At 35.4% G+C, this 63901-nt stretch overlaps 3 protein-coding genes across 3 annotated transcripts; 1 reads left to right on the top strand and 2 right to left on the bottom strand.

The window, feature by feature from the left end:
• Window positions 1–12854: 12854 nt before the first annotated feature.
• Window positions 12855–15473, bottom strand: LOC123530878 (N,N'-diacetylchitobiase-like). Its single transcript, XM_045311655.2, has one exon. It carries the CDS (start codon window positions 15471–15473, stop codon window positions 12855–12857), a length of 2619 nt encoding a protein of 872 aa, XP_045167590.2.
• Window positions 15474–18471: 2998 nt separating this feature from the next.
• LOC128546740 (sperm protamine P1-like) lies at window positions 18472–18816 on the top strand. Its single transcript, XM_053518024.1, has one exon. The coding sequence runs from the start codon at window positions 18472–18474 to the stop codon at window positions 18814–18816; it is 345 nt and encodes a 114-aa protein (XP_053373999.1).
• Window positions 18817–37646: 18830 nt separating this feature from the next.
• Window positions 37647–40334, bottom strand: LOC123530877 (beta-hexosaminidase-like). The gene has a single exon (XM_053518023.1). The coding sequence runs from the start codon at window positions 40332–40334 to the stop codon at window positions 37647–37649; it is 2688 nt and encodes an 895-aa protein (XP_053373998.1).
• Window positions 40335–63901: the final 23567 nt, after the last annotated feature.

Here is a 63901-nt window from a genome sequence, read left to right as displayed (position 1 = left end):
TCATAAAATATGAACATGAAATTTTAATTCACGTGTATTGCGGTATTGGTATTTAATACTCTAGAGTAGTTTTTAGAAATGGTTTTCAAAGTACGTTTCATATATAACTTTTTCTCGGTGATATATGACATTTTTGTGTAGATTCGCCGTAAAAGTCAATTCACTTGCTCACTAATACTCCCTTATGAAGAAATTGCATAACTGATGTACATCTGTCACATAGCAAAAAGATTTTATCTGAAATGCTTTGCAAAAGAAATATGCCAAGGACATCTTGAATGTGAATGAATTTCGTCTTGACTCATTGTTATGTTTGCGAACGAACAGCTGGCTGCTGACATGCTTAAATAGTATAGAAAGAGAAGCATGTATTTCTATACATATACATGGCAACATTTGTAACAGGAAATCGATCATCACACGAGGTATTCCAAACAACACATAGATATGAAATATAGAACTGTTCTTGATTAGGCGACCTCTATGAAATTCGGGATATAACCGTCTTTGCCGGTCTTTGTTAATGTCAGTAAGTGTTCATCATTAGAGTATGCTGCACACCAAATATGTCTGCGGCACGAAAGGTTTTTGAATGAAAGCTGTTTTCAGCCACTAGCATGACCCATAAGGTACAATACCATTATGTGACAAATAAGTTATTCTTTATCATTTCTGAGCGAAACAGTTTGATTTTTGTAATAACCGAATGACTGACTCTCGTATAGATTGCATTGATTTCCACCAAAAATTTGAAATCTGTTCTCCAGTTTGTACTATGAAATAAATGATTCACCTGTGTGCCGCGCTAAAATTTGCATTTTATTTCCTTTTTGGTGCGTACATTTCGTGGTGCTTCCCTTTACAGGAAATGAAACTTGCTATGAATCGGCTTTTTATATTTATAATTTTACTCGAGTTGCCAGATTATGGAATTGAATTCCGAATGTGACCAAATGCCATTTTGAGAAACGTGAGTAAAATATTAATTTTCGATGTAAACAAGGAAAAACTTTAGGAAAACAATTTTAATAATTTATATTTGTAGCGTGAAAAACTTTAGGATACATCTTATAATAGTTAACTACATAGCTAGTAAGTTTCACTAATGTGAAAGCTTCTATTAGAGATTCCGTTCCTTCCAGACATGTGCATTGTAAATAAATCTGGACAAAATGCATTTTGCCAGTACTTAGGTACCTTCTGTTGAGACAGTTTGCCTGTTTCAGTTACCACAAATATATTTTATAACAATAAACAAATAAGCAGTAATCAAAAGAAAAATGTTGGCGGCAGCTATGACTGCTTCATTGCTGGCGGATATGGTGCATTTTAAGAAGTAGAAAAATGTATTAACCATCCACACACTGGCTGAATCGCAGGTATATTGATAGCCTTACAGTAGTAAAATGGCCCTGCCCCGCCGAACGTTACATGACGTTACTTTAATAACGTGTCTCGTAGCACAGAAGCAGTGTAGCCTACATCAATATATGATTAACAGATATGAAGAATTGTATTTAAATGTATTCATGATTATAGAACTGTACCAAGTCATTTCAAGCATAGATACGTCTGCGTTTGTTTTAATCGTGTTATTTCCAAATACCCTTACATGACAATAAAAATGTATGGTATTATTTATACAACGTTATTTAAGAGGGTCGATCTCTAAAGTGATATGCTGACAGATTAGCATTTTCATTTCTATCCTATGACGTACCTGAATTCAACAAGAAGAATTAATATTAAAGTGTACATTGCGATTGCTGGTATTAAAAATAATTGAGCGACGCACTCTTTATCTTTGGGTTTATTTCATCTGGCATATAGCGAGTAGTGTCATCATTGCTAAACAATGGGTGAATGTAGCTAACAATATAGAACAATGTAATAGCTCGATACTTTTCCCTGCCATACACAAATATGTGTGTAAACTTTAACAACTTTGTGGCAAAACATACACAAACGTATTGAGTTTGTTAAGTTTATGGGAATTTTCTGGTAAAACATTCTATGACCTAGCTTTTATACCTTTTTAATCAATCAATTTTACGAAATATTCTCTTTTTTAGATTATGAACATACAAAGTGGTGCTGCCAGTGAAATATAATTGACACTGAAACTTTTATATTTGCGATGTTAACAGTAGCTGAACAGTGAAGAACATGAGCATGTCTAAAGTCAGTTATCTCGTATTCAAGTCAATTGTTAGAGTATGAGTTGATTTAAAACATTCCATGGAAATTTGATAGAACTAATGAGAATGAGCAAAATGGTGATACAGTATGTGTATTAAGTTATAATGTAGTAGGTATTGTGATTTTATTTCAGCTGATTGTTGATGTTGTCTGTTGACAACAACCATAGTTACTGTAATTAAAAAGTAATTCAGGCAAACATTTACATGGTAGCTTGCTTGAGAGAGGCAGTGTCATGCAAAATATTACCACAGACATCTGGTATTACTCTCAGTCATAGTGCTGACTGAACAATAAATGGATTTTTCCTTTAAAAGAAATAGCATTGACTTCTAAAAAGTCATGTTTTTATACATGATAGTTTTCATTGTTTTTGGTTTATAGATTTTAACAATCTAGGTCAAAATCATGAAACATTTGCTAGCATTGATCCGAATTCAGATAATTGAAATGGAAACCTTTGTCATTTCCAGATGATTAAATGTACTACTTGATAATGAGTTTCTAAGCGGGACAAGATGCTCACTCATTTCCGTTTGTTAACGAATCTTTCAAAATACAATGACATAAGCTGCCTGCTATTTACGAACTCTTTCCCAGAAAAGGCGCGATGCAAAGTTCGTAAGGTTTATTTGTAAAAATATGCATTTTCAAATTATATGAAAACTCGTGAGAACTGGTAGGATGTGAAATGTAAAACTCTTTTATTATAAGGTTTTATTTTCGTGTTAAGCGGGAGTTGACCTATTGCTTTTAATGAGATATTTTAAGAAAAGTTACAATTAAGAACGAAAAGTACTGTAATATTTTGCTATTTATTTCAGATATCAGTACTGATATTAGTACTGAAAATATGCATTACACGAATTACATTTCCACCCTTTTAAATTTTGGAATGTATAGGATTCGAAAAAATGCTCAAGAATCTCGTACCTTTTTCATATTTAACAATTAGTTATGGCATACTGTCCATATTTTATGAAAAAATACTACACTAGCTATTAAATATTTTACCATCGACTTATGTCCTACTTTTCCTCTTACAAGTCTTCTGTGACAGACACTTGGGTCAAGAACACAACCTCTCATCCCGCCACAATCAGAGCTTAGGCGGGGATCATAAAACATTTTTGTCACAATATCAGTACAGTATATTTGTCAAATATGCTCATTTGTACTGAAAAGTATGGTAAAATACTATCCAATATAGTTATTCATGAATTGCATAAATGATGTAACAGTTTTGAAGTAGCACGCATAATAAAAGAATAAGATAATGTTGTTGATGAAATATTGTTTCCATGTAGACAGATTATTCAATTTAACTTCGCTGTATTCACAATTCCGTTATTGTTTCTTGATTTAACAATATTTTGAACCTGTTTCTAAAAACATTCTACCGTTAAAAATGGAACATAGGTTACGCTATTTGTTATAAATTTTGTAACTGTCAGAACATGAAATTAATCCATTTACTGTGTGGCTAGTTGCTTATGTGACAATAGAAGAATATGCTCGAAAATAATTTCCGCTTTAATGGCATGTCATTCCCAATCCAAAGGCAATATCACTACACGTCACGGCATTCATGCTGAAAGAGTTTGTTTGCTCATTCGACGTAAGGCATGAAAATGAGTGGAATTTTTTTTCAACAGCGGTCTGTAAAAACTAGAACTATCAAAACAACATGTTTAATTATACAGACATTTTCGTTTTCAGAAGAACAACAGACTAACAGACAAGAACAAAATAAAATGGTAATGTTTTTAATTGAAATGCATTCCCTGCTATTTACCTTTCCATATTAAGTATAACAAAAATGATTATTGTATTGTTTGTTCAATAGTTACATGTAGGTTGAAACTGTAAAATTGTTTTTTATTTGTGACGTATCTATAAATCTGATAAATTCTGATCTATATAAAATACTGACTTACTACTGGGATAGTTATAATGCTACGTTAATTTAATATAATACTTTCATAATATTTCGAATACATTCCACACATCGACTTTTTTCCTATAGTACTTTATGCCGAGAAATAAAAACATATGAATAATTATGTATACATAATTATGCGATACAAATGTATTTCCATATTTTCTAAGCCTGAATTTGCTATTTGAAAATGTCACTAAAAGTATGTTTTTATCACTATACACTTCTTGTAGATTTTACATCTTCTCCCTTCCTAGTATTTTACTCGTTGAATTTGTGTTCAGATGTATAAATTTATTGCTAAGCATGTTCTCCTTCGACACTGTTTCATACTTTGAGTAGTTGAAGCTTTTCAAACAGCTAAGTGATTGGAATAGGACCAATAAAAAAAAAAGATAGGTTAAAAAAGAAAATCTGAAAGATCGATTAATGTTTCAATAACAGCATAAAATGGAACAACTATTTTGCAGTCATACACATACGTAGCATTTTTTTTATTTTAAATTTCAAGTTTAATAATGTTTTCTTTTGTTACTTCCTATACTTTCAATGGCTTAATAAAGTTTGGCAATCACTGGGTCTTTTCAATATGAATGAGATTTTCAAACTCAAAAAAGGAAACATTTTTCTTACATTTCTGTGTTCAAGTTAATAAAATAAACACAGTTATTGTACTGAAACAATAACTATAATTTTATCTTCTTTTTGAAGAATTTTGACATGATATTACCGAAGAAGTTCCTTTTCTTCAAATAAAGGTGAAGAGTTACATGTAATATTCTTACAAATTTTACAAGTATATTTTATAAGTATTTTACTGTTGTTAAGACTAACAAGGAATAATTCATATAACTGCATCAGTCAATGGTTTTGGAATTTTGAGTATGTCTTACATAAAGTTCTAAGTTTAAATGTGATAAAATCTTAAGGATAAACCAAATATTTAAGTGTCTAGCATTACATTATAAAATCAGCTTTCTACTTGTTACTACATGCTAAGTTCTAGTTTGTTTTTGAAGGCTAATATAATTACAATAATGTTCAAACAGCTGTTTCCTTCAGGAGCTTTAGTAGGTACAAAATATAATAAGACATTTCCAAAGTTGTGTTCAATCTATTTCATAAAGTAATACCAGCCGATGAATTTTTACCCTTTATTTTCAACTTCAGTAGAAAGTGTTTTGTCGTGCATTGGCCCTACCAACCAGCTGTGAGAAAGCTTTAATACTTTATACACTATGTGATAACATCTCAACAGCTTGAAAAGTGGATTCTTGTTATTTGATTATTTATGACGCTTAAACATTTGTTCCCAATAGTCCATTTAATGCTAAAACAACCGACTTGTACACTATTGAATTATACATAAACCTGGTGCGAAAGAGTTGTTAGATCCATATTATCTTACGCCGTTGGTGGTTCCGTAGTTCAGGTATTGTTTAATAAAAACATCATGTTTATATGATATGTTAACATTTCGTCTCACGCCACCAATGGCTAAAAGTTAAATCTCTATTATTTAGGTATTGAAAAGCAAACATTTTATGATAGCTGCAATGTCATATTGAGAAGGGGAATAATTAAACATAGGCATAAACTATAACCAGCCTGCATCGAAGTGGATTTGCCCGTATTGTCCGGAGTTTCATGTTTTATTTCATTACTTTTTACCCTTTTCTGGACGACTCAATATTACATCATACTCTGCTTTACTTAACTCATCTTACAGCCTTCCCCACATTGAAATACACATTGGCACATATTGTCTGAAGTTTCATACTTATCTTTTAAAAGTACGCTTGTTTGAATTTCATATTCTTCATTTTCACGGGGTCATGTGCCATACAATGACGATGTCACTGTTGTATATAATATACGTAACATTCGTAGCAAATTTCAAAAAGCCTGGATAACGACAGTTTTATCATTTCCATTCATATGATGTCTCTACACAAAATCATAAGAAACATGCTTATATTGTTATGTGCCTGCTTAGTAATTAGTAACTATTTTAGTTTTTTGCCCCCCCCCCCCCCCCCCCCCCCCCCCACAAAAAAAAAGAATAAAATAAATTACATGACAAACAGCAATTTCTCATCATATAACCTCGATCTGAAAAGTTGTTTTCTTGAAATAATTACTTGTACACGAAACGCGTCATTCTCGCACCTTATTGGATTTGCTTAACTACCTTTCAGGCATCAAGTAAATAGAACTTGATCTTGTCATGTTCTTCAAAACACTCGGAGAAAATGTGGACAAGATGCGATATTTGTTATATTCCTAAAATTATAGTTTTGCTGTTATTGAAGTCGTAGAAATTCCACATTTTAAGAAAATTATCTGCTTATTTTCTCACAAATTCCGTCACGTTTTCATTGCATTTGTTCTTCACGTATGCTAATCAAACTATTCAATATCAGTGTCTTTCTTTCCTCTGTATTAGTATTCCTAGTTTGACAATAACTTTCAAGTAAAAGGAAAGCTAATATTTTTCACAAATATCGACGGTCAATGTCCGATTTTCTAGGTGTTAGAATTAATGTACTTTAAGAATAACGGTAGGAAGTTGGAGTTAACAGTTGCAGCAGTTGTAACAGTTAACTGCTGTAACTGCTAGCAGGTGTAGTAGTTAACTGGCCAGTAGTTATCATTGTTGTTAGAGGCTATCAAGCAAAACGGAGGAGGAAAGTCAGTATTCTTATCAAGGCGCCTGTGTGACAAAAATTGTTGGATGTATTACAACGATTTTTAATAATTTTAAAACCTGCGGAATTTCCTTATGTCACTTCATGTCATACATACTATTCAAATACGTATTAGAATACAAAGATTACACTGTCTGAATAATGAAAACCTATATTGATAAAACTATCCTATAATGGCAATATTAAAGGTAAAGATAACAGTATATTCTCACTGAGTAAGCAGGAAATCTGCAAATTCCCATCTCAATCATAATTAACTTCTCGTATCTCTCATACACAAACCAAGCCAATACGCAGAGAGTTACCCAATCTAAACCCCATCTAAAGAATGAATACGTTACAATTACTGTTCGAGACGTTACTAAACGAAATAATGCACAGGGCGGGTGGTTCTTCAAGAGAATCTCTCTTGTGTGTAAAATAATCAAACAATGAAGTACTCATCTTTGTCAATCCCTATGCTATCATAAGATAGTCTTAGAAAAGAAAAATACCGTTTAGGTTATTTAGTTTGTTCCACTTTAATTAGCCCATTTACGAACAACTGCTGCATTTAATTGCATTTATTATTGACCTAAACAAATTACTGTCGACTGTACTATCACTGATATCTAATAAGGACGTGCAACTATTTCAATGGATAGTTCGACCCTTTGATCTCAAGCTTTTGTGACTGGCGCAGTTGCTTATAATGATGGTACGCGCAAATCAAATGTGTAAGAAAATGAGATGCTGTTTAGCAAAATTTAGTTTTTTTATCTTTCGACTTCAACGTTTTCTGCCATTAGCATTATATAATATTGTGTTTATCGCTGCTTACGTATCGAAATAGGATATTTAGGGATTTATAAAGACATGTAAAATATACAATGTATATAGATGTATACAAAACTGGTCTAAATCGCCTGTCTTAGAGAAAGTAGCAAGTTCGTCCATATTAATATCACGAAAAGTATATTCTAGCGGACTTCGCCAGTTCTCTAGATTTCAAAAACTGTGTAAGGATTTTCATTGGTTTGAATAGAAATAGGCAGAAGTCATTCATTTGGCATATTGGCAAGAACTGTAAAGGTAACGCGTTATTGTAATTTTATCTACGTGACATCATACATATAAGTTAAACGAATAGTCAGGAGGGAAAACACTTGGACGTCACTGATTTCAATGAGATGATACCAGCATGACCCTTGTTAGACTGACTCCCGTTCAAATGTTTGTTCTTTCATATTACACATAAATAAGTTTTTTTCATCATTAGCTGTGGAAAACCCTTCCAGAAGGTTGTTTCTGTCCTGACATTTTCATTGCCCTTTACTCCCAAAATAAGGAATGTTTAAGACATCAGATGAAAATTTGCTTTTGTGGGATCTTAAAGGGAGTACTAAAGAGCTTTTAGCAGTACTTACTGAAAATAATTGGTTATCTAGGAAGCAAGGCACCACCCGTGCAAGTTGCGGCCGGGTTCAAATAAGCACTTTCCAAGTTGAATGATCGACATATTATCTGTTTCTCTAGTTTCAGAACAGAACTGAATGATTTCCTCCTCCATCTCAATGTGCGTATGTTTAGGGAATAAATAAGCCTAACACAAATTATAAAGAGAAGATTACATAGACGCAGTATCTGTTGCGAAACAGATAAGACACATTCAATTTAATCAGTGTGGTGTAGGCATAAGATAATACTCCAATGTCTGCTTGCCTGATGACAAAATAAGTAATTTGTCAAATTCCATCTAAAGCTGGGATTGCTTTCCGCGTTTATTTGCATAGGACCTCAAGCCAGTAAACGCCTTGTAGTTAGAAACCAATATACATTCTTGGCAAAATTATTCATAATTATAAAAGTATAAAACGAAGAGTATAACGCCAACGGCTAGTAAAAAATTTACGTAAAAGACGGAAGGCAATTTTACATGTTATATAGATATATTTGTAAGACATAACCATATAAGGGAAGAGAAGATGTCACATTTACTTAAATAATTTGTCTACCACAATTATCATACATTATCGGTTAAAATAGTTGCGCAAAAATTGCTTCATTAATGTGATACGCCACGCCTTAACCAATAGTTAAAAAGGCCGTATCCTTTCTTGAACAATTAAGTTATGCAGAAACCCAAATCCTCAAAATTTGTTTACTCTTAAAATGGCTGACCTTTACAAAATATGAAAGGAAAGCAAATATTATTATTGTAAGTCTATGGACTTCTGTCCGTGATTTTTAGTAAAATAATAGACATGATATAATTTATATAAAAACGTACGAACAGCAAAGACATTATTAGAGGGGACCAATTTAAGTGCAATACACAACTAAATAAAAGTATACATGAAATATTCTAAATTAAAAAGAACCAATCAGCTGGCGATATGGAGATGATTGTTGACTGTCTTATCTAAAGTCGCCAACGGTGGTAACCCATATGGGCGACAACTCCACAGGACTGTTAGTAGTGTTAATAGGCGGATAGTGGAAGACACAGAAGACGTTCAAATTCCAGAAGCTTCCCTGGTTCTTTAGCTTTGAGTTGTGTAATTATCTTTATATACAGAGAGGGTCCTATACTGCTATTTCGGACATGGAAACTAATGACCAAAATTCATTCTTAATAGCTTTTTGTTTTCATTTTACCTTTATAAATGCCGCTGAGTATGTTCAGTGTATTTATTGCAAAATAAGATATTCTAATGCTTGTTGTCAGCGACTAAATTGAGCAATGCGAAATATATAAAATTATATAGCTCAAAAGGTTACCTCTTCAAATAGGAGAGGAAGTTCACATCTATTTTTCGGTAAGATATTAATTCCGTCTGGCACAAACCGACCACATCAATCAAAGCACCGCTCCAGATTAACAAATAAAGTAGTGTTTTTCTTTACCGTGCCCTATATTGTATCAAAAATAATAGAGTAATATTTGACATATAAGTCCGAATCTTATATCATACAATGGAGAAAACGTATTATTCTTTGTCAAAGTTTGCTAGGATATATATCTTAATCTTGTTTTTCTAGAAAACATCGGATGTAACTGACGTATTATATGCTCTTATAAATGGAACTGAACTGCCTATAAACCCATATTCATAAAAATATGAGGGTATGAAATTTATTCTTGTATCTATTGTGATGATGGAGTACATTCAGTGTTTATGTGTGATAGATTTCCACGGAGCTAGGCTGCATTAGGGATGGTGCACATTTTATTACCCAACATCAACACAAACGGTCGAAATGAATTTGCTATCTATGTTTGGCTTGGTTGCATTTTATTCTACTAAGGGACCTTCGTATTGATTTCTAGACTTTGAAGATGAAGATATATTTACTGTTCAGGAATATGCGATGAAATTAAACCTGCAAACATCGTAACGTTACTTGGTAAAAACGTCAATGTCCCTCACAACGTTTCAACCAGTTTTACCTGTATTTACTACATTGTAGAATTATACTGCAAAATCATTAATATTCCTTTTATATTATTTTCAGTGATTTCATGCTTGCTGGCTTTAATCCACGAAAATAGATACCAAAGAACAAATAAAATTTTGAATCACTTTATCTTCAAAAGCTGAAATCTACGAATACTTATCCCCAGGAAATTAAGCCATTTTCACCCAAACGACGAAAGTTCATGTCTTAAAAGTAAAAAGATTAACTGTACACTATTTACTATATACTGCAAAATCATTATCATTCATTTGATCTTTTTTTGGTGATTTCATGCTTGCTTGCGTCAATCCACGAAAGGAACAAAATTAATAAAATTTTGAATCATTTTATATGCAAAAGCAGAAACCTACGAATACTTATCCCTACGAAATTAAGCCATTTTTACCTAAACGACGAAAGTTCATGCCTAAAAAAATGAAAATATTCACTGTAAAATGTTCCTTGCTCACTTGATGTTAATTGAACTTTTACTGATGGCAACGTGTACAGCGACACATGACACAATATTGTAAACTTTAAAAGTACCACATCAAACATGCGTGTAAGTATGATTTGAAATTACGACCTTGAAAATGAGAATCACTAAGTGCAAAGAGGAAATATGCAGTCCAGCAGTAAATGGGTCGAACTCTAAACATGCAGAGTGTCTCATGATAACTAGGTCATTAAATAAATAACGACCCCGATAATTTTACTAAGTTTGTAAATTAAATGTCCATCAATTCAAGTTGTCTTATACCTTGACGCACCTCGCGCCTAAGGTAATCCAGGTCTGGCAAATTCAGTTCGAGTCGAAACCGAAATCCGGATTAATGTACAGGTGTATTTACTTTATTGTATTGTGATCATATACATCTTATTAGGGTAAGTAATATAAACTAAAACATTATGCAGAGTAATATTTTATACATCAATAATAAACAATCAAACATCTTCCCCACAGTGAACCTTTGCTATAATGTAATCCATATTTTGTTCATTATCGACGTCTGGTCAATATTCTAGATGAGTTCTGATATGCACGTAGGTACCTGCAATTACCAATGAGCTGGTGCTATTTCATATATATACTTGATTTGCGGCAGTTTAAGCTGTTATCATAGCCCGGCCTTTTGCACATACAATATATTTAGAATAATCTTATTTATTTATTTTTCAACCAGTGCAATATTAAATGTGATGCATGTGTTTTTTAATTGTGGTTATGTTCTTCTTTTTATCTACTTTATTATTTTAGACACACATCATTTTTTTACAACTGGACACTTTACGCTAACGAAACAGGTGGTAGGCGTCATTATAGAACTGATATTACGTAATTAGCAGTAAGGCAGTAATGTGTAAAACGTGGTCATGTCCGGAAATGAATACAAAATGTTTGCATTTTCTTACGGGTAATTATCTATAGATAATATTGTATGTTCGTAGACAAGGACGAAACTCTCCAATTTGTTATGCAAGTGTAACGATGCAAAAAGTGTTCACACAGACAACATATGGGAAGATAGAACAGCTGTGTCATGTGTACTTTAGAAATCTCCTTGTTTACAGATTTTAGCGATACAATTTTTTTAATGATCTGCACTTTTCATAACAAAGAGTTTCGTTGATTTCTCTTGACCCATTCACATCAAACACCATTTAAAACAAACTCACCGAGTGGTGATAAAATACTTTTAAAATCTTTATCAGCTCTGAATTTATCATTAAGGTAGTGGACCCGTAATATTAATGTTTAAAAAAAATTATTAACTTGATACAGTCTTAAAGTTAACATAGTTTCGCACTGTGTTGAAATTTTTAAACAACTTTAACCATGTTCTTTTTTTTTAATTTTGTATAGTTTATGATATTTCCTCAAGCTCAAATAGAGACAAATTTCAAAGTGTTAAACACTACAAAACGTTCGCAGGGAATTCATTTAACCAATAATTTTGATAGAAAAAAACCTCAACGCACTTTTAAAAAATTATAAAACACAAAATAAAACTGTTGATAACACTTTTTCTAGGGGGCTTCAAGTAAAATGATTTAATCGGGCAGAAATTTAGATCCAACACTAAAAAAATTTGACCGAGTCCTGTGAGACTGTTTCAAATTTTGCTCTCTACATTCAAAATGTGTAAACTAAAGAGTAAATGCGAAATAAAGAACTTTTACCGCATATAACTCAGTATTTTCAAAGATGTCTAACCCTGCACCCTTCTGTATCAGAGGTAAGATTCTCTTCTTTATTTTGAACCCTCGCAACAACCTCCACCCTTGCAAACTATTAGAGTACTAACAGCGGCTACTTATACATCATGTTTTTTTCTCAAATATATATTTAGAAAGACATGTTTACACAACAACGTTAGAATATATTTCTTGAAAATATTGCATTTTAATATTACTCGGCTACAGACAAAAACTGTGCAGTGTAAACGCAGAGTGTACACTCTGTATTCTTATGTTCTGAAATGCCAAAAACGTCCAGTATGGTGGCCACTTGCTAATGAAAATGTCCTTGTTAACCTCTATAACAATTATATAATGTACTCGCCATTGTTTCATAGTATCAAATAGTGAATACATGTATTTACAAATAACTGAAGTGGCATTATCGCAACGATATACGTGTAACTCCAGTGCAAATTATTAGATTCAGCATCGTTTGTGATATGTAACGAAACTGTTCTACTTTTTCTGTTCAAAACTGGCGAGACAGCATATGCATGAATATCTGATACTCCCTTTGGTATCTGAGTTTCTGTGCCGACACTTCTCCATGATCTACTGTCATTCCCAAGCGATATCATGACTTCATGCCTAGGATAAAAGGTATTAATTTTAAGAATCCTCTTCTCCTCAGAAAAAGACAAACCTGGTGGTGGAATCCTATATGTGATCCCAGCATCTTCCAAACGACACAATTCCTTCATTCCTACAATATTTACAAATCTCTTAAAGTCCCTTATTTTCGCATATTTTCTTTCTATTGGTATCTTCAAGTTCTCCCACTCTGCCGCATGCCATGCCCTTTCAGCAAAAGCAAGAAGTCGTGGAAAAGTCATTTCATAAAGCTGGCTCTCATTTCGTATCGTTTCTGACCATATACAGGCCTCCATGCCAACAAAATTATTTAGAGTTTTAGTTTGTGGACATGGTCCTCCGCACAGGTCATTTAAGTCTATTTTCTGTCCCAATGAGTCAAACTCTGCATTAGCAAATATATCCATGGGCATGAATCCAAAAACTTTGTACGTGTCGATGTACCTGGTAGCCCAGTATAGACCTCTTTCTTCAGGATCCGGTTCATATGGATGGTCAAAATATAAATGGGTGGCCATCGAAAGTATTACTTTGTAGTCTGAATCTGCGAACTCAATCGCTCTTCCTCCAATCCGAGCCTCCCAAATGTTGTTCCAAGCATTCACAAGGACTTCTGTTTGTTTGAATTCTTTTGCGTCATAAGGACCTTGAGTCGCATTATAAATTCCGTCCTCCCACAACGAGATCTTTAAACCGTGCTTGTGCGCAATATCGGCTACTCTAACGATAAACATTTTTTTGATAGTACTGTGATCAAGACTAGAGTCATGTAACAAAGATTGACATATTGTGGAATTTTCCCACACGCCATCTGGCACCTCGTCACCGCCCAAATGAACACGCTCTAATTTTTGTATGCCTTTATATATTGACTGTAAGTCAGTTAGAATCGTTTCGACGAAACTGTAGGTCGCATTTAGACAAGGATTTATAGAACTTCCCAACCAACCTTGCACAGAATGGATACCGGACACATCATCTGAAAGAATATAAGACGGTCTAGTTCCATCGCTTTTAAATTGATGTAAATCTTGTTCTCTATACTGCATTGCTTTAATGGCGGAGAATGCATGGCCAGGAACATCTATTTCCGGTACTACTTCAACGTACCTTTCCTTTGCGTATCGTAATATATCCCTGAAGTCACCAACAGTATAGAAGCCAGAACCTTGTTTGTCCGAATATGGTCCAGATCCAAGACTTGGAATTAAACATCTATCATTTTCAAAATTGTAACATCGCCGTGAGCCATATTTGGTCAGTTCTGGAATCGATGGTATTTCAATTCTCCAACCGTCATCGTCCGTTAGGTGCATATGTAATTTATTCAGTTTATACAGTGACATTATGTAGATTAATTTCTTAATTGTTTCTTTATTGTGAAAGTTTCTACTTACATCTATCATTAATCCGCGATACGAGAACCGTGGATGGTCTTTAATCACCATATCCGGTAACGTGTGTGATGATTCCAACATACTAATAAGCGTTTGAGTACCGTAAAATGCCCCTTTACTACTGCTTGAAATTATAATGATTGATTTTGAATCTGGCTCTACTTTTATTTCATATTGTTCCTTGCTGAAGCTTTCATCCGTTTCATATTTGATGTATTTACCATTTTCAGCCTGTTCTGGTACTTCCTTCAGTCCAAGATGCATTGCTAGTATGTGTGAAACTTGCACATGCTCTAGATCTCTATCTATAGTCAATTGCTTCACAATGACCCAATCCTTATCGAAAACTATGTTCCTGCTGGGAAAAGTTTTCACAAAGAATGGTTTCGGTATAACTTGAATACCACTTTTTACCTTCTGAAATGCCTTATTCATCATATACCTGTCTCTTGGTGTGTACGGGTTATACGTATCACGCTCGTGCTTCTTCCATTGAAATGAATTCTCAAATGAATTAACAAAAGATAAGCTCCCGTCCTTTGTACTTTCAATTATTCTTGGAGATGATAATCTAAACGTACTCAAAGCAACAAACCAGTTTGGGAACTGATCTGTTTTAGCCGACATCTTCCATCCTTCAAGGATGAGATCGAGGCTACTGCCGGCAGAAATCCCTGGGAACTCGTCTTTAATCGGTGCCAAGAAAAACAATCCTCCATTAATCTGACCCACTTCAAATCCTGCCGTTTTGTGTGTGCTAGATGGAGTTAATGTATAAAAAAATATTCTCCATTGTCCAAATGATATGTTCTTATGTCCAACATTTGATAAAGTGATTTGAACGGACCTAGCAGTTTTCTCGTTGTCACCAGCTTTGACCTTCACCTTGAGATTTGCTGCTATATAATCCACAACAAATTGCTCTGGATCCAACCCTTTTCTACTCTGCAATACATTCATAGCGGTCTTTCCGATATAACACACAAGAATGGATCCTATAATTAACAAAGTACTTGAAGATTTTCTTATAATGAATAAAATGTTTTTATGACCGTCCAAATTCATTGCTCGTCTATACTTATTAATACCCATTAAAGATATACAGAATGTTACCGTTCACAACGCAATGTGCAAATGACAGTTTAAAGAATCAGTTATTCATCAGTTTAAATTACTAGCCACTTTTTACACTTTGTAAATGACTTAACGGTTTAAGAAAATGCATTGCTATCGCTTCAGAATCTTCCACTGTTTGATATAAGTGGACACGTGTTGTTATATTTGATCGATACACTTCTTACACATTACATGATACAAAATTCAAATGCAGAAAAGACATGTATGAATAATTCCATTTTAAAGAGAATATTCAACATATCCTATTAAGTACAATTTGATGAAACTAAATAAAAACAAGAGCACCGCCCTGCGGGTGCTGACGCTCATCTGATTTTTTTTGTATAATAGAAATATTGTCCTACCCATGATTTTCTAAGTCTAAAAAGGGCCATCATTCTTGCAAAAAGCAGGATAGAGTTACGTTTCTTGATGTACAGTGTCCACTTATGATGGTGAAAAACTGTTGCAAGTTTTAAAGCAATAGCTTTGATAGTTTATGAGAAAAGTTGACTTAAACATAATACTCAACCAAGAAAATGATTTTCTAAGTCCAAAAGGGGCAATAATTATTGCAAAAAGCAGGATGGAGTTATGTTGCTTGCTGTACAGGGTCAGCTTATGATGGTGAACAAGTGTTGCAAGTTTCAAAGCAATAGCTTTGATAGTTTAAGAGAAAAGGTTGACCTAAACATAAAACTTAACCAAGAAATCTGATATTTTCTAAGTCCAAAAGGGGCCATAAATCTTGCAAAAAGCAGGATGGAGTTATGTTTCTTGCTGTACAGGGTCAGCTTATGATGGTGAACAAGAGTTGCAAGTTTTAAAGCAATAGCTTTGATAGTTTAGGATAAAAGCTGACCTAAACATAAAACTTAACCAAGAAAACTGATTTTCTAAGTCCAAAAGGGGCAATAATTCTTGCAAAAAGCAAGATGGAGTTATGCTTCTTGATGTACAGGGTCTGCTTATGATGGTGAACAAGTATTCTAAGTTTCAAAGCAATAGCTTTGATAGTTTAGGAGAAAAGTTGACCTAAACATAAAACTTAACCAAGAAATCTGATATTTTCTAAGTACAAAAGGGGCCATAAATCTTGCAAAAAGCAAGATGGAGTTATGTTTCTTGCTGTACAGGGTCAGCTTATGATGGTGAACAAGTATTCCAAGTTTCAAAGCAATAGCTTTGATAGTTTAGGAGAAAAGCTGACCTAAACATAAAACTTAACCAGGCAACGCCGACGCCGACGCCGACGCCGACAACCGCTCAAGTGATGACAATAACTCATCATTTTTTTTCAAAAAATCAGATGAGCTAAAAATGATACAGACATCTGAAAGAAATGACACTGTAACGCCACTCTTTCTTCCTCATATGGTCAATACCAAATATGGTAAAAAATAGCCAATTTATGTCTAATTCAATTTAATACTAGTAAAGGATTTGCATTCGTAGTTTATATTTTTATATTTAAATTAGGATTTGAAATATATTGTTCTTACAAAATATTTTAAATCTTCGTGGTAATTAGTGAACTTTGATATAGGGAAGGTACTATGATGCTTTCGTGGTTAATATGGCCGACAGTGCGTCAAAAATGGGATTCCAAAGTATATCATTCAACTTTATTGTCCAATATTCATAATGAGTTCACTTCTGTTTATTTCTAGAGCACTCTACAGCTTGATATTGTAACATAATTAAGATTTTCTTGTAACATAATTAAAATTTTCTTGATAGTTCTCAGCTGTTACACACACAAAGTAAAACACGTTTTATATTCCCATCGACTTGAATTGTAAGACAATATAAGATTACTTCGAGATATTTGTTGACAGTCAATACCTTATTTTATACGAAAGAAACATCCAGACACCAAAATATACATTTACAACTACATATACATTTCACTTTTGGCATAACAGGGACATTTTGCAGTTTTTATTTCAAAAGTCTACCCACTATTCTAGTGATGAATTGACACTCCATGAAAGGGAATGTCCACCAGATCGTACGAGAACAAAGAGAAAGAAAATGTTATGGTATCAAATTATTGCTACATTTTAAAGGTTTTGAATCTTAGTAACTGTCAGTTTATATATTATGGAAACATTTCAGGATTAGTTATCTTAACTAGTTTCTCCATTCAAAAAAAAGCGTTTGATACGGGGTAACGAATGTGAACTGCCTTAATTATAAAACTTACCAAAAATTAAAGGGACTGAGCTCCAGATTTTAACTTTATTTAAAATTAAAGTTTTGTCATTTTATGAGCTTTTTAGCATAAGTTTTTGTTTCTAAACTATGTTAAAAATGCTAGATCAAGTAAAAATACTTAGTATGTCTGAGTCGGCTATCGAACACGAGTTGCACCGGTAAAACTCGCTTACATCTTGACAATTATATCACGAAAGAATTCAGACTTGACGACAGTTTATATAAAGCTTTAGATTAATATTGGTAAGAATAAGAAGAAGAAGAAGAAGAAGAAGAATGAGAAGTAAAAGAAAACAATGACGACAGGAAGATTTTTGTTGAGATTAACGTCGCACCGACACAATTATAGGTCATATGGCGACTTTCCAGCTTTGATGATGGAGGAAGACCCCAGGTGCCCCTCCATGCATTATTTCATCACGATCGGGCACCTGGGTAGAACCACCGACCTTCCGTAAGCCAGCTGGATGGCTTCCTCACGTGAAGAATTCAACGCCCCGAGTGAGGCTCTAACCTACATCGATGAGAGGCAAGTGATTTGAAGTCAGCGACCTTAACCATTCGGCCACGGAGACCCCAGAAAAAGAAGAAGAATAAAAGTAGAAGAAAAAGGAGAAGAAGAAGAATGAAGAGTAGAAGAAAAAGGAGAAGAAGAAAAATGAGAAGTAGAAGAAAAAGGAGAAGAGGAAGAATGAGTAGAAGAAAAAGGAGTAGAAGAATGAGAAGTAAAAGAAAAAGGAGAAGAAGGAAAATGAGAAGTAGAAGAAAAACGAGAAGAAGAAGAAGAAGAAGAAGAAGAATGAGAAGAAGGAGAAAATGGAGAAAAGGAAGAATCAGAAGAAGAAGAAAAAGGAGAAGAAGTAGAATGATAAGAAGAATCAAAAAGGAGAAGAAGAATGAGAATGAGAAGAAAATGGAGAAGCGGAAGAATGAGAAGAAGAAAAAAAAGGAGAAAGGGAAAAATGAGTAGAAGAAAAAGGAGAAGAAGAATGAGAAGTTAAAGAAATAGGAGAAGAAGACAAATGAGAAGTAGAAGGAAAATAAGAAGAAGAAGAATGAGCAGAAGAGAAAAGAGAAGAGAAAGAATGAGAAGTAAAAGAAAAAAGGAGAAGGAGTAGAATGAGAAGTGGAATCAAAAAGGAGAAGAAAGAATGAGAAGTATAGGGAAAAGGAGAAGAAGAAGAATGAGAAGTATAAGGAAAAGGAAAAGGAGAAGAATGAGGCTAGAACAAAAGAAGAATGAAGAAGAAGAAAAGTACCATTACGTATTTGGCAATCATATACATGATACTAAAAGCTTATAAATGTTAATGATACAAGCATCTAAGATTGATGAAACTATTGAAATGTTGTAAGGAAATAATGTTTTTCAAATTAGGGTATGACCCACCTAATGATGAATCTTTCAAATGTTCAAAATAATGTTACAGCAATATACTGCATCAAGTGAGAGACTTGTATGCAAAATTTGAACAATTTTTTTTATAAATTTTGTATAATTCATATTACTTCAAGCTCAAGTAGAGACAAATTTCAAAGTGATGGCCACTGTTCAAAACGTTTGCAGAGAATTCATTAAACCAATTATTTTGATAAAAGAAACGTCAAACTATTGGTAAACAATTATAAAACACAAAACAAAACTGTGAATATCATTTTTTTTCTAGGATGCCTCAAGTAAAAGGATTTAATGAGACAGAATTCTAACTCAAACATTGAAAAAATAAGGTCGAGTTTTGTGGGACTGATTTAAATTTTGCTCATTTCATTCAAAAATAACCTTGGAGCAGAAGTAAATCCTACCTACACTTCTTCCACAATAAGTAATCTAAAGAATAAAGGCAAAATAGAAAATAGAGAATTTTTACCGCATGTAACTCAATATTTTTAAAGATGTTTAACTCTGTCCCCTTCTTTTTCAGAGGTTAATTCACTTTGAACAGCAAGAAATCACTTATCAAATGAAATATTTTCACTTTTGTACAATAAGTCAATAATAAGTTTTGAAAAAAGTAAAAGCTTACTACGAAAAGGGAAAATAAGGAGACAAAAAATTTGGTCCCAGTGGGGTTTGAACCTATGTCCCCGCCCTCCCCCACCCCCGTGTGAAAAATCTAAGTCAAGGTAGGTTAATTGTAGGAATTGAATACTCTTCAAAAGGAGGTACACTATTACATGGGTCATACCCTTAATGTTTGCTGTGGTATGCAAGATACAGTTGTATGTTGTATTTTAACAAAAGCTTGTAAACTGCAATATCAGAAGTAAAAGTTACTTTCGAGTAGCTATATCAATATACTTAAAGCAGCTGTGAATGCGTTTATCTTGAAAAAAAAATGGTGAATATAAATGTGGTATAATTATAAACATATAAAAGTTACTTATAATCCTCGCATCTAAAACGTCATTGTAAAATGAAGCGTTAGTCCTGGCAGACGTGGAGCTCTACTAATCAGAAATTTTAAAGAAAGGATCAGAGTATTAAGAATACTGATGCCACCTTTTTATCCAATCAACGTTTGGTTGACACTTAGTGTTGGCAATAGCATCATCAGTCACAGAAACGCCCGGAACATTCATTTGCTTGTGCTTTTACGATAGTTCATTAGTTGCTTTTCGCTACGTTTTGTATAAATTCTGAACGTACTTTCAACTGAATGACACCATTATGTTTCATTGCGTAAAACTGCTGCTGAATTGAAAACCGAAATGTCAAAAATTACATGAGTGAGCTCGCGTTAATTCACTTATTACCGAGTTACAATCAATAGAACTCGCAATAAATGAGGGTTTTATATCCCTTAAGGACATATGTAATACCCTAGTCATGTCTTAATTTGTTTAAAAGTGCCAGAACTCTATCAGTAATTACGTTTATGTTTCGCGTTATCGTTGCGATGAGAACGATTTTTCGGAACACCCGCGAAACGAAATGAAAGATTACTACAACAACTAACGAAATGAGCAGCACCATGAGAAAACCAATATAGTGCGTTTGCGACCAGCATGGATCCAGACCAGCCTGCGCATCCGCGCAGCCTGGTCAGGATCCATGCTGTTCGCTTTTAAAACCTATTGGAATTGGAAAAACCGTTAGCGAACAGCATGGATCCTGACCAGACTGCGCGGATGTGCAGGCTGGTCTGGATCCATGCTGGTCGCAAACCCACAATGTTGGTTTTCTCATGGCGCGGCTCAAATGACCTTTTGTTCAGTGAGCTTCACATTCTAATGACGATGCACTATTTTATATATTATTAATTAACTTTTCAATATTACACACTATATGAGACCAATTGTGAACATCATGTGAAACAGATAGAGCTAATACAAAACATAACTGAGCCAATATGAGAAAAGCAGGGCCAATACGAGAAAACAGGGCCAATACGGAATTCAAGCATTTTGATTGGTTCAAAAGAGAGGGCCAATACGGAGAAGTCACTTTGGTTAGATCTTTAAATGACGCAATTTTGTTTTACACCATAGTTATACATTACAATTTTTTGACCTAAAAAATGATCTAACATGTTCATCTTATAACCAAGTATGACTGAGCGGACGTACGATGTCGATGTACATCTTTATAGACTACAACGATACTTTCGCATATTCGGTATTGTGACAATTTTCAAGGCAACTAATGTGAAAATATGCAAAAACTCGGATTAATTAGAAGGATGAGACTTATCTTTAACAGACATTTTGATAGTGTGGACCATTTGTGCAATGTTAAATAGCGATTCACATGCCGGAAAGTGGATGCATAAATTGGCGAACATGAGTGTCTGACAGTTGTAAACTACAAACAATTTCGGATTAGAATTAAACGAGTCACGGGGTGTGTAAAATGTGCTTGGTTGGTTGTATTATCTTGATCAACACGTATGTGTACAATTTTGTGTCCTGTTGGTTGCAGCCTAAAAGGAAATGACTTTTAAAGCAGTTTTTATCACAGTTCAAATGATAAAATACTCACTAAAGAAAATAAATAGGAATTCCAAAAAAAATAAGGTAAGTTCTAGTTACTCTTGATTATGTCGCATCAAAAATATCTCTCAAAATTATTCCCAAATACCTACATACAACTCATTCTGTTTTACTGGCTAAAATGGTTATGATTTCTAAAATAAGTCTAAACAACTTGTCAAGATTTTTCACCTGAACGTGCATAGCTGCAATAAGATAACTCGCAGAGTTCTTATGGTGTTACCGCCAACAGTCGAATGTTAAATAATAATATTATCATTTATCAAGCGATTTCATATTGGCCTAGTTATTTGTTCTCGGGCAGTCGTATTGGCCCTCGGCATTTTTATTTTAATGAAATAAAAATAAACAAGAATAAACAATCAAAATATTGAGTAGTTATATCCGTGTTTTATGGTACTGTGCATAACTGTTTCCATTTACAACTGTTCGTTCAATGAAGTTGTTTCCAAAATACATCAGGTTGTATTTCAGGACCTCTGTAAAATTTCGTGTTACGCGGTTCACGCACAATTACTGTTCAGAAGATAAAATACTGAACTAACGGTAGATAACGAGTGAAACAAAACAGTCTTTTTGGTTCAGATTTGTCGCCCTTACAAGAATAACTAAAAGTTGTACGTACACGGAACAAAACAGTTTCAGAGTAAATGTCGAGGCGTCAGCTTTTACAATAGCAGTTGGTAGTTTATAGGGTTACATGCGGCTTGACCAGTGTCAAATTCTTCAAAATAGTATTCAACTCTAAGTATTCAGTCATGTTTAACAGAATAAGCAGCTCTACGTGCAAAATGCCAAAATAAGAGGCCTAATTAAGAAAAGGATTCTGAGAAAAAAATAATCCTCTGACAATAGTTTTGTTTATGCTGAGTAGATATGGAAGAGTTCTGTGTATCAATCCATCCGACTCTTGTTTTCTCTGTTTGTCATCAGACCAAATATGGTAATATTCTTGAAAATTGGCTCATATTTCACAGACCGAGATTTCACTATTAGCTATGTATTAAGTATAGTCTTATAAATGACAGATATTGTTTATAGATTTAAGATAATATATACAAATACGTCATAACCATATGCTTTTTTCAGGTCTCTGTGTTAAGGTGTTGATTATTACAAACACCTCACATATGCAATTTAAGGATTTTATTCAGCGGGCTTGTACTTGATGTAAAAGGTGTGTCGCATACAGGGAAGGTGGTCAGTGCTGCATACAGGGAAGGGGGTCTGTGCCGCATACAGGGAGGGTGTCGGTGCTGCATACAGGGAAGGGTGTCAGTGCTGCATACAGGGAAGGTGGTTAATGCTGCATACAGGGAAGGTGGTCTGTGCCGCATACATGGAAGGTGGTCTGTGACGCATACAGGGAAGGGGGTCAGTGCCGTATACAGGGAAGGTGATCTGTGTCGCATACAGGGAAGGTGGTCTGTGCCACATACAGGGAAGGTGGTCAGTGCTAAATTGAGGGAAGGTGGCCTGTGTCGCATACACGGAAGGTGGTCTGTGCCGCATACAGGGAAGGGGATCAGTGCCGCATAAAGGGACGGTGGTCTGTGCTGCATACAGGGAAGGTGGTCTCTGCCGCATACAGGGAAGGGAGTCAGTGCTGCATACAGGGAAGGGAGTCAGTGCCGCATACATTGAAGGTGGTCTGTGCCGCATACAGGGAAGGGGTCAGTGCTGCATACAGGAAAGGTGGTCTGTCCCGCATACAGGGAAGGGGGTCTGTGACGCATACAGGGAAGGAGGTCAGTGCCGCATACAGGGAAGGTGGTCATTGCCGCATATAGGGAAAGTGGCCTGTGCTGCATACAGGGAAGGTGGTCTGTGCTGCATACAGGGACGGTGGTCTGTGCTGCATAAAGGAAAGGTGGTCTGTACTGCATACAGGGAAAGTGGTCTGTGCGACATACAGGGAAGGAGGTCTATGCCGCATACAGGGAAGCGGGTCAGTGCCGCATACAGGGACGGTGGTCTGTGCGCATACAGGGAAGGTGGTGTGTGCCGCATACAGGGAAGGGGGTCAGTGCTGCATACAGGGAAGGTGGTCTGTGCTGCATACAGGGAAGGGGGTCAGTGCCGCATACAGGGAAGGGGGTCTGTGCTGCATACAGGGAAGGGGGTCTGTGCCGCATACAGGGAAGATGGTCTGTGCTGCATACAGGGACGGTGATCTGTGCTGCATAAAGGGACGGTGGTCTGTGCTGCATACAGGGAAGGTGCTCTGTGCCGCATATAGGGAAGGTGGTCTGTGCTGCATACAGGGAAGGTGGTTTGTGCCGCGTACAAGGAAGGTGGTCTGTGCTGCATACAGGGAAGGGGGTCAGTGCTGCATACAGGGACGGTGGTCAGTGTTGCATACAGGGAAGGGGGTCTGTGCTTCAAACAGGGAAGGTGGTCTTAGCTGCATACAGGGAGGGTGGTTTGTGCCGCATACAGGGAAGGTTGTCAGGGCCGCTTACAGGGAATGTGGTCTGTGCCGCATACAGGACGGTGGTAAGTGCTGCATACAGGGAAGGGGGTAAGTGCTGCATACAGGGAACACAGCGGGTTTATCTTTTCAAGCTGTTTTCTACCGTGCATTTATTTCCATTAATTATATTTCTATGTTAAGTGTCTTGATATCTGTAAATTCATCGTCTAATAATTTAGGATACTGAAATATGTATTAAAGTCTTTAAGAAAATCCATTGGAAGCATAGATCGCAACCAAGGTAAATAATTGCGTATTTTGTTTGAGTCCGTTTCCGTGAGGTAATGCAGTGTGCAACACCCCTGTAGCACCGGTTTAAGTGGTATTCTGTTATAGGAAAATTGAGAAGGTTCCATGATCCCACATAACCAGAAAATATAACATCATTGAATCCCAGTATGGGGAGACTTTTACAGCCACTACACGACACAAAACGACTTCTTCAAATTGCGATAATTGACAAACTCTACAGGATATTCTATTGAAGCTTAGAATGCAAAAAGAAAATTAACTGAATCTCTTCATGAGAGGTACTGATATGTGCAACACCCTTCATGTATCCTAGCGCAATTATATTTTTATATTTAAAATTCTTCCCGTAAAAATGTCATCAATGTCATTTTCTATGTATGACCTTTTTGATGTACAATAACTTCTTTACATATATCTGACAATTTAACAATTAAATTAAGTTGCTAAAGTCTGCCTCACCTAATTTTGGACCTCCGATAATTTATTTGTACTGTATGTAAAATTGTCAAAAATGCCAGCGTTGATACTAGAAGGTTAATATCTTCAGACTTGTTTTTCATTTTATGAAACAATGTAAACTGAAGTTAGAAATCAAGATTTTGTGATGATTTTTCCATAGATTTACGTTGTAAAATGACGTGACGTCCATTCCAAGACGGCGGCGTCCATACTAACGTCATTCATGGTAGGTCCTGAATTTCCCCGCTAATTGAGCAGTTATTTCCGTTTCAGGTTTTTAGCGTTTTGCTGAACTTAATAGTTAGCAGTGCGGCAAAATAAGTACATGCCATGTGCGTATCATTATTTCGGCCGAGGACAGTAGCCTCAGTAGAGGTACACGCACCCATTTAATGCATTTTCATTACTGGCTACTGTTAAAACAATTGTATTAATGAATGTTCGGATGCTAACACTCTGGTTTTTAGCATGAATACATTTCTTTGTACCGGTTGGTGCTTTCTGTTACTTCCCTGCAGAAGATAGAAGTAGCATGTTCAAGTGCGTCACTGACTTTCATTTTTGATGGAGCGGTATAAAACATTGTCTGTTTCAGTGCTTTATTTCACTAACTTAAAGTCACAACGCCACAATTATTTCATCACGGGTGGGAATCTGAGTAGTACTACAGACCTTTCGTAAGACAGCTGGATGGCTTCCTATCATGAAAGAATTCTAGAGAGGTTTCGAACATCGTTGAGGGACAAGTGATTCTGAGTTAGCGACTTCAACCACGTTGGTGCGGACGTCACCTTAACGGCAGTCTATTGAAATGCTCACAAAACTCCCCAAAACTAATATGAAATTAGGTGCTACCTAAAACGCAGAGCTCCCTTGAAAAATCATCAGTGCCTCTTAGGATTTAAAGGACTGGTGTTATTGCAGTGGCTCCAAGTATCTGGAATCATGGATCCGTTTTAGGAAGTTTATGTTCTGTTAGATCTATTACAATTATTTTTATTAATGATAATTCATGATTTCTGAACGCATGTCTTAGATTGTAAACAAAAGAAAGTTCGGTATAGATTTACATCTGCACCAAGATGAAAAGAAAGACGTGTTTGAATAATTTCTGTTAATTAAAACGCACTGCATTAACAATTTTACATAAATTATAATCATAGCAGAAACCATTCACAAATTATAATTGCATCAAATTGAAAAGCGTGGTCTGTGAAATTTTTAAACCAACAGAATCTCATTAGGCCAATAGCCTTAGAAATTCTGTCTCTTTTCATGTGAATGTTTGGAAATGAGGATGTAAATAGTTCATATTCCAAATCCAAAGTTTATAGAGATCAGAATTTACGTAATCCTGGACAATGACTTTTGTAATTCTACCAAGCTTGTTTTAAATTCAAAAGACAAGCAATTTTTAAAGGTTAATGATCAAAATTTTACTCGTAGAAAAATACTACTTGCCGAAATTCTCGAAACCCCCATTTGATGTACTGAACTGCTAAGTTAAAACAGTCTGTGCCTTTTTATGGTCAATCTTTTAGCAATATAGAATATGGATGGTAGTAGGAACCTATTTTATGTTTATTGATAATTCGTAGCCAATAGTTCTTTTCCTAGTGTTAAATTCTGGTCTGTGATTTTTATGCCCCCGAAGGGAGGCATATAGTTTTTGAACCGTCTGTCCGTCTGTCGGTCTGTTGGTCTGTCCGTAATTTTCGTGTCCGGTCCATATCTTTGTCATCCATGGATGGATTTTCAAATAACTTGGCATGAATGTGTACCACAGTAAGACGACGTGTTGCGCGCAAGACCCAGGTCCGTAGCTCAAAGGTCAAGGTCACACTTAGACGTTAAAGGTCATTTTTCATGATAGTGCATTGATGGGCGTGTCCGTCATCCATGGATGGATTTTCAAGTAACTACGCATAAATGTGTGGCACAGTAAGACGACGTGTCGCGCGAAAGACCCAGGTCTGTAGCTCAATGTTCAAGGTCCACTAACGTTAAGTATTTTGAACTGCCAACCTTTCGGACTTCAGTCATTCTGAACTCGTAAAATATACACTAATGTGGTAAAGTATGACGTCGTGAACACAAATAAAGTACTAGATATAAATTTCAGTTATGGCAGCGTGACGAAAAGTCGATTTGCATTGAAAATATGTGTTTTATCTTGTTTTCTTAGTAGGAAAAGTATTACGCACTTATTTTTAAACATCGACGCTCAATACATTTATAGTCAGGTATAAACACTAAATGTTGTATGTTCTTATTCTATAATTTCCATGAGCGCAGTTACACTATCAGGACCTCATTTTAAGGACTATGCATATTTCGACAATGCAAAATTGAGATTGTCGTAACACGTTAAATGTCTGTATATTTTGCCCTAAATTTTAAAAAAAAAAAGTTTTATTGCGACCCTTTTTTGTACACAGTCTTGGAACCTACATAAAAACAAAACCTTGTTAAATTTCACTAAATACTTTGTTTTTAAAAATTTTCAAAACTAAAATAAATAAAAAAAAAACAACAACAAAAAAAACACTAAAAATCAAAAAAAAAAAAATAAAAAAAAAAAAATGGTTCCTTAAAAAGAATCGAACTCCCAAACCTTTGGATTTCAACTCAAACTCGCAAACCACTCACTACTGTGGAAGATGACGGGGAAAACCAAATAAAGTTTTAAAAAATTTTTCAGTTATGGCAGCGTGACAAAAATCAAATTTGCATTGAAAATATTGTATTTATCTTGTTTTTCTTAGTAAAAAGAAATTTAAGACTTTTTTTTTATCAGACTCATTTTACATTTTTATTCAGGTTATAAACACTAATAGTTTTTGTTCTTTTTTTATATATTTCCAATGACGCGAACACTGGGACCCATTTTAAGGACTATGCTTTTTCGACAATGAAAAATTGTATGTAAAAGAGATTTCGAACAACGCGAGAAATGCACGGGGATCAAAAAGAAACTAATTATTATAAGAAAATGTATCTCCGAATAAATTATAAAGTATCAATGACACTCAAAAACATGTCCCAAAAGTGCACTTAGTCTAGAAGAAAATGCATAGAAATTTTCGGGGTAAGTATTTGGTACCGTAAGTATCTCATATATATACAATATATATATTCTTCAATCAAGGATATGTCAGTGTAAATGAGCTGAGCGTTAGCTTTCTAAGAAAACGCAGTTAAACTATATTACACGAATCACACGTGCACCGCTCTTTTACAAAACTGTGTCCGCCATGTTTTCTTCAGTGAACGAAATAAAAGGAGTATTTTACCTTAGATTTCCTTATTGTAGAGTACGATTGACTTTCTAATCTAAATAAAACATTACTTTTTTATAACATCCCACTGTCCGATCTTTCTGATCACGTAACGATCACTCACAATTACAAAATAAAACCAACGTGTCATCAAAATTATCACTTTACACGGCTTCATCGACATCACGGCCTACTAACATTAAATTTGTAATCATGCGCCAACCAAACAAATGATGAAAGATCGGTACTTTTTCAAAGACATGTTTTATTTCCTGTAATTTTCTGATATTCTAACCTTCAAACAACCGAATTGTATGCACAGAAATAACGAAACATTTATGCAATATAGCTTTTAGTATAAATTTTGGATCTATCTTTTTCCAGCCCAACAACAGACATGTATATGTCACAAACCCGGTCTGTCCTCAAAATCAGTGTCAAAGGTTACTAGAACATAAATACAATAAATAAACAACCGCTTACTATGTTCTTGTAAGTCCTGTAAGATGAAACGGCTCGTGTTTATACATTTATATATATTCCGTATCGGAAACATTGACAATCACAAGTCGATCCTTACCACGAAATGAAAACAGTTACTTTTATGCCTTTGTTTACATTTCAAAAGTAACTATTCACATATACGTTCAAGAACGTAAATTTCGTGCTTTCCGACCCACATGGTGTGTAAACTTCTTTATTTAAAAGTATGGTGTATTCGGCAAACCATTTGTAACTTCCGACGTGGTAAATGTCATTGTCAGTTATGTTTACGAAATTTAATTGAATATTTATGTTTTATACTTGCAAAAGAAAAACTTGATGGTCATGGTCGCTGGCTTCGAATTCCTCGCCCATCACCGACGTGGGATCAAAAACCCACTTGAGGTGTGAAACTTTTCACGTAAGGAAGCCATCCAACTGAGGTTAGTGTCTCGATCTAGGTACTAGTCTGAGCCTCAAAAATGTCTGGGGGGACCCCTGGAGCCTTTCACCACCAACAAAACCTGGGAAAAGTTCATTGTGTCGTTTCGGTGTTACTCACAATCAAACAAAATAAACATTGTTCCCGTTTTTGTTTGTTTGTTTTATATAAATGAATATGCAAAAAGGGTTCGAAATGATTTATTCGATTTTTATCATAGAGTTCTAGTTTATTTTTCACCTTAAATTAAAGCAAACGTGTTCAATATAATTTTAAACAAACTCTGAAGTTTAGTAGGTTGTAGCATTCTCTAGGTCAATGGTATTTTTATTACCTTCTGTAGTCAGTCATTATCTATTGTGAAAAAAAACTCTTTTTAACCAAAGTGGAAAAATTCAGGTACTTGAAAATGCAGCTTTCTAAAGTTAGAATTCTCGATGTCATTTGTCAGACATACCTTGTAAATAAATAATATTATTACAAAATTAATACTGCTATTTCTTTTGTTGCACTTTGCGGACTTGTGATAAAGTTATTTATGTGCATCTGTTCACAACGAAGCACTGACCCTGATGACTATGTACGAGAAAATATAAGAGTGAACTAAGTGTTGACTGAAAAAGGGCAACATTTATTTTGCCGAACAATACCTTAACAAATATATATATTCACATATCTGGGCGAAAAATACGCTTAACAAATATATATTTTCACATATCTGGGCGAAAAATACCGCTCAAAATTATTTTCACATATCTGCAACAATACGCCATTGCAAAACAAACAAATAAATATATATATTTTCACATGTCTGGGCAGAAAATACCGCCGAAAAATACCTTAACAAATTTATATTTTCACATATCTGGGCGAAACATACCGTCCTTAACAAATAGATATGTTCTCATATCTGAATGGAGTTACAGTTCAATACCATAACAAATATATATATTCACATAGTAGGGCGGATATAACCGCCGAAAGCATATCAAGAAATGTAGATGAATTTGCATATTAAGAGAAATCTTTCAAAATTAGAAAATTGTCACTTGAAAGAGGAGGCGGAATGGCATGTGGTGGTAAGATAAAACCAGAAATTGATTAGCTTTTACCGTAGTATATAAATTAACATATTTCAGAATAGGACCGATTTGCTCCAAATGTACAACAATGACATAAATAATTTTATCTACCTATAAAATTCATATATATATGAGCAGTACAATTCCTGTAAATGAGCACTACGTAAGCGCTCAGGCCCCTCTCGCACACCATACCAATAGTTCGAACTTCTTTAATGTGTAAAGGCATGTGCACAAAAATGACAAATTTTGCCAACACCTGGTAAATTGTAATGTGTTTTTTAGAAAAGTAATAAACGGAAATAGGAAAATAGCTCTCAGCTCATTTACACGGATAGTTTAGCTTTATTATGTATGTTATAGTTTTTCGCAGTTATGCACGATGACATAGAATACTTACCCCGAAAATTGTGACACGAACATACTGATAACTTTTCCCACTTTACTTTTTAAATTAAAGTAAGAGTTCAGCACTTCATGGTTTTGATGTATTGTCACATTGGAATAACGTTTGTTTTACAGTAACTTCGAAATTAATCAGAAATAATATCATGTACCCCACCCACCTAATTCATAATTTCAAAATAGCATAGGCCTTAAATGTCTGTAACCTACACTTTCTTGAAGAATATTGTCAGTGCTAAATAAAAATCAGAAGACAAGTGGGGGTCATGTTTGATGCAAGAAAAATAATTTCAGTCAAACACACAAACTGCAAAATCAGCTAAAAAATGAGACCCCAAATTATACTGGTGGTGTATGATCTAGGTTTCCATGAAAAATTTTGTCATGTTGTTATTTCATTATGAAAATGCTGCCTATATGTCAAGCATAGATTTGTCATGTGATTTTAGCAAAAAAATTGCAAAGGAAATAAGGAAAATAGCTCTACAGATAAAAAAAACTGAGGACGATTTGTATCCGCCATTATGCGACTACCATTTTTTTCGCTCCATTTTTCTATTTAGTGTCTGTATGCCTTCAACGTTCAAAGCAGTTAGCGAGACGCTTTTGTCAACCGTAAACAGCAAGCGTCTACTGACGTTTTAATGATTAATTACTATGAGCATTGTGTACAGGAAGAAACCCGAACAACACCGATTCCAAAAAGTACCACGAATTTTCAACTCGATAGTAAATCTATAGACTATACACAGTTATTCATTTTCTTTTTCACACGTCTAACCGTAATGCGACGCTGTAAAATACATTTAAAGCAACAAATATATTAAAACTGAGTTTACACTGAGATTGTGTTGATAAGAACCTTTGGATATGACCACTACACGTCTAGTAAATGGATTATATATCGATGTTTTAACGCACATATTTACCAAAAAAAAAGATTTTTTTATTATCTTCTTATCATTTTCTTGATAAGGCAGCCATTTTATTTTAAATGTAAATGCACAGTCTGGGATGTTCCGAGTGTTGTTTTACGTGAGTCGGACTAACTTGATGTTGTATAAACATGTGTGACACCGTTAAATGTCGCAATACTGCTTAATGTCTCAACCAACGTTAAATGTCGCAAGGTTGACGTTAAATGTTACAACCACCGCTAAATGTTACAAAATCATCTGCCGCTATATGTCACATCTTTAACGCTAAAGAATTTGTCCATCGTTATATGCCGCAACAACAACGTAAAATGTCGCACTACCTACATAAAACAATTTTATACTAAAAACTCATTGTGTATTTTTTGTTTTAAATTACAAATATATATATATATATATATATATATGTAATAGACTATGATGTTCATAAGTAAATAATGTGGTGGTAACTTTAAGCCCGACGGAAGTCATACTCATACATTCTTTTATAATGTCTGAGGGCAGTCTTAACATGTCAATGATGGTACATATAGAAACAAGAGTACACCAATCGCTCACATTGCATTCATAGTTTGCTTGAATAGTTTTGACAGAGGATCACGCAAGAAAAAATGTGAAATTATTTTGAAATCGGGACAATGATTTCTGAAAGGAAGATTTTAAAGTTTCCACTTAATAAATACGAGTCGGTAATGACATTGTGTGTTTGAGGGGTGGGACGGGTAGGTGCGGGGAAGAGGGTGAATGATGGTACAGGAAGCTAAGGCACAATACCAACAAACAGTAAACAAGCAGTTTTAAGGTGTTTGGGGTAATGTTTGGGGATGAAGTAGTAAAAAAGATGTAACAAGGTGCCCGCTCAATGCTTGAATTAATACACGGAGGGGCATATAGAATCTTCCTCAGCCATTAAATCCGGATCGTCGCCTTATGACCTTAACTGTAAAATTCCAACACAGAAATAGAACCCATGACCACTTAGTAGGAAATATTCGTTTTCTACAGCTGCACTGGTACAAAACACAGAAACGCTGTTTACTCACAGGTTTAATTCTCTCGTGTGCACAGGCACAGGCGTTATCAAGATCGGTACAGTAAGCATTACTCACTGCATCGGTTTGAGACCGATTGTCTTCAACATATTGGGGTCCGATCCTTCCATGGCAAGGCATTTGTATGTCTCATAAGTCATATATGTTTTTTATTACGAAAGTATATCTTGTGGCAGCTTTTACTGAAATGAGTCAGACTGCTGGGCTAGGCTTGGCTAGGCTAGATTAGCCTAGGACTTTGAAAGAAGATCACTGGTTTTTATATTTGGGTTCGTGTGGGTAAGTTGTCTAAATACAGATGTTATACGTTATGTTTATTACACCTACATAAATGTACGGTGGATGTTAACATTAATATTTTAAATTAAATAATTTCGAGCGATCGACATATGTATCTGTCATGTTACGCCTTGAACTAGTTTTAATTATTTGTTTTCTTATTATTGACAGTTTTCAATTTTAAATTAACATTAATCTTCTTGTATTCATTATTATTTCTGTACAGAGTTCTTCCAGATATCACCTGAACAGATCAATGGAATAGCAGGTTCCTTGCTTTCAGATGTTTTGAATGAGTTAAACAAACATGAAACAGAAGTCACTGATTTTTATCATTTATATATTTGCAATATAAAATAGTCTATGATATTGGGAATATGTAACATACTGGCTTTATTTACAACATAAACAAATAAGAATTAAAACAAATATGAAGCATACTATGGGAGCTACTTTTTACTCAGTGAATCGAGATTTTCATAAAAAATAATATTATGGATTGTTTCACACCTGAGTAAATGCAAACAATGGATGTTTTTGTTTTGCACCACATGAATACAAAGTAGAATCCAGTATTGGACTGCAGTAGACTGTTTTCAGTATTTTCTGTTATATCCGGTACGTAGAGTCCCGAAAAGCTATATTTCTTTCAAACTGTACCTAGGTCTCGAAAAGCTACATTTCTTTCAAACTGTACCTAGGTCTCGAAAAGCTACATTTCTTTCATATTTTACTCAAGTCTCAAAAAACTATATTTTCGCTAGCTGAACTCTGGGCCAAAAAAAATGTACATAAATAGTTTTCTATTGCACGTAACAATCAACCATACGTACTTATACAAATACGGAATGTTGCCCTAGCATATAATATTTCGGCTGCAGACAGAAGGAAATTAGGAAAGCGATTCAGTTTCTTAGATAGAACGTATTTTCCAATGATCATGTTCTCAATTCTTTCTTTTTTTTTCTTCAAAACCCTACACTTATGAGAGAAAACAGGGGCGGATCCAGGATTTGGTTTTAGAGGGGGCGTAAAATATTTGTGGTAGGGTAACTATAGGGGGGGTCCGGGGGCATGCTCCCCCATAAAATTTTGAAAAATATGGATCCATCTGGTCCATTCTGAGCGTTCTGATGTAATTTATTTGTCATTGAAAAAGGACAGGTTTTGTGACAAAATAACCACAAATAACATGCTAATTATCAATAAGAGCATGTTTTATGACTTGTCAGATTTATTCTTGAGTCAGTATCTAGGAATTTCTTAGCCCGGTTTCTGAGGTTTTTATTTAGAGTTTTTAACCGGGGTCATTTAACATAGAAATGGCATTATAAGAGCTCATGCAAACTTTGTTACATTTTCAGTGTGCGAGCGAAGCGAGCGAGAAAAAAATGCAATGTTTTAACCCAGAACATAAGACAAATTCCCTATGCAAGCGTAGCGAGATAAATGCCCCCCCCCCCCCCACACCACCCCGAATCCGCTAGTGGAAAAAATAAATATAGTAGTCGCAACTTGACCGCGATGGTTAACCTAAGGCTGATTATTCATATCGATTATTTCATTATAGAAATCGAAGGTGCTTAGGGTAGCCGTGTATATTTATATGGAATTAGTTTGTATACAGTGCAGTATCAAAGTATATATACTTACATTTGATCAGTTAAAACCTTCCAATACAATAATTTATATTTACACAAATTTATATTTCCTTTTTCTCGTGCAGCACGTGTTTTACGTACATTCCTTTTCAATAATAGGTTGTGTCTCATTATGTGGTGGACGGATAGCTCAGTGGTTTGCACACTGGCCTTCCAATCCTGAGGTCGGGGTTCAATCCCCGGCAGCTACTCGGGAATTTTCAGAAACGATTTTCAGTGTTTCCCACCCAACTAGAGGTGTACTCACTGGCGCCAGACCTGCCTCTGTACATGTTATACGTACCCTACTCCTAGGTATTCTATAAGAACCATGGTCATGAATGGGAAAATATACTAACCCGTTTCAATCGAGCATTTCATACCTAAAGCACGCAGTTTGATAAATGTGTACGATGGATATCAAGCAAGTGGTAATTTATCTTCCATTGTGTACCGGTCACATTTCTTCAATACTTCTTATCTTAGAAAAACAACGCGTAGTCTATAGCTTTTTAAACGTTACACAAAAAACTTGCTTGACCTTCCCTGGTGAAGTTCCGTTCTAGATTACAAAACCATTCTGATTGGCTGTTGTGAAAATATAAGTCAATCGTCATTTTACAATATGTGAAAATGCAGCATAAATGTGCAAAATGAATAAAATATTAAGGTTTAGAAGTATATCACCAAAACACAGAAATATTTTATAAACGAACAACATCGTTACCAATATTTTACCTGACCATTACATGTTCTGCCGTACTGTCCCGTACTGAAAATATTCTGAAAAAGTTGTCCCCCTTTGAAAATGAATGTCATTTGTAAAGAATTAAAAATAAACAATCGCTGAAAACTGTGTTCCACCTAGTTATGTGAAATTTTAACACTCGCACGCTATTACAAATGCATCAAAACAAACATGTGTAACAGTTCCTTGAAAATGGTGAGTTTTTAAAAGCGCTTGACTGTCTGGAAGTGGGGCCTATTTAAACAGTTCTTTTTTCGGAATTCAATGCTTATATCAGTATATTGACACTTGTTTTGTAGAGTAATATAAGTAATATACACGCTATCATTACAAAGACAACAAAACAAGTGTCAGTATACTGATATAAGCATTGAATTCCGAAAAAAAGACTGCCTGAATGGGACCCACTTCCGGGCAGTCAAACGTCTTCAAAAACTCACCATTTTCAAAGAGCTGTTACACATGTTAGTTTTGATTCATTTGCAATCGCATGCGAGTGTTGAAATTTCACATAATTAAGTGGAACACAGTTTTCAGCAATAGTTTATTTTTATTTCTTTACAAATGGCATTCATTTTCAAAGGGGGACAACTTTTTCAGAATATTTTCAGTACGGGACAGTACGGCAGAACATGTAATGGTTAAGTAAAATATTGGTAACGATGTTATTGGTTTATAAAATATTTCTGTGTTTTGGTGATATACTCCTAAACCTTAAACAGAACAGATGTAGACCAATTTCATTCATGTATTTCGAGTTTTAGTGTAAAATTGTGATTTTTTTAAATTCTGTTTTTGTTTGTTTACATTTCGCATAACATCATAAACATGTGCTCACTGCCGTGACCTTTAGACCGGATGTTCATTAGGGAAGGTCACGCAAGTTTTTTCTGTAACATTGACGAAAACAAACTATGTTGATAATCTCAGCAATATGGAATATTGAGACAATGTGACTGGTGCACGTTGGAAGATAAATTATCGCTTGTTCAATATACTAGGTACCCATTCACCGAACTGCGCGTTTAAGTTGACAAATGTACGATTGAAACGGGTTAGTATATTTTCCCGTTCATGACCATGGTTCTTATAGAATACCTAGGGGTAGGGTATAACATGTACAGAGGCATTTTCTTTCTGGTCTGGCACCAGTGGGTGTACTGGTCAGGAACCCAGGCAATCCTTGCGTGTATCAGTGCTATACACTGGGCACGTTAAAGAACGAGGCTGTCTATTCGCAGCGAGCTAGGCTAAGTTAGCCGGACAAGCCTGTATCTGATTTCTGATCTATCTGTCGTGGGGGCTTTGTCTCACTTTGTCCCTCTGGTCAGATCGCTCTGTGTCTGTACTAGTAGAGGATGAATTATGCGCCCTGTGAGGCTGCATTTGAACTACGTAAAGCGCCTTTGAACGTGAAATTGATCATGAAAAGGGCGCTATATAAATCTGGTATAATAATAATAATATAATAATGTATTTTAATGCAAAGGTAAACCATCGGGGTCAAGTTGCGTCCACTATACGGTGTGAAATGAAAAATATGTCACTTAGATATTGACATGTGTACAGTAGCAATAGTCCATCATCCGCCTAGTCCAAATATAGATTACAACTGTTGTGTACTAGTCAAATAGTATTATACTTAACATTGATAGATAACCTCATATTAGTACTGATATAAGAAATAAATGTATCTGCTAATTAATACAGTTTCTTCGAAAATCTTCTTTACCGTTTGCGCGTCAAGTGCACGAAAAGAAGCATCGTTACCTAATCGTGTCCCTTCTACGCTCTTAATAATTTTAACAGCGAACTTTTCATAATCCTTACCCTGCTAAATTTCTATAATGAACATGTCCATCTTTCAATTTGTACAGTACCTGTAACCGTTAAAAGGGGTGCTTACCAAAAAGATACTGACTGACGTTGAACAGTGCAGATCTTGATCATACTGTATGGATGTGCAGGCTAATCATGATGTACACCGGTCGCAAAGGCTGAATCAATTATGTCCAGCATGATAAGGGTTAAAGGGTTAAAATAGTCGTTCTGAATTCACTTGGGAGAACAACAGTGCTGTATAGGGGACAACTTCGAAGAATTTTGAACAGAAAAGTATCAAGCTATGTATTTGCTCCATTATCTTTCGATGTCAAAACGCTTCAATAACAAATGCCATATCCCAATTTTTTTCCGAACTAAAGAGAAAAAGGACAGTTGCAAATAATGATATAATGAAAGCTGAATAAAAACAAAAGTACAAGTAATAGAATCAATTTTATCTAACTGTTGACAATGACATACAGTGACAAAATCAAAAAGGTGCATGTGCAACTAAAGTATGTATACATGGAGTCAGCACCGTTGCTGATATCTAATGAAACTATTCTACTTTTTCTGTTTAATACGGGTGAGACAGCATACACATGTATATCCGATACCCCTTCTGGTATCTGAATTTCTTTGCCAACACTTCTCCATTTACTATCATTCCCAAATGACATCATGACTTTATGCCCAGAATAAAAGTTATTTATTTTGGCTACCCTGTTACTTTCAGTAAATGTCAAACCAGGAGGTGGAATCCGATATTGCACACCAGCCTTTTCTAGACGAGACAGTTCGTTCTTTCCTATAATATCTACAAACCGTTTAAAGTCCCTTCTTTTAGTATTATCTCCTTCCTCGGGCGCCTTTAATTTCTCCCACTCTGCCTCATGCCATACCCTTTCAGCAAAAGCAAGAAGTCGTGGAAAAGTCATTTCAAAAAGCTGAGTCTCATTTCGAATCGTTTCCGACCATATACATGCTTCCATGCCGACAAAATTATCCGGAGCTTTGGTATTTGGACATGGTCCACGGCACAAGTCGTTCAAATTAATTTTGTTCCCGAGTGAGTCAAACTCAGCGTTAGCATATATGTTCATAGGCATAAATCCAAATACTTTGTAAGTGTCGATGTACCTCGTGGCCCAATATAGACCTCGTTCTTCGGGATCTGGCTCATATGGGTGGTCAAAATATAAATGGGTGGCCATGGAAAGTATTACTTTATAACCGGAATCTGCAAATTCAATCGCTCTACCTCCTGTCTGAGCCTCCCACATGTTACTCCAAGCATTCACATATACTTCTTCCTGTTTGAATTCTTTTACATCATAAGGCCCTTGAGTCTTTTTATAAACTCCATCTTCCCACATCGAGATTTGTAAGCCATGTTTATGAGCAATATCTGCTACTGTAAATACAAACATTTTCTTTATTGTACTATGATCAAGACTATTACCATGGAACAAAGACTGACACGTTTTAGATTTTTCCCACACACCAGTTGGAACCTCGTCACCACCAAAATGAATCCTGTCCAGCTTCTGTATGCCTTGGTATATTACCTGTAAGTCAGACAGAATCGTTTCGATAAATCTATAAGTCGCGTTTAGACAAGGATTTATAGAATTCTCCATCCATCCCTGCACCGAGGAAATACCAGATACATCATCCGAAAGAATGTAAGACGGTAGTTTTTCAGCTGTTTTAAGTCGTTGTAAATCTTGTTCTCTATACTGCATTGCTTTTATGGCGGACAATGCATGACCCGGAACATCTATTTCCGGTATCACTTCAACGTACCTTTCTTTTGCGTATCGTAATATCTCTCTGAAGTCACTTACAGTATAGAAACCAGACGAGTAAGGCCCAGATCCAAGGCTAGGATTTAAACATTTATCTTTTTCAAAATAGTTACATCGCCGCGAGCCATACTTTGTCAGCTCTGGAATCGATGGTATTTCAATTCTCCAGCCCTCATCGTCTGTCAGGTGCATATGTAATTTATTCATCTTATACAGCGACATAAGATCAATTAACTTCTTAATTGTTTCTTTGTTATGAAAGTTTCTTGATACGTCAATCATTAATCCGCGATACGGGAACCTCGGGTGGTCTTTTATTATACATTCTGGTATAATGTTTGACGAGTCCAACATGCTAATGAGCGTTTGAATACCATAAAAAGCCCCTTTTCCATTGCTCGAAGTTATTATAATTGCCGTTGTCTTTGCCTCAACTTTAATTTCATATTGTTCTTTATTGAAAGTTTTGTCACTTTCAAACATGATATAACCTCTATTTGTTGCCGGTTGCAGCACTTCTGTCAGTCCCAGTTTCATTGCTAGTATGCGTGAAGCTGGCACATGTTCTTTATTGATGGATGCTTGTTCCACAACGACCCAATTGTCATCGAAAACAATTTTTTTATTAGGGACTATTTTCACAGAAAATGGTGTTGGTATAACATTAAATTCACCTTTCAAAGTAGCATCTTGAAATGCCTTATTCATTTCATACCTTTCTCCTGGTGTGTACGGGTTATACGTATCAAACTCGTGCCTCTTCCACTGAAATGAGTTTTCAAATGAACTAACAAATGATAAGCTCTCGTCCTTTGTACTTTCAATTATTCTTGGAGACGAAATTCCATACGTATTTGAAGCAACAAACCAGTTTGGGAAATGATCAATTTTTGCACTACTCTTCCATTCACGGAAGATGAGATCGAGACTTCCACCGGCGGAAATTCCTTGAAACTCGTTTTTAATAGGGGACAAAAAGTACAATCCCCCGTTTACCCAACCAACTTCAAAACCTGCAGTTTTGCTTGTCGTTGATGGAGTAAGTGAATAAAAATAAATCCTCCATTTTCCAAATAATATGTCTTTATGTCCAGTATTCGATAGAGTGATTTGAACTGAACGTGCAGTTGTCATAGAGTCACCAGCTTTGATTTTCACCTTGAGATTTACTGCTATATAATCCACAACAGATTGTTCCGCGCCAGACTCATGTCTGGTCTTGAATAGGTTTACAATTGTCCATCCAATAGAAATTAAAAGAATACAACATAAGATGAATAAAGAACTCGAAGATTTCCTCACAATGCACGCAGCGTATTTATGCACTGTAGACGGCATATTTCGCCTGCATTTATGAAACACACGTTAACGGTAAAACACAACATTAACAATACATTCCTCATTCACTACGCATTTGTGTATACCTGTGTAATGATAAGGAGCCTAATTAATTAAGCAGTTTAAATTACTGATGACAACCGCAACAGCCTGTTTACACACAGTATAACGTGTTTATAAATTGATAATAAAAAAGATTTTAACAGTAAAATAGGGCATATTATCGTGCAGTATATTTCTGTTTTATTTCATTTATCAATACAACTGAGACACAATTTTATCGCTTATCTTAACTGAAGTATTTGAAATACAACTCCTTTACAAAACAGTCGCATACCATATCTATTGCTATTGATTAGAATGAAAAACAGCAGTTATATTGAATTCATTGAGGTGAAATAGATCATATATCATAACACGAGGTGAATATCAAAGTGCGTGCGTAGACGAAATATAATCAATACCAAGGATAACACATTAAGAGAGCATAAAACAACAGTCACACATACGGATATGTCCGTTCGTTGAGGTACGGTGCGGATGGGATTGGTCTGTGGGGGACGGGCACGGATAAGTACGGGGCAGTACGCCTTAGTATGGGAAAATTGGTGTGAAATGGAAAACAGAAAAATACAGGACGCGAATAGATACTACGTTGAACCAAAGAAGTATAAAATACATAATTTTATAGGTCTTTGGTTGAACTACGTTTTACTGCGCCTGGCAACTTACCCAGCGTTTGGACAGGTTGGTGGTGAACTACGTTGAACTCCGCTTAAGCTACAGTCACACATACAGATATGTCCGTGCGTTGAGGTACGATGCGGATGGAATCGGTCCGTGGAGGACGGACACGGATAAGTACGGAGCAGTTCGTCTTAGTACGGGAAAAATGGTGAGAAACGGGGAACCAAAAGACGCGGTGTCGGCCCGGTACAATTTCTCCTTCTTTGCTGTATAGTAAAACAAGCACTTTTGGACATGGATTGTGAATTTCACAACAAAATTGCAGCATTGACAGCTCTGTATTTCTGAAGTGTAAAACTATCCCAGTCAGAATATCACAGAAAAACAGCACCATCAACGATGAACGTTTTTGCTACACATCAAAGTATCTAGTCCATGTTTAAATTTCCCACTGACATCTGTCATGGCCACCAGTCTGGTGTAGCTTTTTAATCCTTCTGCACAGAAATGTAATCCTGAAAAACACACATAAAACAACTGTTAAAGACATCAGAAATGACAAAAAATGTACACAGTATCAATAAATACATTTGGAATATAATATGTCAAAATAGGGAAAGCGTTAAATTGGGAACTTCAAAATTTCAAAGAACTACTTTCTAGGATACAACAACCCGGAAGTACTTCTATACCGAGGTGACACCTAAATCTTATCAAATTTTTAATTTAGCCAAATTTTTCCCATAAAATCTTGTAACTTAGGGTTTTGCGAGAAAAGTTACACAAGACATTGTCATCGCAAAGAAAATTTTGTACCGCAGAAACATTTCAAACATTAGACCTAATTTGCGGAGAAATTGGCTCGGAAACCGGAATTTTGAAGAGAAAAGGCACATTACAAAATTTGCCTTCCTTCTGAAAATTTCAATCAGATTTTCATGAAATCAACTGTGATATCACTAGTTAATGCTTACAGTATGTTTTATGTAACTTTAAGCTTATTTATTTTGAAAAAGTATGTATCAAAATGAGTATTTGCTTTAAAAATATGCACTTTTTAGTAAAAAATGCATAATTTACCCACTACAATTGCAGAAAAATGAAACTTTTAATGATTGAGAGACCAGAACCCACAAGCAAAGACCAATGTGTGATTATATTTATGACAATTACTGGAAGTAAAACAGATCAATACATCACAGCCTATCTTAAAATGAATTATTTCTTCGACTAAGCCGGGCAATGCCTGAAACGTCAAATGCAAAGCCGATCAGCACCATCTTGGAAGCAGGCAAGTGCGGAAGGTCAAGAACTCCAACTGGAGCCGGTCTGGTTTATGGGTAGCTGCTGACTGGTTGTACGATTCTAAATTCCTACTGACATATGGAATTCATCGCCTACAAATGACAAAAGAAAGATTGTAAACCGGTGTCGGTCTTTCTTGAGAAACAACTGGGTGTGTGTGTATAGTTCTAAGTGTGATCAGGAACACCTATAGAAAAAAGTGACATAATATTCACAGATTGGTACCATCTATCATTTCTTTATCATTCTGATATCAGCTGGTTCAGGAACTTTACAGGAAGTCTGTCATTAAAACACTGCAACTGAATAATTTTCTACATATATGTTAGCTGAAATTGTGAAAATAATATTAAAAATAAGTATTACCAGACAACCTCTTTCAGCACAGACAACAAAGTATCTGAAATGCACATTTAAAAGAATTGAAATACATAAATGCTATGAAAAAACAACATACAGAAAAACATGAATAAAAGTCCTATCTAAAGAATGAAGTAGAATGAATCGAGCAAAACTGAAATACAAATACCGTCAAGTTGTGTTTCCAATCGGTACAAGGACAAATACATATTAAGGAAACTGCACGAGGCCGACCCAGGAAATCAGCCCAGTTAAATAGTTTCTTAGTAACACAGACCTGCGTTGTAAACCTGAAAAGCAAATCAGAATAGAAGCATCCCATTCAAGGCAGAATGTATCTGACGACGGCCTGATGCGGGCTGAAGCTGAAAGCTCGGAATATGTTCTAAACTGAAAAAAACAAATGAATAAATAAAATAATACACAAACAACAACAACAACTATTTTATCACACTGAAGCAACCTCCATGTAATTCCCTGTGTAATACAACCAATGTCCTGTCAGTGTAAAGAAAACTTGTTATACATTAATAATGCCGACAAATGCACTCGGCACACAGGTAAGCAAAGTCCTTCAATGCCAAAATCCGGTAACACATTGGATTTGATTGAAATGAGAAAAATAATTATTTCGTGTAATATTAGTTATGCGTCTCATACGCAAGGGAATGAACATTCACGCAATTTCTTTATATCATAAATGAGACGCCTGCTGACTGGCTTTAACATCAGTGTAATAACACCGTGACCGGTTCGAGATCCAGGCCCGACAAGCAATCAGTCTCTCCGACTCCTGTTACGAAACCGACTATAGCCTCATTTATAAACCCATCCGGTCCAAAATGTACAGTTTCCATACATACGACACTGTTCATCCACGGTCGTCTACTGTGGCACTATGTAACATGTTCACATATATATACTTATAAATTCTTCAGAAAAGAGACGTTATGCGAAATAGAATTTTTTTTTTTTTTAAATTTAAGAAATTTAAATTTATATTTTTTGTTCTTAAAATTTAAGTGAAAGACTATGTGTCTTCTTTCTGTATAGCCTTTTTAAAGCTTCCTGCTTGTTTCAGTGTCTTTGCACTATAGTAGAAGACTGACAAATCAAGAGGAGACAACTATTACTCAAATTTCAAAGAAAATTCAACTACTGAATTTTTAAAATTTGAATAAAATTAAAATTTCACAAACCTTGGAAATATCCTTTTAGCCACTGATTTGTATTGTTATCAGCTACTAGTGTGTGAAGTTTCATGACTGTTAACCCTATGGTTGCTGAGATATTCCACTTTCTGAATTTGCCATATAGGTGTCGGCCCGGTACAATTTCTCCTTCTTTGCTGTATAGTAAAACAAGCACTTTTGGACATGGATTGTGAATTTCACAACAAAATTGCAGCATTGACAGCTCTGTATTTCTGAAGAGTAATATTATCCCAGTCAATATATCACAGTAAAACACCACCATCAACGATGAACTTTTTTGATACACATCAAAGTATCTAGTCCATGTTTAAATTTCCCACTGACATCTGTCATGGCCACCAGTCTGGTGTAGTTTTTTAATCCTTCCGCACAGAAATGTAATCCTGAAAAACACACATAAAACAACTGTTAAAGACATCAGAAATGACAAAAAAATGTACACAGTTTCAATAAATACATTTGGAATATAACATGTCAAAGTAGGGATATAGCGTTAAATTGGGAACTTCAAAATTTCAAAGAACTACTTTCTAGGATACAACGACCCGGAAGTACTTCTATACCGGGGTGACACCATGCAGGACGCGAATAAGTACGGATAGGTACGGCGTACTACGTTGAACTACGTTTTACTGCGCCTGGCAAATTGTCCAGCGCGTGGATGGGTCTGCGGTGAACTACGTTGAACAATGCTTAAGTACGGGCAGCCTACGTTCAGCTACAGATCAATACGCTTGACTACGTTTGCATTAAGGTTTAGTAACGGGTCGGTAAGTTTCATATTAATAGGCCACGTGTAGCCAGCGTTTTCATTACGATTATCTTTGACATCATGTCAAACTACGGCAAGGTACGTTTCAGTTCGGATAACTACGTTTAGGACGTTTAACTATGGATGAATAAGTTAGACTAAAGTCACGCTCAAATGGCTACGGATCGTTCAAACTTTTGTGCATGTTCAAACGTTGGAGAAACTTGCAAGTTTGGGACAAGTCTTGAATATGTTTTGACCAATTGTTGGTACGGATTGATACGGATTACTACTTTGAGATACAGCTCAGGTACAGATCGATACGGATTACTACGTTTCTATCCGTGGCTAGACGTAGCCTCCGCGCCATATGTGTGACTGGGGTTTTAAGTACGTGCAGTCTAGGACAACTACGTTCAGCTATGGATCAATACGGCAAGGTACGTTTCAGTACGGATAACTAAGTTTCAGTACGTTTAACTACGGATGAATAAGTTTCAACCAAGTTGGACTTAAGTCACGCTCAAATGACTACGGATCGCTCAAATTTTTGTGCATGTTCAAAAGTTGGAGAAACTTGCAAGTTTGAGGTAAGTCTTGAATACGTTTTGGCCAAGTGTTGGTACGGATTGATACGGATTACTACTTTGGGGTACGGCTCAGGTACGGATCGGTACGGATAACTACGTTTCTATCCCTGGCTAGACGTAGCTATCAGCGTCGTATGTGCGACTCGGGTATAAAGCTGTCTAGTATTGCGCATGTTGGATTAAATTTACAAAGCACATGTCTTTAACATTTATGTTATAATATCGCTTGACATTGAACAGGTAATACTAAGATTGATACATTAGACTTAAGAAATAAATATTATATGCCAGAATAAAGATATTGACCAGATAAAAGGACTAGACTGACACAGTGTGCATAAAATGTTTCTTCACACCTTTTATTTAAACAAGAGTTCCAGACTGTCACGAAATACGCCCATCTAAATATTCCGTTACGTAAATTCAAGGGCCATAATCCAAATGTGCATGGAGCGCTTTGGCTGGTTATCGAACCTGGCCGAGATATTATGCCCAAAAACATTGTCAGCAAGTTTGGTGAAGATCGGATGAAAACTGTTCGACTTTAAGAGCGGACAAGGCTAAATTGGCAGTTTTTTTTTAAGTAATTCAAGAGCCATAATCAAAGAGTGCCTGGGGTGATTTGGGTGGTTATTGAACTTGGCCGAGATATTATGCCCACAAACATTGTCAGCAAGTTTACCGAAGGTCGAATGAAAACTGTTTGACTAAAGAGAGCGGTCATGCTTTTGGACGCCGACCTTCCGCCCGCCGCCCGCCAGCCCGCTACGGGTGTTCGCATAATACGCCCCGCTCTTTCGGAGACGGGCGTATAAAAATTGATGAAGATTATGTATAGATCTAAAGCTTGATGGTAACCTGTTCCACACTTGACAGCCATTATAAGCGAAATATTCCTTCCCAAAACCCTTAAAGGCTCATACTGCCTTTGTTTAATATGTGGCTGCCACACTTCCCCTTATGAACATAAAAAACATTAATTCTCGTTAAATCCTATTTCTGATAATTACTTTCTTTAACATTTGTCAAAGGTTTGAATATTGCTGAATATACTAGAATGTTTTATTGAATCTACTTGCTAATTTAAAATGCTCAGGTAAATAGCTGGTTGCACTATTATAGTGTATCTTATGAACATGACCAAGGATAAGGAGATCAACCCTCAAATAAACAGGTAACCAGCCAACTTCCTCCCAATATGAGTACGAGGACTGAGATTATGTACGAGTCTTACCATCCGATTCTGGGCTGCCTGAAGTCATTTTTTTTTGTTAGATTTTACTCAACCCCAAATACCAAGAGGCACAGGCATAGTCAACGTGAGACTGAACTAATGTAGAAACCAGGAGTTTTTGTACATATTTAAAAACTTACTTTTGTTCTAAATAAGAACGTTAGCTTCGTATTGGCCTTTTTGATAATCTGATTGGCTATTATTTCACCAGATAAGCTTAGGTCAAGATCCGCACCTAGGTATTTGACAGATTTAACCTTTTAAGTTTTAGCAGAAAGGACCGAACATAAAAGTAATATATCATATGTTTTTAAATATTATTATTGAAATAATAGAGAGAGAGATACACCTGATAACTTCACAAACATAAAAACCATGGTACCTGTTATCATGAAAAAGGTGCTATTATAAAGTTATCTTATACTGAAAGGGTTCTAATGCGGTTAACAGGAACACTGAGTAGGTTTACTGTCCTAAACACTTAAGAAAACACACACACACACACACACACGCACGTACACACGCACACCCGCACGCACGCACACACACACACAACAGAAAGGTTGTTGCAAATGACGTCATGTCCGTATCAAACAAAGTACTTAAAAAAGATGTTTTTGTGCAACGGAATACTGCACGAAAGCTCATTTTGCGAACGTAACATGCGGGATTACGAGGGTTTTGTTAATTTCACCTATGTTCTAATTGTAGTTCGGGCATGTTGACATACCAAATTATCAAGGATTTACATGTATATCATTTTATAATGATTAGAACGTATAAAGTTATAAAATAGAAAAAGTTGAAAACCATATGTCGCCCAACACGACATAAACAAAAATGGTTATTATGGAAGAGACAAGACGCAGATACCAGATTTCATTCTGTGCAGAAATGTATACAAAGGTCCATGGCAAAACATTTCAAAATAAAAATCATGTATTAACAGCACGTGAACTGCCTTGTTTGCACACGATTTTTCTCCCGTAATACAGGAGTGGTTCCAGTGAAAAATGTAGTTTTTTATGTAAGAATGGGTATTTTAACCCGGATTCTTATCAAGTGTCACCCATTATCCCATTATTCTAAGCCGTCGCTCCTATTTAAAGTCAAAGAAAAAAATCTAGGCTGATGAATATACAGATTTTTCTACTGCTTTTAAATTAGCAAAATCCTAGGAGGAAGCGTTGCCAGATATACATAATATCATAATAGATAGAAAAAAGGAGACAACCTTTATACACAAACGTATGGGATGCTTTGAAGACCACAAACATATTTGATGCTGTGAACATCCAACAGAAACAAACATACCAAAGTCAAATCTAGCCTAGCCAGCAAAGTTTAACACCCGGAACAAATTTAACAGCAAACAGTCTACCCACTCCAGTTTAACTGAAAGAGGTACGTTAACAGCTGTTGTATGTTATATTATAATGAGAAAAATAACTTCTGTCTTGTGGATTGCTTGCACTCAAGTTTTGAATTCCCTTTTGAAAGGTTCTAGGGATTGCACGGACGGTGCCGATCTAAAGTCTGCACAAAAACATTATGAAAAAGAAGCTGAAAAGAATAAAAAGACGTTAAATCGTCTCTTAGATAACAAAGCCTTTCAAACAGTCCAAACATTTCAAAACTTCGAATTGATGTCATGCCTAAAGAAGACCTGAGGCTTGTCTTACCCGCGCAACAAGTCTTTTTATGAACATTAAGCATAGATTTATTTTAGTCTTATTTCTCCCACACGGGTCTTAAATGCAAGCTGTGTCTATATTTCCGTATTTTATTACGGACAATGGGAGGAACCATTATCATTACCATTAACCACAGCTGCAATTTACATTGGGGGCACGAATATGTTTGCTTATAGAAAGACGATTGGTAAGAGAGTTGTGTTATGCTATGGTAATTTAACTGCGAACCGTTTTCACATCTGCAGGTCAACATTTGAATTATATAATGAAAAAGAGTTTGCTCCTCAGATCTTGTCTTGTCTTCTTGTCTTCAGCTTTCGATTTCAAAATGCAAATTGCAATCTAGTCTGCAGTATTCAGTTAAAATTGCGAATTAGAGACTAAGGAAATGTAACTCCTGAAATGTAAAACATTGGTGTATGTGTGTTTACGTCGTCAAAATGTATTTTCCTTTGTGTTTCGTAACGTTCTAGTGCTGTTGTTGGCACCCCGTTTGTATTACCATTCGGAGACCGTCCACGTATTGTAATTTAGCGAGGGCTATCAGATTTGTAGACTTGCCGGGCGATTTAAGGTTACGTAATGCGAAGAGTTGATCATAGATTTCGTTCCTTCTTTGTTCCTTTTTCTGTTCCGCCTCTCTGTCTCTGTGATCTTCCATCTGTAATTAAATGAGACAGTAAATTGAGTAACAATGTAGTTTTATTAACCACAACAACAGGTTACTCCCAGTCATCAGGCATTTGTAGCATTTGATGTATGCCGAAATAAACGGTTCGAGGTGTTAGGTAGTCCGTCGTTATGTACGGATAGTTCCGACGATATTCTATAAAATCTTGGCGCAAGTTTATTGCGGCGCGAATTTCTGCTGGTAATAAGTTTATGGATTGTTCTACGTATGACTTTCTAAGTATGGACATCATTGATACCGTTTTTAAGTTATTAAAGCTGTCTTTGAACGCACTGTGATTGGACTGGAACAATTCCTCCTCTAATTCGTTATATTTCCACTTCACCAGATCGGTGGAGCAGGTACGGAAATGTCGTTTTAGTATATCCAAGGTTCTATATTGCCCCCATCGTAGACAGATATCATAAATGCTGGCGAGGTCACATGTATGGCAACAATATAGTATCATGGCTCGCATGCATGTCACATCCTCCTTCACGATGTCCGGAATATCTGTTCTGTTTATGAAATGGCGGAAATCTCCATGCGCGCAGATGCTCCAATTTTCTGATGACTTCTTGGTTTCCTGAAGTAGTACATGTATATATATATATATATATATATATATATATATATATATAAAAGTTAATGAACTGTTAATTTTCGGCATATTGCCCTTTTTCGCTTTATTCTGTGTCCAACACAACGAATTTCTTTCTTATAATATCGTTTGTATCGGATCTCATCGTCAACGCTATATCGTCTTCTCTGCGGGTAAGTCGTCGTCAGTGGTCAAAGTAGTCTGCGTCGTCACTAAACCTTTACTCATTTTGGGTTTCTCATTTGCAAGACAGAGGAAGTATTGTTTGTGTTTTTGTACGCATTTGGCCAAAAATCAATATGGCAATTGTCAAGAAAATTAATGCATATGCCCCTGAGGGAAAATACTTAAGTTCTATCGGCTCAAGTTTTCTTTGATTGTGTAGGTCAAACATGAGCTTGTGTAACGGAAAGTATTCCGTGTTCGCTAACTTTGGTGGAATTTTAATACTTTTGTTGTGAAATGGGACCACAAAATTTATGTCATCCCAGACCCGTATATCTGTGATTTCATATTCCTTAAGCATTATGTGAGCTAGATTGTCAACGGCCTGACTTGACTGATTGACATAATATCCCATTAAAATGAAATAAGCTGATATGGCTTGACATGTTTTCGGTACTGTTTAGAAACCGAAAGGTGGTTGGACTGTTGTCCTACCATTTTTATCTTCTTCCTTGCATGACAAATGAAATACCGTAGCGCGGTCGACTATTACAAAATAAATATATTTAGAGAGGTAAAATGCAGTTGGCAAAAGAGTTTGGTGTATCCAGGTATCGCAAAACTCTTTTACGCGCTTCTTGTCCTGATTGAAGTTGCTGAGAATGCAGTTATGACTTATGTTTGAGTTACGAATGGGACTCTCAACAATGCTAATTTTTAGACCTGATTTGGAGCATTGAAGAACTTGTGCTTTGTCCAGCAATACATATTAAGACCGGTCTGAGTTAATGGCTAGGCAGTCAGATTCAAGTTTATAGTAAGCCAAAAGATTCTTCTCCTTATTTTCTACCTTTGGGTGGTCTAGGAGTGGTACTGGTAAAGAATATGCTCTGAATATATCGAACTACTAAAGGAATATTTAAAGAAATAATTATGGGACTCCCGTCACACATTGGAACACACATTAAAACGTGTAGTATTCAAAAAGATGTTTGTAAGGATCACGGGGTAGACCGACAGTCTTAAATTTGTAATAGCATTGTACGTAATAGTTCCGGCAGGTATGGTGCTAGGAGATAACCTTTGCATAGTAACTGCTTGGAGATGTAATTGGAAGCGAGTATAGAAATACATTTGTCGTGAATGTGCATTCTTTATTTCTTCAATTACATGTACTATATCGACCTTGGCTAGAAGTGCGATTAAAGTTTTGACATCAGATTGATTTGAGATGTTAATCACGATATCTTCAATAGCAAAGACTGTTGTGCTGATATCATCTCGTATACTGATTTTCTGACAGTTTTCCTTAAATTTCTATTTAAAATATATTCAAAACGGATAAGGATTCTTCCACTACGTGAGAAAGTTCTTGCAGGTTTGTTGCCAGCCTCCTAATGTTTCTTTGAATGCTAGACATGTCATCTTCCGTTATAACGCCAAACAAATCGTTCATCAGATTACCAATGAAACCGTATCGACGTTTTTGTCTATATCCGTCCCGTTTCGGATCGCTTAATAAACCTATTCCGAATATCCTCATAAATACTGTTTATCACACCTATTTCGGCCCTTAGTCCACCGAAAATCTTTTCATAGGAAAACACCGGATGTTTGTACGCGGGTAAACATTTATTCGTCAGTATTTTGTCCGTCAGATATGAAGCTTTATTTATGTCGTAAGTTTGTCAAAGAAGCGTTCGTAACTACTCATTGACAAGTCAATTACAAAAGATATGAGCCATTTTGATCTTCACATTGACAAATCCCCAAATTTGTGAAAAAATACATTCTCATGCATAATGCCGGCTGTACTTGCTAATAAGATAACAACCCCATTGAATGAAGATTTCATTCTTCCGTCTGTAACAAATAAAAAAACCCATAATATTCAATATCATAATTCTATTTACAAATATCTGTGTAAATCTGAAGGTATACTAGTAGGCAAGGATTTAACAAAGGCGAGTGTCAAAAACCACTTGATATAGGAATGCCATATCATTTTTCGCACCTATATAACCATTAAATACATTCTCGACACAAGACTTTCAGTGGACTAGCATCAACTACTGCTATAACCAATTACTTCATTGTCGCCGTTTTGGCACCTACAGTCTTATCCATAACATGCGACCCTTTAGTAAGCCAGTTTCAACTACAACATAAGCACAAAATATTTCATTAGCCGCCGATATTCGGCGCTTACAAGGTCGAGCATAACCATAAACAAGATCTCCAACAGGAAAGCGTCAATTACCGCTTTGTAATATGAAATAAGGCACTGCCTCAATCGGGAATCGATCCAACTTCAACTCGTCCCATAACATTTGAAAAGAACTGTCTAATGACAGCACGGAATGACACATATTTTAATTCGATAGTAAATATCTCATTCGGTATATCGCATGTTACCGTAGTGGGGGATCAATCCCGATTTTCGTCGCTAAGCGTAGGGTCCAGATTCTCTATCAATTCAGAGGTAGATTTTGGAATAAAAACAACACTGCCCATATTGTATTGGACTGGGCTATCTGCGGAGAGCTATATTTATTTATAATAACTGTGCTCACTAGGTTCTTTTATTTACAATTGCACACTACTATATACTATTTTCGTTTCGGACAAGTTATGTGGACGCTTATTAGGCACAAGGTAAAAGCGTATTCTTCCAAATATTCGAAGCCAGATGCTCTGTGCACGTGCCAGAAGTATACAATTTTTAATTCGATAGTATATGTCTCATTCGGTATATCGCATGTTACCAGAGAGGGGTCGATAGGATCGATTCCCTAATAATTCATTCATTACAACATTCTCCGAAGCCTATCTTATGTGTTTTATGGTTCCGATTACGGTACCGTCTCTAACAAAGTGTATTCTCTGAATATATATAGGTATAATAACGAGCTTTTCTCGTAAAAGTACCATACTAACAAGTGACATCTTTAGTGACATTTATCCGCAACTTATATAACTGAACTAAGACCACAATAAATCAATGATATAAAACTATGTACATATAATGAAGCATCTGAAAAGTTGGAAACTCAACATCAGTCTTAGAGCGTGTTTTGACCGGGAAAAAAATCTATGTCCATACTGTCTTGTTCTAAAACACTCGAGAAATAATCATCTGTGTTTGAATCATCACTTAAGTGATTATTGTTGTAACTGGCTGAACCTAAGTCAGCTATCTCAGAGTCTGTACTAAGTTTGTCAAAGTCATGAGATGGTGCTTGTCCGGAGTGATCTAAAGCTGTAGTGCCTCCTGAACTACTTCCGCTTAAATGTTCATTTTCGCGCTTTATCTGTCTGTTTCGAGCCTTGCGTTTTGGTCAGAGACCACCAATTCCAAAAAAGTACAGGGAACTTACTGGGAATGAGGTAAGAGTATACCTGGGAATAAGGTAACGTCTGTGCGTTCTGATTGGTCAGTCATGTAAACAAACCCAGGAAGTGATTATTTTTTCAAAATTGATATTTTTTCACTGCATTTACAGTATTTTATTATACATTTTGACAAAATTTGCTACATTTTATGTGTATTGAAAAAAAGTTTTATCAAACTAATTTCTCCCGCCATGTCAATGATGTAAACAGGGGGTCATCTCAATCACACGAAAATTACTTAAATAAAGTATCACTATTCATATGTTTTTCGTTCGATATTTTGGTAGAACTAAGATAGTTCTTGAAAAACTTGTAATTAGATCTACATGTTTCGATGTATGGAAGGCCGTACACGCCATAATGTTACAATGTAAGTCTATGGGAAAACAATTGGTGGTCTCTAACCTATAATACAGCTAAAACATGACTTTCGTAGGAAATTATCACAGGTAATGTAAATGACCACAAATCTGTTGTAAATGATGTAGAAAGACGTTTTCGTGCAAAAATAAGCGTGAAATTTGATTTTTTAAAAAAAATGTTGGCCTCTTTTGTTAACAGGTGTGCCCATTTTTATCTGAGCTTTTTGGCCAAAAAGGATCATTTTTATCTCTGTAATGTTACAGAATGATAAAAATTAATAGACCTTTTTTCTATTTTTTACGGAATGAATCGTATTTCAGCTTCCAAGTCAAATCAAAAGCAGACAACTGAGATTTTCACGAAAATTTGCAATCTGATGACGACAGGGACTGAGTCTGGGCATATAAATCGACAGGGGGTGACCTCAGTAAACTGTCCATATCTTTCTTAAAACTGAACATTTCTTGATGAAACTTTGTAAGACATTTGGTATTGGATCATGTTTCACAATATCACTGTAAAATTGGAAAATGTGATACGAAACATTCATCTATAGGTCAGAGACCACCAATTCCAAAAAAGTACAGGGAACTTACTGGGAATGAGGTAAGTGTATACCTGGGAATAAGGTAACGTCTGTGTGTTCTGATTGGTCAGTCATGTAAACAAACCCAGGAAGTGATTATTTTTTCAAAATTGATATTTTTCACTGCATTTACATTTTTTTATTATACATTTGGACAAAATTTGCTACATTTTATGTGTATTGAAAAAAAGTTTTATCAAACTAATTTCTCCCGCCATGTCAATGATGTAAACAGGGGGTCATCTCATTCACACGAAAATTACTTAAATAAAGTATCACTATTCATATGTTTTTCGTCCGATATTTTGGTAGAACTAAGATAGTTCTTGAAAAACTTGTAATAAGATATACATGTTTCGATGTATGGAAGGCCGTACACGCCATAGTGTTACAATGTAAGTCTATGGGAAAACAATTGGTGGTCTCTAACCTTTTGAAAGTTCCAACAAAGGAATGTCATCTTCTCTAGATGAACCTGACCTATGTTTACGTTGCATTTTAACTAGTTTAGCCAGGGGTTTCGTGTCGTTTTTGTGTTTTCATGTTATCATATATTTTGTCTAATCCCATGTGACCAAATTCATAGTGTCCTTTAATCATCATAAGTACCAAGTGCTCGGGTAGGTAGAGGCGTAATTTGAGTGTTCCATCTGCATCAGAAATAAAATAAAGTATGTTATCTATAACTATCAATGATTTTCAAAAGAATTGTTTAATTTGCCTGTCCCTAAATTCTGTTTTGATGAGACAATATTTTCATCTTTATTTTGTTCCGCTTGGGTGCATAGGTCTTCCTCAAGGTCATTTGGAGGTAGCTCATAATTGATATTTTTAGAAGGATCGGGATTATTTGAATCTATGACATTGATCATTTGACTCAACATGTCTGCGATAATGTTTTGTTTACCCGGAAGATATTCAATGTCAATGCTTTACGAAGCTATTGTCATCTGTCAAGATGCATTTTTTCTGTTCTTAATATGGCTGTTTAACAGATATTTCAATGGTATGTGGTCCGTTTTGACCCTTATATCGCCCCCTTAATGCAAAAAGGTACCAAGTGTCTTCTTTATTTATATGCTCATGGTACCTTTTTTGCATTAAGGGGACGATATGTGAGCAGCTTATCCAGTGATGGAGCCGCTCGAGTCTGTGTTGTATGGCATAGCATTCCTTCTCTATAACGGACCAGTTAATCTGACTTTTATTCAATATATATAAGTTTTTTTATGTACAAAATGTTGTTTTATTCTAATAAAATTGAAATAACCCAAATTAAGTTGAGATAATGTGCCTTACTTTTTTTTCTTTTTATACTACTTTGACATTTTGTGGCAAGGTTTGGTTGATGCCCTCTTCGCTCGTTGTGATCGTTTACATAATTTGCACTCGTCTGTGTTGTATCGGAGTACCAAGTTGATTTTTTTCTTCGTTTATTTTTCACGAAACAAATGTGTCCTTCACAATTTAATTTTTGCTTATTTATAATGTTTGTACTTCTCGTTGTGTCCGCGACAATGTACCAGTGACCTATCCTGGGCTTAAAGCACCAAAATAACTGGTATGTAACCCTTTTTGGAATTAAAAATCTCAAACAGTTTTTCTACAGTCTACATTTTTATTTTATTATTATTTATTTCTATTTTATTCTGACCCTAACAATAACCGTCGTGGATAAATTGTTCTTGAATTGAATAAAATAGACCTCCACAATTTCCTTTAATAAATGTTTAACAATAATTTTAATAGAAACGCCGCACAGAAAATATTCCGCCAAGACCAACATTTCTTAAAGTTAGTGCGCGATGTCGAAGTCTGACGATTGAAAATAAGTAAAACTGGTAAGCTCCCTTTTATTAGTGTCCAAGACCACTTTGGCGAGATTGACAGGTACGTAGATATCCTGTTCAATCATAACACTTTAACATATCAGGTGCCTTTTTACAGATCTCTCTATGGTGGAAATTTTCTGACGTGGCCTTTAAGTTTGGATACACCCTAAAAAAAAACAATTAACCTAATTACAAAATGTCGTATGATGACCTAAGACATAATCATCTCTTCGAGAAGATGTGGTTAAACATTTTTGTAACTAGCTGAAGGGAGTGGAATGTTAATTAAAAGAATGGTCGGTCCTCATCAAAACAATAGAGCTATTATGAATTTTATAAGATGAGTAACTACTGACCGCCCTTTCAATTAACCCATTGTAGATATATATTCAAAATGATGGTAAGGATGGTCTAAAGTGACCATTAATAACAAGTAAGTACATTCACGCGCAAATCTTTAAATTTTACCTTTTCCACTGCAACATTTCCCTCCCTTTCCTCTAGCACACGCACAAACCCACGCGAGCCCACAAATCTTTAAATTGAACTTCCTCCTCCTGATCTGCAGCTTTACGGAGCTCTTGTTTCACTTATGTAATGTATTTGCAGTTATTTGCAATTATTTGCAGCTGTTTCCCAGAACGTGAGCTATAATATCTGCAATAAGCATTCCTTTATATTAGTTATAATGCATTAATCAAATGTTACGCAAGTAAATGTACTTGTTGATGGCCATTTGACGCAACCCGTCTACCGTATTTTTCCACTCGATCTATTTGTGGTCGGTCTACTTTGCGATGTGCACCCTTGGCTCTGTTTGCTGTGCTCAACGCCTCTTGCCTTTTAATAGTCTATTACATTATGTAAAATGGCATGAAAAAGTAATTGTTGTTGTCGAATTTGTCCAAAATATTTTTGCAAATATAAATGTTGCCTAACAGGAATAATGTGGTGTACGAGTGTCCTGCAAAAAATTCTGTCACTAATGGGTTTCAGTAGTTTAACCCATGTATTTTTTAAAACGCTTCAATGCACTTGAGTGGTATGTCCAATAGCTAACGATATCCGTTTATTTCCTGCAAATTGCTTTTTAAATGAACGAGTTATTTAAAAATGAAATACATGCAGTCATATACACTGACCAATTTACTTGTCACATTGTAAAATGGACGAAAAGACTGAATTTCGTAGGCATATTAAATGCCGCATTAGGCTTGAAATAGATACAAAGTAGGTATTTGCTAAATTCTGTGGTATATATGGACCTCAGGCCATTTAATGCGCAAAGTTTGTAGGTTCAATGCGCATAGATTTTAGGTGGGTTAAAGCTTTTGAAGCTGGTATATTATCTGTCGAAGATAATACACATTCTAATAGGCCTAAAAACGCTGTTACCAAGGCAAGCATCGCTGCTGTAAAAGCTGTGGTCGGACAGGATGTGCGATTGTCGGTGAAAGATATAGCCAATTGTACTGGCATATCAGAAGGCAGTGTGCAAACAATTATGAAAAGGCGTTTGGACCTGAGAGAGATTTGCACTAGATGGGTACCTCATTTGCTCACTGTGGAGAAAAAGAAACAACGCCTTAAAGGTGCCGAGGAACTTTTGAAAACATACAAAGGTTGTGATAGTCGGGTTATTTCTAACTTGCTAACAGAAACCTGGGTGCACATGTTTGAGCAACAGAGAAGGGCTGATAATAAGCAATGGAAGCAAAAAGATCAAAAACGCCCCTGTATTGCCAAGAGAAGCGTAAGTTGAAAAAGATGTTGTACGCACTTTTCTGCAATTCTAGTGGGCCAGTCGTTCAAGTGCCTTGTCCATCTGGTCAAATTCTACAATAACTCTGTACTGAAGAAAGTGAAAAAGTTTTACAATAAGAAACGTCCAAGCAAAGGATGGTCAGGAGTCCATCTTATACACGAAAACGCCTTCTGCCAAAAGTGCGATGTTGTTAAGCCTTTTTTTGGCTTCTGAAAAGGTGAAATTGTAAACCATCCGTCTTATTTACCTGGCCTGACTCCCTGTGACTTTTTTTCCAAGGCTTAAAAAATGCTTTCTGTAAAGAAATATAAGTCCAGATGTTCTCTTGGCAGCGCTATTCATCAGTGTCGCAAACAGATACCGAAAGAACACTATTTATCTGCTTTTTGCAACTGGGTAAAAAGGTTACAAAAATATGTGTTTTGGTGAAGGTAGAATACTTTGAAAGTTTGTAATAAAAATATTTTTTATAAAAATTAGCACTTAAGAAATCCGAACCCAATGACAGAACTTTTTGCAGGACCCTCGTATTGTCCATTGGAAATATTTAGGCAGCAACAAAATTTTATGAGTTGAAAGGTTGTTTTTTTTTTTGTTTTGGACATGAATGATAGGAGAGATTTTCCTCGATTTAGCTCATTTAAGGGAGACAATCCAGTGAATTATACCCGACATTTCGTAAATAAAACTTGTCGAAAAAAAGCATAAACATACAGTTAAGAAACTTATCAGGAGAGATTAGAGCGAATGAAGTGTATAACAATAATTTCAATTAGATCTGCATCGAATGGCATTTTCAGCCTTTTACAATAAAAACCAGTAAAATATTGGTTTTAGGACACTTTCGAGGAAAACATGTCCCAAATTGAACACCAAGTGAGACATGACCCGTATTATCTTCAAATGACGATATGAAATGTATTTATAATTCTATAGCACGAGACTACACATATACAATGGTTTGGGAAAGTATATCCAAACTGTTCACATTTTTCTGAAATTTGAGCTGAATCGCCGTTTCCGTTCTGTCTGACTTTCGATACCTCAGCATTCATTTAATTTTCACAATAATTACTCATTCTTCGAAATCCTGAGTTCTAAAAACATGCTTAATAACCCGATGAACATGAATGCGTTTAATAATTAGCCTGCTGGCGGCAAGTGATTTTGCCTTTGCGACCAGGCAGACCAAGATCAGCCTGCCCAAATTCAATGATGGACTAGTCCATTTTAGAAACGTAGTTTTAGTACACGAGTCGCAATACGTAACTGCTTCTTGCTGCGACACCAAACAATTTTTCCCATGAAATGGACAGAGAGGGTAATCATCGGAGACAATCGGAGAAATACTAATTCTGTCTGTGATAAAAATATCATTTTAGTGGACGTATTACATAGAACCAAATAAAATATAAAATACAGTGATTGAAACTGTAGAAATTAAAATTCATTTCTTTTTAACAGAATTCTGCAAATATTTAGATATATTTAGATATATATCAGTATTATCAATATATTGGCTTCATAACGGCATCGTCTTCGAAACGACTTTGTTATTTTAAAAAAGGCAAAACCATAGGTTAATCTCGCATCCATTTGAATGTATTTGGAGTTGTTCAATTCTACTTTATATTCTGTAGTGATCTGAATTGCTGTCATTTTTTAACTGATTAAAACCATTTTACAGCATTAGAAAAAAATCTCTCGCTTAAGTGAATATCAAAATGACAAAAATATGATGATTGAGCTCGTATTAATTCATTTAACAGAGTTACAATCAATAGAACTTGTGTCATAATGAGGGTTTCATGTCCCTTATGGCCATAAGATACGGTGGTCGAGTCTTTTAATTTGTTAAAAGGTGTCAGAACGCCGTCAGTAATTGAATTTATTTCTCACATTATCGCCGAGATGACAACGCTTTTTCGGGAATCCTCTCGCGATAAATGTATTTAGGCAATACCCATGGGACGGAAGTTAACTTGAGCGCGCCAATTTAGGTATTTAGCTTGTTTTTTCGGCGACGCCGTCTAAATTCGTTTTCGTTTCCTATGCCACGTGACTTCAGTTTGCAAATCAAACTACTTGATAACGCATTGTAGATAATTTATCAAAATGGAAGATTTATGCAACACTCTGCCTGATTGGACGAGAGTGTCAATTTCTTTCACTCTGTTGATTGTGCTACGCTGAGTGAAATGTAGACAAAGCGTTTATCCTAAACGACGCTGTTCACAGTTTTAAAGCTAACTTTGGCTCATTATATTTAGCAAGAATATTGATATATCTCAAAATGATAAGTAAGTTTAATAAATATGATAAAAACCTGTTCAAATACCAACATATATCAAATTAAAGAAAGAGCTGAATACGGTCTGCGTATCACATGAATAAGGGTGTGATAAGAGTCTTTTATGTAGAGAAGTGCTTTTTAAAAGATTTTCCATGTTACAATTGTCGTCTGTATATGAAAAGTTTTCTTGCTTTTGTGACTTATTCAGATTGCATATTAAAATGAGTACTTGTTTGCTTTGATATATGTTACACAGAATTACACAGCCTCGTTTCTGGCTTCAGGCATAACAATGACAGTTTCCGGTATAGTACTGATTGTAAAATCATTCTGTCGGAAAAGAGACATATCTGTACATCAGTCCTAAACTATAATTTATATTCCATCATCAGCTACTTCGCAATAAACATCAGTAATATGGTTATTTATTTTACTGAGTTTGGAATTGAACTGAGGCAACAATACATGTTTCTTAACCTTTAGCCTGCTAAATTTTTTGAAATGGACTGGTCCGTCATTCTACTTGGGCAATACCATTTATCATTCCAAGGGGTGTTCACTGAAGATTTACTGACTGAATAGCGATCTTGGTCTGCACTGGTCTCAAAGGCAGACTTACTTGCCGCCAGCAGACTAAAGGTTAAAGACATTCAATGGCTGCTATTTTAGTATCACGTAAATGCTTTTCTAATGTTGAACAGGTTTTGACCGAGGAATTACTCTCAGTAAGTCAATGGTTAGGCAAAACTGAGTCCATTGTCTTTAATTCGAAACACAAACTAAGGTCAAAGTCCAGTCTTGATATATCTTGAAATGGCATTGCAACTGAATCAATTAAAGCAGTCAAATATCTTGGTGTTACCTTAGATCAACATTTATCATCGATTAAAGTTCCTTTACCGTAAGAAAGAGTGTCTTACACAATATACTAAAAAGCTGCTTGTTATGTTCTTCATCCAATGTCACTTTGATTATGCTTGTTCAGTATGGTACAATGGCTTAACTCAGGTTTTGAAAAATAAGTTACAAATTACTCAAAATAAAATAGTTAGATTTGTATTTAATCTTGATTCCAGAACTCATATTGGTTATGAACAGTTTAAATATCTTAGTTGGTTACCAGTTGAGAAAAGTGTTCATCATGTGATGTTGTGTCATGTTTTCAAGCTCAGAAACAATATGGCCCCTGGGTATATGGATAAATATTTTGTAGCTTATGAATACAACGCTAGGCTTAAAAACAAAGGAGGTTATGGTCTTCCTAAGGTAAAAGGGTCGGGCTCAAGGTCATTTTGCTTTATAGGTTCAAAACTATGGAATGGGTTACCATCAGATATAACAAAAATAGAAAAGTTGCATCATTTAAAGGTTGCCATCAAAAGTCACTTAACGAACAGTTTTTAGTTGATGTCTACTGCATTTTTATCAAACTATTTTGTAAGTGTCGCTGTTCGCTTCGGCTTAGGTATGTCTTAATATTTTACTAATATCTTAATTTAAAGCATTTAATTCCATAGAATGCTTACAGTGCGATTCACAGGTGGTGCCTTCTCAAAACTTGGTATTATTTAACCGGTATTATTGTGATTAAGTATTTATGTGATATTTTTTGTTTGTTTCATTTATCCACTAGATTTTTGTCTCTACAAATTCAATTAGCTGTGATAATTACATTTCCAAGTTCACCTGTGATATGCAAATTAATTGTGATGTTATCAAAGTTTTATTTCAGTGTCTTTTAAGTTTGCCTCTCTAAAGCTTGCCACATAACTAAAAGAACCTCAATGGAAATGAGCGCTGGTGCTTTATTGTGTTATCCTTGGTATTGGAAGCATGTTATGGTTTAATTTTTTTTTCTCAACTGAAACTTACATTTATTCTATTTTAGTACTGCCGTTATTTTATTATATATGTTTGTTAACCATTGTATGTTTCCTATGCCGAAATAAATCTATCTATCTATCTAATTGCTATCTTTAACAAAGATATTTTGAATTTAGATAATTACTTCATATGTAGAAATCTTCACCAGATATGTGTAACTTTACAAAATATATCAATTAGTTGTGTATATAAGGCTGTATTCATAACTAAATGTTATGCAGAAACAGTTAACTGTTTAAAAAAACTTCCAGTTTTTTAGTGGCAATACACAGCTATACTGTGTTCAGCTAACATATAGCTGGTACTAACTAACCTAATGCATAGTACTTTTAATACACATTAACATGGTTATTTTATGTTTATATATAGTATTTGTTCATGTTTTCAAATATGAGCCGTGCCATGGGAAAACCAACATAGTGGCTTTGCGACCAGCATGGATCCAGACCAGCCTGCGCATCCGCGCAGTCTGGTCAGGATCCATGCTGTTCGCTTTCAAAGACTATTATTATTAGAGAAACCATTAGCGAACAGCATGGATCCTGACCAGACTGTGCGGATGCGCAGGCTAGTCTGGATCCATGCTGGTCGCAAAGCCACTATGTTGGTTTTCTCATGGCACGGCTCAATTATGAAGTTTACGTCTAGTATTGTACTATTCAGCTTTTATTGCTGGACGAACGAAAGGGATTCTGGTTTTATTGCTAGGTTTCATGCTAGCACCAAATAAAATGATTTGCAGGGTATGTTCAACCTTAATTTTTGCCCATCGTGGTATTAAAGCAAAACCGAAAACATAAATTTTGCCGTCCCGTATTCAGAATAGATAAACTGTTTTATTTTAAAACTTAGGCCATTGTCGACTCTAAAAGTTCCGACGACTTCAGGTAGTATGGCTAATATAATGTCATACTTTGAATGGTTCATCGTTAGGTCACCTTAGAAGGACGCTTATATAATCCTCATTAATTTATTTTTTAACTCGACTGATGTCACAAATGACGTCACGTACCCGATTACGAAATGGAAAATACTGACGTTAAATAAATAGAGTTGAAAAGGGAATGTAGTGCTGCCAATTAAATTATTTGAGGAACCGTTATACGTTAACTGTTTTTATTAATAATAACTTTATTTACAAGGAAGAAGCCAGGAACATAGGAACATGCATTACAAAGATTTTAAAATTCAATTTACAATATAGATCTAATCAGGCGCGTAGCGTGGCATACTCACTCTGCTGGGTAATATTTGTAATTAAAGCCTTAAAAATAAAAGTAAAAAAAAACTGAAACCTCGAAAGAAGCAATAAAAAAGGTCTGGAGATTGTACGAGGGTAGATTGATCAATGTTTACACATATAAGTAAACTGTTGTTGTTGTTTTTTTCTCTCTCTCTTTTTTGTCTTGTAAATTTTAGAAGAATTAGCATGGCCGTAGGTAACTTGGCTGATTTCAAGTATTTGATGTATGATGTCGGTATTTGCAGACTGTAAAGAATGTTGATATATAATGCCGTTAGATATCTTGGTAATAATCACTCTTGTTATTGTTGATATCCATGAAATATGTTCATAATATATTGCATGTTGCTACATTTTCATGTTTAGAGGTCATTACAGGATTACTTCATACTTAATAAATGTTATGTTTGGTCTTAAACACCGCATACTTACACTTAAGAATCTGTTTATAACACTGAAGGCTATCTGTTATAAGTGATTGCGCAAATGGTTTAGAAAGCATCTATTTTGGTCTCCGGCGTACTTTGACATACGGGGTGTGTTTAATTAATTACCGGGAAAGTGCTGTCATTTCTTCATGTATCATTAAAAATCAATGAAACTGTTACATAATGTGGATTAGGGAATACTAAGTTGACATGTTAAAATCATATTTTCTGTGAACAAACGTGAATAATTCTATAACATATAACCGCCCATCGTGCATAAATAGTGATAAAACAGTCGTTTGCTATAAATTATTTCTTAAGTAAATGCTAGTCCCCATGGCAACATCATGTGATGTAATCCGGCGCAATTTTATGTCCTTTTCTATTTTGCGTTCGCTAAAACATTACTTGCCATTTACCTATTTTCAAAATCGGGTGATTTCACGTGAATATTAACGTGAAATGTAAGCATTACCCTAATAACGTTAAATTATAAATGTGACATCATT

Source organism: Mercenaria mercenaria, chromosome 11 (genome assembly GCF_021730395.1).
Source record: "Mercenaria mercenaria strain notata chromosome 11, MADL_Memer_1, whole genome shotgun sequence".
NCBI classification, from domain to species: domain Eukaryota; kingdom Metazoa; phylum Mollusca; class Bivalvia; order Venerida; family Veneridae; genus Mercenaria; species Mercenaria mercenaria.
This window is presented reverse-complemented; position numbering and strand designations above follow the sequence as displayed.

Excerpts from the sequence above, each read along its gene's own strand:
- LOC123530878 (XM_045311655.2), bottom strand. The coding sequence starts at position 15,473 with ATGAATGTATTGCAGAGTAGAAAAGGGTTGGATCCAGAGCAATTTGTT.
- LOC128546740 (XM_053518024.1), top strand. The coding sequence starts at position 18,472 with ATGAAGAGTAGAAGAAAAAGGAGAAGAAGAAAAATGAGAAGTAGAAGA.
- LOC123530877 (XM_053518023.1), bottom strand. The coding sequence starts at position 40,334 with ATGCCGTCTACAGTGCATAAATACGCTGCGTGCATTGTGAGGAAATCT.